Source organism: Pinus tabuliformis, chromosome 7 (genome assembly GCF_031772625.1).
Source record: "Pinus tabuliformis cultivar Carrire ecotype Pingquan chromosome 7, CPIR1, whole genome shotgun sequence".
NCBI lineage: Eukaryota > Viridiplantae > Streptophyta > Pinopsida > Pinales > Pinaceae > Pinus > Pinus tabuliformis.
In genome coordinates, this window is record NC_142293.1 from 362,672,095 (window position 1) to 362,744,183 (window position 72,089).

A 72,089-nucleotide genomic window follows, 5' to 3' on the forward strand; every position below is an offset into this window, starting at 1 on the left:
TTCTTCATATGATTCCTTTTTTAATTAATGAATTTAATTAGAAAGGAAAATAAAGACATAACTACTTTGGAAATAAATCTCCCTTTGATTTATGTATACTACTAAGAATATTCTAAAATATTTTATTTAAGTTAAATCCCTACCATCTACATAATAATTATTGACAATTAAATTAAAATTATGGAAGCGTAATTATAAAATAGACATGTTTGTCTACGTAATTAATCAATTAGTTAAAGGGATAAATGGATAGAACACGCATAACTAATATGGAAATAAATTTCATCCATTAATTTGTGAATATTACTAAGAATGCAATAGAACAAGCATAACTAATTTGGAAATAAATTTCATCCATTAATTTGTGAATACTACTAAGAATATAATATTATGTGGAGGTTAAATCCCTACCATTCACCTAATAATTATCAATAATTAAAATATAATTTTGGAAACAATATTTCAAAATAGATACACTTATCAACATAATAATAATATTTGTTTTAAGTTTTAGCGCAATACTCAAGTTTACTTTATTTTGTGGTTTGAATGAGTAACATTAAAATTACAAATGTGGTTTTCATGCTTCTAATTAATTATTTTAGTGGAAAGATTTCCTCTCAAACTTCTAATTAATTGATTTAGTGCATTGATTTAGTGCGAGGTTTCCTCTCAATACTCAAGTTTACCTATTGTGGTTTAGTTTGTGGCTTGAATGGTTATCACTAGGATTATGAATGTGGATGCTAGTAACTGAGTTACTTAGTACTCATAATGGATACATAGTGATTTTTTTCTTATATTTATTTCATCTTGTTCGTAAATATTACCATTCATTGTTCATTATGCCTTATCTTAATATTGTTAAATCTCATCATATCAAGGATTAATAGGAGGTCATCATATTTTTCAATATCAATGGAATGATAAAAGTTGGTTTCCATTGTGATTGCATGTTTTCCTACATTTGATCTCTTCCTATGCTATAATATGGAGCACAAGAATATATGTTAGTGTCCAATCCTAACCCCTTTATTTATGTAATAAGTCCAAAGGGCATCGTTAGAGTCATAATTATTTAGATGAGTCAATAAAGCTCGTAAGTGATTATCTACAGTAATAATGATTGTAAGTGGTTGACCCGCATTATAGAAAATTGACCACAATTAGTCATAAATGGGCCATAGTTAATAAATAAGGTGGTTAACGTGTATTGTGCAAGGGACCACGAGAAGTTAGGGTTTTGGATGTCATGAATCTATAGATAGTCTTAGATAACTAGGGAAGTCTCGACAAGTTTTATTGTAATTAGGATCCGCTCTGTTGGAAGTTGCCCCCTCGAAGAGGAAAGTGAACATTGCATTCTTTATTAATAATATAATATGTTTGCAGCTTCTCTCATTTCTTGTGTTAATTCTATGTTTTTGGCAATATTCTTCTCGTATTTCTAGCATTCTGATATTCTTCGCAGGTCCAGTGTATAACAAGCAGTATCATAGCACTTTCCCGAGCCAATTGCACCTCCAATTTTAGGTAGAAGTTTTTTAGGCTAGAGATGTGTTCTAGAGTCTTTAAACCACAGGATTGTTCGTTGAGCACATAAACCCACGAATTTGGGGAGGAAAGCATGCATGAACTACAAGAGGTGGTCACACTTGTTGGAATCCCTTGGTATCCCTTCGAGTAGTAGTGAGTTAGATATAATCGTGCATGGATTGAAATTCCACTTACCTTTGGGTATATCGGAAGCCCCCCAAGTTAACCTGAAACCAACCTTAGATAAGTCATCGGTTGTCTTTCTACTATAGTGCACAAACAATAGCACTCGGGGAGATTAGTCGCACATAAAAAGGGTAGTCGGGTAGTATGGCTAAGTATATGGTCGATCCTCCTTAGTTGGTGCTCTAAAATATTGGGCCAAGTACTACTGTTGGACCCCTATGTATATCGCGATCAATAGCACTTGACACTCCTTTGTGACCATAGTTCCCTCTATTATCTGAAGATACCCCTTATACCTTTCATAGAGCTCAATAGTGGGGGTTTTGTTGCTACCATCTAGATCAGATCCAACATTTAGGGTGTCTGTCATCGTCATCTAGATCAGATCCAATAGTTGGGGTTTTTATTGCCACAATGTAGATCAGATTCTTTGTGCTGTTAGGGTTTTTGCTGTTACATACCAAATCTGATTGTAGAAAAACATTTTGCAGTGTTGAGAATCTAGGGTTTCTACTGCTACATACCAACTTTGATTTTCACAAGACATTTTGCAGTATCAAAAATTTTAGATTTCGGTCGCTGTAGTATTTATTAGCTATAGGTTGTTTACAAGAGACCTCGCCCACAAGGTTCAGGACAACGAGTTAATTGCAGTCGTACCATTCACTAGTAAGTCGCCAAATTTTAACGAAGTCCCAATGTTTTTCCTAGAGTGACTTCAAATGACCCACATCAATAAACTCCTGATATCAATCTATTTCTAACCACACTACATTTGATTAAGCCTACATTTTACTAGGGACAACATATGACCAGTACCTGCGCTTAAACTATGACTTTGGAGAAGGTGGAAAAATTAAAGAAAAAATTCCACGACTTCCAAAAGTCCTTTGAAACCACAATCCAAGAAGAAATGATAGAAGCCCTTATCAAGGCTAAAGCACCCATTGGAGATGAGCACAATGCTGATGCCCACGTAGAAGGAGAATCCAGCCACCACCCTCATTTTAATGGGGGTCACCAATATTCGATCCATAAGACACCCAAGCTTGACATGTACAAATTTGACGGATCCAACCCGACGGTATAGGTGGTGCAAACAAAACAATATTTCCATATCAATAGTATGTGGGATGATGACACTAAACTACATGTGGGAGCTCTTTACTTGGACCAAGGGTGATGGCATTAGTGGAAGTGGCATCAAAATTTTTATCTAGAGAGGCCAACTTAGAACATGTTCTCGAAAGCCTTTTGTGCTCGTTTTGATAGGGAATCTCACTTTGTAGGTCGCCTCACTAATATCGACAAACTGGTACAATATGAGACTACATTACAACCTTTCAAAAATTGGTCGTAATGAATGAGGGCCTCAGTGATGCCTTTTACATGGAATGTTTCATCAGTGGCCTAAAGGAAGTCATCCAATGCCATGTTCAAATGCATCAACCAACTACCTAGTTGGAAGCATGATGCAAGGCCTTAGATGCACAAACTACCCTAAATGCCTAATCCAACTATCCAACTTTCATCTCATAGGCATGTCCTACCCCTACCACGGGTCCCACCCAAACACTGAAGATCCAAAATGTGTTGCCAGAAGAAATGGTCTAAAGAAGGAAATAAAGACTATGGTACTACTGTGATGACTAATATTCCTCAGGATATAAATACAAGGAACCAAAATTCTTTCAAATTGACACTACTAAAAACAACTCCATAAAGGAGGTTTCGCCAACTGAACTAAATGTGTAGGAAGAGGATGAACCTAAAATAGCCATGGATACCATCACAGATACTACAGTTACACCTGATGAGTCGATTATCTCACTCCTTTCCTTGGTAGGAATTTATTCCCCACATGCTCAAAATTAGAATTTTTATTAAACATAACCCAGTGGTGGTGTTGATTAATAGTGGTAGCACGCATAAATTTGTCCATAAGAGGGTATCAAAGGTCATTCACTATTTTGTGAGGGTGATATCTAATTTCCAAGCCCTTATCAGTGATGGAGGGACCATGAAACGTGAGGGATGTTGTGAAAATGATAAGATTTAGATGGGGTATTATCACCTTAAAGCCAACATGTTTTCCATTGAAATGGGTGGTTGTGACGCTATTCTTTGTGTTGAATGGCTCTGCGCATTAGGCCCTATCACCATGGACTTCCAAGAGCTATATATGAGCTTTAGGTAGAACAAAGACACTCATACACTACGGGGACTCCAGGAAATTGATCGTATTATCATCAACTCACATTAAATGGATAAGATTTTAAAAAGGGCCATCATGGGGTAATCATGCAATTCAATGCCATCTATGCCATTGAATCCACTCTTGGTAACATTAATCTATTGGAAAATACTAGGGGGGGTGGGGTGAATTAGTATTCCTTAGCAATTAACACTTTAAAAAATTTTCAGAGCATTAGTTAATCTTCAATTATCATTAATGTTTATGTAGTAACAACAGTGAATAAAATAACACACAAGGCACAAACATTTTAGGTGGAAAACGCCGTCCGGGTCAAAAACCACTGAACGCTTTTCGAATAATTCTTTAATCTTCAACTCCAATTGAAAAGAAAGCACCAAATTCCTATAATCTAGAAAATAATTCTTCTCCAGCTCCAACTCGATGGACACTCCAATGCCTGAGATATTTCAGTAGTCAAATAAATGGATGCCCCAACACCCAATGAGCTACAACTCACCCTAGAACCACCCTACCACCCTATAGAAAAATAAAATAAGAATGGACTCCCGTACCAGGGAAAATGGTCCACTTTACAATGATATAGAATGATGTAGAAGAAGAAGACACACTAGACCATAACCCCAACTATGACACATCCACCTAATGATTATCCTAGACCTCCTGACACTGCCTCTTCAACTCTTGGCAGAAAGACACTTGTACAACTTTTACAAATATGCTTTTACAATGATTTTATACAATGATACTTTTACAATGTCTGTATGCAGTGCTGCCCACTTGAAGGCTTCATGTGGTGAACTTCTTGCTGGTTTTCTACACCTTGATTGCTTCTCTTATCATGCTACCCTTTCTCATTCTTTAGAACATTAGATTATGAATTGAGTCGTCTCTTGATGAATATATAATACCTGCAAAAAGTCTTCAAGGAAATACCCATGACATGATAATAGCAAAACTTAACTTGTCCTGCAGAGCATGTGTCAGTGCTAAAAAAACAACAAACTAGAATACAAATAACCTAATGCAATTAATAGGTGAACATGCATATACAGAAGATACTTACCTATATCTTACCTCTGTTGCATCATTTTTTTGCACCTTTCTGTTTGCTGCCCTAGAAAGTCTGGTCCTTTGCACCCCTGACAACACTTGATCTAGTTTTTCTTGCCTTCTAGGAGCACGATATTTAATCTGATGTATCTTTGTGGTTTCAGATCCCCAACATGCGATGTTCGGTCCTGTTGAAGCCCTCTAAGTCTTGTTTCCAATGCCATAGGTCTGACCCGATTTGGACTCTTCAAGGCAAAGTTATGCCCAATCTCTCACAATGACCTAATTATGGACTAGCTCAGTAGAGCGAAATTGTACGACATGCCACGTGTCACTGTTTCCTCCTTCATCTTTGAAATTTATACACAGAAGAATAAAATATGTGCACTATCCTCCACTTTTTACATAATTCCAATCCTCTTCTAAGAGAGAGAATTATGACGATTTTCCCAAAGTCACTTCTTTGAGATGAAATTCGGAGCCTAAAAAACACCCTAACTTCCACAGATCATATCTCCGAAAATATAGCGAACCAAGATCTGAAATCTGGTCACGACATTCATTAGGATTGCAAATCAAATTGGTTTTAATTTCATAATCTAAGACTTCGTAAAAATGAAGTTATAGCGAAAATTCCACGATCACTACCTTTGGAGGATATATGAGATTTATTTTTATAGAGTTGAGAGGGGCTTCTATAGAGAAAGTTGGAGGGATTTTAGGAGCTTAAAAAATGATTCATTAATGACTATTCAATGACCAAAATCAATTATGAGTGCCATGCCACAACCCCATAGGGTTTTAGCCCACTGACTGGGGTTACTAACTTCAAACATGAATATATCTCAAACCGTGAAGAATTACTTGGCATGCCATATATCAATGGAAACATCTCAATGAGTAGAATCTATCTAGAAGATCCTTGACTCAAAATAGAGTAAGTTGTCAAGTCAAAATTCCCTTGAAATATTAGGGTAGCCCCTGGTGCTGCTTGGGTTGACATCAATGACAACCTCAGATCATCTTTAGATCAACATTCTCCCCCTTTGGCATTAATGGCAACACAAGTACCCCCCCTGCGATCAGGGAACCTCTTCCTACTACCTTCTCTCCCCCTTTGACATCAATGGCAAAGGGTAACTCCTCCTAACACACAACCATCCTGCGAACTTATACACACTTCCACTCCCCATTTATTTTTTGAATAAGGAAAATCTAATGAGAACTTAGGAGAATCCCAAATAACCTAATGCAATTAAGAGGTGAACATGCATATACAGAAGATACTTACCTATATCTTACCTCTGTTGCATCATTTTTTTGCACCTTTCTGTTTGCTGCCCTAGAAAGTCTGGTCCTTTGCACCCCTGACAACACTTGATCTAGTTTTTCTTGCCTTCTAGGAGCACGATATTTAATCTGATGTATCTTTGTGGTTTCAGATCCCCAACATGTGATGTTCGGTCCTGTTGAATCCCTCTATGTCTTGTTTCCAATGCCATAGGTCTGACCCAATTTGGACTCTTCAAGGCAAAGTTATGCCCAATCTCTCACAATGACCTAATTATGGACCAGTTCAGTAGAGCGAAATTGTACGACGTGCCACGTGTCACTGTTTCCTCCTTCATCTCTGAAATTTATACACAGAAAAATACAGTCCGTGCAATATCCTCCACTTTTTACATAATTCCAATCCTCTTCTCAGAGAGAATTATGACGATTTTCTCAAGGTCACTTCTTTGAGATGAAATTCGGCAGCCTAAAAAACACCCTAACTTCCACAGATCATATCTCCGAAAATATAGTGAACCAAGATCTAAAATCGGGTCACGGCATTCATTAGGATTGCAAATCAAGTTGGTTTTAATTTCAGAATCAAAGACTTCGTAAAAATGAAGTTAAAGCGAAAATTCCACGATCACTACCTTTGGAGGATATATGAGATTTATTTTTATAGAGTTGAGAGGGGCTTCTATAGAGAAAGTTGGAGGGATTTTATGAGCTTAAAAAATGATCCATTAATGACTATTCAATGACCAAAAACAATTATGAGTGCCATGCCACAACCCCCTAGGGTTTTAGCCCACTAACTGGGTTACTAACTTCAAACATGAATATCTCTCAAACAGTGAAGAATTACTTGGCATGCCATAGATCAACGAAAACATCTCGATGAGTAGAATCTATCTAGAAGATCCTTGACTCAAAATAGAGAAAGTGTTCAAGTTGAAATTCCGTTGAAATATTAGGGTAGCCACTGGTGCTACTTGGGTTGACATCAATGACAACCTCAGATCATCTTTAGATCAACATTCTCCCCCTTTGGCATTAATGGCAACACTAGTACCCCCCCTGCGATCAGGGAACCTCTTCCTACTACCTTCTCTCCCCCTTTGACATCAATGGCAAAGGGTAACTCCTCCTAACACACAACCATCCTGCGAACTTATACACACTTCCACTCCCCATTTATTTTTTGAATAAGGAAAATCTAATGAGAACTTAGGAGAATCCCAAGCTTCTGGCGAAGATATTCAAATGCTTCATGAGGTAAAGGTTTAGTGAATATATTAGAGATTTTTTCTTTTGTAACAACTTATTCAAGCTTGATATTGTTTTCAATGACCTTCTCTCTAACGAAATGGTATTTAATCAGAATGTGCTTCATTTTGGAATGCATCACAGGATTCTTGGAGATACTGATGGTGCTGGTGTTATCACAAAATATGGGAATAGGCTCATCAAACTTGAATTGAAGATCTTGAAAAGTTTTCTTCATCCAGACAACTTGAGTACAACACGCTGTTTCTGCGATATATTCTACTTCTGCTATGGATAACAAGATTGAGGTTTTCTTTTTTCTCAACCATGATATAAGACAACCACCTAGATAGAATGTTGCTCCACTAGTACTCTTACGATCATCAATGCTTCCTGCCCAATTTACATCTGTAAAGGCTTGAATAATGAGATTGTTGCCCTTAGGATACCACAAGCCATATTCTGTTGTGCCCTTTAGATATCGAAGAATTCTTTTGATGGAAATAATATGCGATTCTTTTGGCCTACTTGGAATCTTGCTACTTTTCCAGCTGCTTGCATAACATCTGGCCAGAAGGTTGTTACATATAGAAGACTACAAATCATAGATATGTACAACCTCTAATCCACATCCTTAGACGTGTCATCTATGCTCAATTTGCAACCTGTTACCATCAGAGTAAGGATGAATTTGCAATCTTCCATTTGAAATTCTTGAGAATTTTCTTGATGTACTTGGCATGACATATAAATATTCCTTTCTCTTGCTGAGATATTCGAAGCCCTAAGAAGTATGTCAACTCACCAAGTTAAGACATCTCGAACTCACTTTCTGTATTTGTAGCAAAGTTCTTACTTAGTCGATCATCATTGCTACCAAAGATTATATCATCCACATATACCTCAACGATTGTTAAATTATCTTTATCTATTTGTATGTAAATATTGCTATCAACAGTACCTTTCTTGAACCCTTATTGATGTAGATATCCATCAATACGAGCATACCATGCTCTGGGAGCCTACTTGAGACCATACAAAGCCTTCTTTAACCTGCAAACACAATATTCTTTTTCTGATAGTAGAAAACCTTTAGGTTGTTCGATGTAAACTTCTTCTTGTAATTCTCCATTCAGAAATGTTGACTTAACATCCATTTGGTATACTTTTATTTTTCTTGAACATGCATAGGCAAGAAACATCCAGATGGCTTCATTCTTGAAACTGGTGCAAATGCTTTGTCGAAATCAATTCCTTCCACTTGTGCATATCCTTTGCAGACTAATCTTGTCTTGTTCCTGGTAACCTATAATCCTTCAACTATTTTTCTCCCCCTGAACCTTTAATGAAACTACCATCTTGTTCAAACTACCTTCCTGTCAATCATAGACTTGTGCCATATACTGCTGCATAGACTCCTCTTGTACTAACATTAAGGAGTTAGCAAGCGAGATTGTTCAAAATAGTAAGTCACCTAACATGCCATCTTGACTTGAGTCATTATTTGAAGCAACTGCCAATTCCTCATGACCTTTTTCTTTTACAAATCTTGAAAGCATAAATGCTAAAACCTTTTTATCTGCTTTGTCTTCTTATACATGTTTCCTTTTCCAGACCTTCTTATTCCTGCAATTTGGATCCATGTGCCCATATTTATGACACTTGAATCATTCAATGTTGTCCATAGGCGATTCCATTTGATATTTGCAACCACAAGTGATATGGCCATAATTATGGCATTTGAAACATTCAATATTTGGCCCCTCTAGCACATATTCTCTTTTGACAAAATCATCTTGGAACCTGTCTCGTGATCCTGCAAACTTGCTTCTAGGGTTTTGCAGATAATTATTGTACCTGTCAAAAACTTCACAATCCCTAGCCATATTTCCATAGTTAGCACATAAAAAGCAATAACCATTAAATAAATGAACATACCTAGAAGATTTTTCATTCTTCTTTGGAGGCAGTGTTGTAGTTTCCTGTGGTCCTTTGTTCTTGATTACTTTGGTCTTGTTGTTTGGAGTTGCAACAATCTTCCTTTGCTTTTCACTTTGATCAACATCCTTCTTAGAATCATCCTGCAAAGCTCTGGAGTTGGTACCTTTATCAACTGGAGATTTACCATCTTTAATTTCCTTCATTTTTGCTTCTTCATATGTCTTATCTTGTAAGTATTCTTTTTTGTGATCCCTTGAGTTTTTTGATCTCATCATGAGTTGCATCAATTTCTTCTTGCTTTTGAGCAAGATCTTCGTTCTTTTTCTACCTCCTCAACCTGTAGCTTGAGAAGAGTGGTCTTCTCTACTTCTCTATTGAGAACTTGTATATGTTCCTTCTGCTTCTCATTTTTAATCCCGAGCTTGCTTATTTCTATTGAAGATGTTTCTAATTCCTTTTTATTTTGGTCAACGACGGATATGTATCTTTGATCAGATTCCTTCCTTTCAATTTATGCTTCCTGCATCTATTGTGTGATCCCGCTAATCTCTGCAAATGTTGTGTCAAGTTCTTGTTGCTTCTGTTGGACTTATCTCTTGAGGTCTCGTTTTGTTGTATTATCGATTTCTTCCAACTTCTTTTGAAGTGACTCTTCAATACATTTGTGTTCTTCAACTTCAATTTTGAGACCTTGAATTTGTTCTTCAAGAATATTGGAACGGATCTTCTCAGCCATGAACTCTTTTATAAGCTTGATTGCCTCCTTAGAAAATTCTTCTATGGTCAACCCTTCTTCATCATACTCAAAAGGATCCAAGTTTTCAATAACATCTTGACTTTATTTCTTTGTTGAATAGAGATTATGAAGCTTTTCCCAAAGAGATTTAAGTGTTGAACATTGACCAACTTTCATTTTAACAGAATTTGGCAAAACATTCAAAACTACATTCGTGGCCTTTGAATTGTACCTTTTAGCTTCATCGGTAGATGTGTCTCCAGAAAGAATTTATTCCCATACTCCATGTGCCTGCAAAGATACTTCCATCCTAGATTCCCATACCCAGTAATTATCTGCATCAAAATCAGGGGTTGGTACACAATACTCACTTTCTTGAGATTTTGTTGTACCTGTACCTTCCTTTGAAATCCTTGTAACCCGCTTCTTTGACTTTCCCATCTCTATGCTCTGAAAACTGACTTCCAACGGTTAAGTTGTTACTAAAGGAACCAAGCTTTGATACCAATTTTTGGAAAATAATGAGAGGGGCACGGGGTGAATCAATATTCCTTAGAAATTAGCACTTTTAAATCTTTTCAGAGCATTAGTTAATCTTCAATTATCATTAATGTTTATGCAGTAACAATAGTGAATAAAAGAATAGAGGAGGCACAAAAATTTTAGGTGGAAAACCCCCTCCGGGTCAAAAACCACCGAACGCTTTTCTAATAATTCTTTAATATTCAACTCCAATTGAAATGAAAACTCCAACTTCCTAGAATCTATAAAAGCATTCTTCTCCAGCTCCCACTGGATGGACGCTCCAACGCCTGAGATTCTTCATTAGTCAATTGAATGGATGCCCCAACACCCAATGAGATACAACTCACCCTAGCACGACACTACCACCATGAAGTTTTCATAGGCTTGAACCTATTGGTGACTTCATGCACCAGCCTAGCACCACCCTACCACCCTATAGAAAAATAAAAGAAGAATGGACTCCCGTACTAGGGAAAATGGCCCACTTTACAATGATATAGAATGATGTAGAAGAAGAAGACACACTAGACCATAACCCCAACTATGACACAACCACCTAATGATGATCCTAGACCTCCCAACACTGCCTCTTCAACTCTTGGCAGATAAACACTTATACAATTTTTACAAAGATGCTTTTACAATGACTCTGTACAATGATACTTTTACAATGTCTGTATGCAGTGCTGCCCACTTGAAGACTTCATGTGGTGAACTTCTTGCTGTTGTTTTGCACCTTGATTGTTGCTCTTGTCATGCCACCATTTCTCATTATTTAGAACATTATATTATGCATTGAGACTTCTCTTTATGAATATATAATACCTGCAAAAAGTCTTCAATGAAATACCCATGGCATGATAATAGAAAAACTTACCTCATCCTGCAAAGCATATGTCAGTGCTAAACAAAAAAAACAAATTAGAATACAAAGAACCTAATGCAATTAAGATATGAATATGCATATGAAGAAGATACTTACCTATAGCTTACCTCTATTGCATAATTTTGTTGCACCTTGCTCTTTGCTGCCCTAGAAAGTTTGGTCCTTTGCACCCCTTGACAACACTTGATCTAGTTTTTCTTGCCTTCTCAGAGCAAGATATTTAATCTGATGGATCTATGAGATTTCAGATCCCCAACATGTGATATTTGGTCCTGTAGAAGCCCTTCGAGTATTCTTTCCAATGCCACAGGTCTGACCCGATTTTGACTCTTCAAGGAAAATTTATTCCCAGTCTCTCGTAATTACCTAATTATGGACTAGTTCAGCGAAGCGAAATTGTACGACGTGCCACGTGTCATTGTTTCCTCCTTCGACTTTGAAATTGATGAACAAATAACTACATTTCGTGCAATATCTATCAATTTTTACAGAATTCCAAGCCTCTTCTCAGAGAGAGATTTATGAAAATTTTCCCAAGGTCACTTCTTTGAGATGAAATTCAGTAGCTTGCAAAAGCCCTAACTTCCACTGATCATATCTCCGAACATATAGCGAACCAAGATATGAAATGCAATCACGATGTTCATCATAATTTTGAATCAAATGGGTTTTAATTTCAGAATCTAAGACTTCGTAGAAATGAAGTTACAATGAAAATTCCATGATCACTACCTTTGGAGGATATATGAGATTTCTTTTTATAGAGTTGAGAGGGGCTTCTATGGAGAATGTTGGAGGGATTTTAGGAGCTTAAAAAATTATTAATTAATGACTATTCAATGACCAAAACCAATTATGATTGCCATGCCACAACCCCATAGGGTTTTAGCCCACTAACTAGGGTTACTAACTTCAAACATGAATATCTCTCAAATCGTGAAGAATTACACGGTGTGCCATATACAAACGGAAACATCTTGACGAGTAGAAGCTATCTAGAAGATCCTTCACTCAAAATAGAGTAAGTTCTCAAGTCAAAATTCCCTTGCAAGATTAGGGTAGCCCCTGGTGCTGCTTGGGTTGACATCAATGACAACCTTAGATCATCTTTAGATCAACATAATCATCCAAATAAGAAATAGGTATTGGATTTCCACAAGAAGTTTTTCGACAAACCCAAGCAGCTTCCATCCTTTAGATGTGAACATGATGGTGATTATGAATTCTTTGTCATGCCATTTAGTATTTGTATTACCCCATCTACCTTTTAGAGGCTCATGAAACACCTTATGAAACCATATCTCAGAAAGATTGTCCTTGTATTTTTTTATGAAATCCTCATATACAACACAACATGGGACACACATCTTCAACATCTTGACAAGGCATTGCAACTTCTATAGGATCAAAAAAAAAATTCAAACTATCCAAATGTTCTCTTGGCATGGAAGAAGTGGAGTATTTGGGACACATTATGGGTCGCGTCAGATTAAGGCTTGAACCTAAAATGATTTAGGCAATGCAAGATTAACCCCAAATAAAAGCCTTGAAGAGCTTGAGGGGATTCTTGGGTCTCACGGGCTACTATCGTAAATTTGTCAGCAATTATGAACGCATTTCTATGCCCCTCACCAATATTCTTGATAAAAATGCATTTCTCTGGACTGACATAGCTCAACAGGCCTTATTGGATCTAAAACAAGCCATGTGCTCCACACTAGTATTGGCCCTACCAAATTTCCCAAAATCTTGTGTCATTTAATGTGATGCTTCAGGTACAACCATTGGAGTAGTATTAATGCAAGAAGGTCGACCACTACCTTTTACTGGTCAACAACTTAGTGGCAGGAATTTGGGTCGATCTACTTATGAGAAATAAATAATTTCCATCTTACATGCAATAGACACTTGGCGAGCATACTTATTAACAATACATTTCCAAATCTGCACTGACCATCATAACCTAAAGTATTTCTTGGAGTAGTGTTTATCGTCTCGCCATAACAAAATAAATGGCTCACGAAAATTTCGGGAAATGATTAACAGATAGTATATAAGAAAGGATGTGACAATGTTGTGGTCGATGCCTTATCTTTCAATTTGAGGAAGATGACACCATTTACTCCCTCTTTCTGCCCATACTAGATTGGATTGAAGAGACCCATCGTGAATGGTTCTCACACTCGTCTCTATCCGAAATCATCAACATGTTACGAGTGGACCCTAATCCCTGAGAGGGTTACTCTTTAAAGGATGATATTCTTTGCTATAAGGATTGTGTAGTGCTTTTCCCGAACTTCACCCTCCAAACTCGCATCTTGGAAGAACTGCACTCCTCGCCCATCATAGGACACTCAAGTTTTCATAAGACTTATGCACGCACATGACGCTCTTTCTTTTGGGCAGGAATGAAACAAGAAATTCTCGCTCTTGTAGTTGAATGTGAAGTATGCCAACATAACAAAGGGGAAACAATGAAGATACCAGACACTTTAAAACCCTTGCCACTACCTACTTACGTCTAGACAAATGTCTCCATGGGTTTCATTACAGGTCTCCCAAAGTAAGGCAAAAAATCAATCATCATGGTGTTTGTTGATAGACTTTCCAAATATGCTCCTTTTTGTGCTTTAATGTACCCATTTACCCCAACATTTGTGGCTCAAGTTTTCAAGGATCAAATTTTCAAACTGCATGGCATGCTGACTTCCATTATGTCTGGTCGAGATCCCACTTCCATTAGAGATTTTTGGCAAGAACTATTCAAATTATAGAGCACACAACTACAAATGAATACCACTTATCATCCCCAGAAAAATGGCCAAACAAAAGAAGTAAAAAAATGTTTGGAGACCTATCTACAATTTTTCACTTCAGACAAGAAACATCAATGGGTACAAAGGATTACTTTAGCTAAATGGTAGTACAATACTAACTATCATGAAGCCACCAAGATAAAACCATATGGGGAAGTGTATGGCCAACTTCCATCTTCACCCACTTATTATCTCCTAGGATCTTTCAAAGTGAGGGCAATTGATAAGTTCCTCCAGAATTGTGCCGTGATGATCACGGCTCTCAAAGATAATATCCATCAAGCTCATAATCAAATAAAGAAATACATCGACCAACACCGTTCATAGAGGTCGTTTCATGTGGGTGAACAAGTGTTTTTATGGCTCCAACCTTATAAGCAGACCTCTCTCAAAGAAAATGGTTGCCATAAATTGGCCCCAAAATTATGTCCCTTATTAGGTAATTTAGCGTATCATTGTAGTTGCATACAAACTGGTACTATCACCGACTTCAAAATCCCACCCCGCATTCCTTATATTGTGTCTCAAGAAATTTATGGGGAACAATTGTAGGGTTAAGATGATTTTTCCGGAATTGGATGAGGAAGGTTCACTTTGGCTCAGACTTAAACATGTCCTCAATGCCCGAGAAAGACATCTTCTTGGCTGAACGATCAAGGATGTACTCATCAAATGGAAATACACCTATCTATAGGATGCAACATGGGAGACAACCACTACTGTTTAGTAGTTTCCACAGTTTCAGCCTTGAGGAAAAGGTTTCTTTTGAAGGGGGGGGGGGGCAGCATGTTAGGGTCCAACCCTAACCCCTTTATTTTTGTAATAAGCCTAAGGGGCCTCGTTATAGTCATAATTGGTTAGTTAAGTGAATAAATCTCGTAAGTGGTTATCCACATTAATAATTATGGTAAGTGGTTGACCTACATTATATAAAAGGGACCAAAATTAGTTATAAATTGGCGATAGTTAATAAATAAGGCAGTTAAACCGTATTATCCAAGGGATCATGAGTAGTTAGGGTTTTGGATGTCATGAAGCTATATATAGTCTTAGATAGCAAGGGAAGTTTCATCGATTTTTATTGTAATTGAGCTTTTCTCTACTAGATATTTTCCCCTCGAGGAGGCAAATGAACATTGCATTTTTATTCTAAATAATACAATATATTTATAGCTTCTCTCATTTCATGTGTCATTTCTATGTTTTTGGCAATATTGTTCTCGTATTTTTGGCATTTTGATATTCTTTGTAGGTCAAGTGTATAACAATATAAATGTGTACAATTTAATGGTTGAATGTTTGAGGATTAAAGCTTGATGGGATGAGTGTTAAGGATTAATGGGTTTCATGCTTATCTGCATATGATGATTATGTGAGTTGAATAAATTATTTAATGTGCAAATGAATGAACATTAATTGAAATTAACTAAAATTATTTGCGTATTAACTGAAATTATTTAGATTAATGAATTTATTTACACAACTTATGTAATTTATTTACTATCCATTAACCCAATTACTCTTAACCTCCTAACCATACCATATTAATTTCAGTTTTATAAATCACTCTAATAATTGTGAATTATATTTATTAATAACAACAAGATTCTAGAAAAGAACCCTAATGATAATCATTAATAGCAATAAACCTCTAGTAAGAAACATATTATTATTGGAGTAGTCTTTAAGTGTGACTTTTTGGAGTTCCTGATATATTTCTTATCTGAATCTAATGAAAAAATTTGTGGTTGAATCTTGATTTGTTTTGTTTAAGCTCAGTTTTTCATTTCATATATGGATTCAACACCCTCAAAAACCCTTGGGGCAGTTTGATTGCGAAGAATTTACTTTTCAAACTTGTGATTTCAATGAATCCCCACCAGATTCTAGACAAATTAGTCCAGAAAATTTCCTCTTCGCTCTCACACAGTCTCCTCTCTCTTTCTCATTCAGAATCATAATACACAGTTGCAATACAATTCCCTCATATAAATTGAGGGTTTCGTTCTAGGGAAAATGAACCTTAAATTAACATAACTTCTACCATCAGATTATTTTCCTAATGAATGGCCCATATTGATTAGGAAATTACAATTATACTTTACAAGGAAAATTTTCATCTATTTTAGCATTAGTGGCATTGCGCTCGAACCCCCACCAACGGGGCTCACAAAATTCGTTTTCATCCCCCCTAGACCCCCATGACGATGGTTAAACAAGTGGAATTTTTGCCCCATTAGGACTAAGGATCCAGCACAGATGAAAAAAAAAACCTTGGAACAATCAAGAAGATAATCAGGCTCCACACCAAACAATCTCCCACTTGGAGACCGATTCTATAAACTCCATCGTTGCTTCACTTGTTGGACAATGATTCTGACTGGACCTGGTTATTTCTCACCTTCACCATCATACTTTAAGACCAATTAAAACTAAGCAGAATCTCTGTTTCTCCCTGGTTACAACTTTTGTTAAAATATCTGCAGGATTTTGGCTAGTGTGTATCTTTTCTAGCTTCAATTGTCAATCTTCCAACACTAACCATATGAAATCGTACATGAGTTATATATTTTTAGTCTTGGAATGAAATGTTGAGTTCTTTGCAAGATGAATGACACTCTCTCTGTCACTATATAACCTGCCCCTCTCCTGCTTCTTGCCCAATTCATCCATAAACCTTTGTAACCAAATCATTTCTTTACTAGCCTCTTTAGCAACAACATACTCTGCTTCCATTGTTGAAAGTGAAACAATGTTTTGAAATTTTGAAACCCAATTGACAGTTTTTCCACTTATATTAAACAAATACCCTGTGGTGTTATTTATGTTATCTATTGATCTGAAATGATCATAGACTAAAACTGATGTAGAATTGATTAGCCATAAGGATTTGAATGTTAGTTGAAAGTGCGGAAATCGAAGAAAACAGCTTGAGAAGAAGACTCTACGACAACTGATTAAACATAAAAAAGCAGCATAAAAGAAGTGAAAAAAATAAAAACACAACGATATAAGACATCAAAGTTGATTATGAATTTCGTCCCTGATGGACTACGTCTTCAGGTCTGCTTTCAAGATGGGCAACCACTTTATTAGGATTGAAACCAAGGAGTTCAATTACACATAAAATAGACCAGACTGAATGTGCATGCAGGAACTTCTAATCAGTATCAAAAGGAAGCTCTTTGAACTAGCTTTGCAATGCCTATCATTGTTCCCAATTCCGACTCTGGATGCTCCTATTACACTAAAAACAAAATTGCATATGACCTCCAAAATCTGCATACAAAAAACCAAAACCACTAATCTCCATTCCAATGAAGAAAAACCGCCTCTTATAGGCCTGAAGATAAATAAAAACCTCCTATGGCCTAAACATAGCATGAATTTATTTATTTAGGCTACGTTTATACTCGATCTTGTTATCGTTGGACACCTTAGGTGTTGGTTACATGGTGGTTTCATTTAATTTAGAACAAAACCCATAATAAAACTCAAAATAGACTTTGGTTATAACAAAACCCATTGGTGGTTGGTTAACCGAGCGGAGGTGCTGATAGCTCATGTGAGCAGGTGACTGAGCCCGCAGTTTGGATGTCGGTGAATTCGCTAACAGTTGGGCATGGCGGTTCATGGTTAGACTAAACTTTGTCACATGTAATAGTCTGCGGTTAGAACCCCATTGTTGTTCTGAAGCCTGGAGGTTAACACAAATTCCTGATGGTCAAGCAATACTCTGTTCACATGTTATGGTTTATGCTGACGGTTCCCGATATGGTTGGCGCTGCGGCTAACTTCCTACTGTCTGTTCTGATCACATTCCACCGGTATCCACTGCGGTTTTGAAACATGGAGGTTACCATACCTGATGGTTAACACATGACTGATCACATGTATTTGGTTCCGACGTGGTTACTGTTAGCGGCTTAGGACTGTGTTATAGTTTTATAATGTAATTTGATTTATTACATAGGCCTAGAGCTAATATGAAGGGTTTTGGACTTAAGCAAATAGGTTTTTAATACATATCAATGTAATGTAGTTTGGTTAGGGTTTTGAACTTAGGTTTAGGTTTAGATGTTTAGGTTTAGAGTTATATGTATGTTTTAATACATAGCTTTAGGATAAAGTGTATGGATTTAGGTTTGATACATGGATTTTAGCATAGGTTTTGTATTAGGTTTAGGTCTTACTCATTAGGATTTTTTTTATATCTAATGAGAAAACCCCTTTACAACTAAATGTCACAACGCGACATTAGAAACATTCGTCACATGACGACGAACCTGTCGACATCAAAACCTGTGAGTGGACGACAACACATGTCGATGACCAATCTTGTAATGTGGATGAAAACCCAAATCCTGTGAGGCAAACGACAAACATAGGTCGACGACCAAATCCTCGTGGAACTGACGACAAACACATGTCGACAACAAGGTACAACACCAAATCAATTGAACACCATGATAAACCATAAACATTACCTGAACAACCTGATCCATAACCAACACCGTGGAAACTAAACTGAATGCTGAGGACGACACTGAACACTGATGATGACACTGAACATTGACGATGAACTATGAAACTTATTTGACGAGATCCTCCTGGATCAATCCTCTCCACTTGAAAGAATTTGGACCACAAAAGTTTGACTAAACAAATAGGCGATGAGGGTAGAGTTCCCTCACTTTCCACCTTGACCTGATGATGTACCAATACATTCGATCAATCACCTGCAAGTGATGACCCTGATGATGCTGACCATGGAACATTTTGAGTTAGTGACCTCTTCCATCCATCTACACTATGAACAACTTGCGGCGACGAGAAAACAATCTGTTATGAACATGGCAATTGATTTCTTTCCATGAAGAACCATGAGTTAGTGATTCATGATCAACTTTGAAAAAAGTCTATACAGGATATTGTTCAATACCATTAACATGTATTGACAATCTATTTTGTTGAATGACAGAGACAATCAAAGATGTTCTTGACGTCAAACCAACTACTTTTTTTTAACATACTTTCCTGCTTCCTAGTTACTAAGTGAACTTGCTGCAATGAACCCATCAAACTGTAAGGTAAAAACTGTTGCAACTTAGTTTGTCTTTGAAAGTATTGAATTAGCTATTGATTTGCTTGAATCACTTTTTCCTTATTCATTGAATGATGTTTCCATTGATTAGCACTTTCCCCTGATGCATAAGTTTCTCTTAGATACTTTGACACTGTTTTAGAAAAGGCTTTGATATGAAAACAAGTAGGTTTCCTCTCCACTTGAAAAGAGGTTTCCAAACTGTTTGAAACATGAAATGGTGACACAATAAAAGAAAAATTGAACACTAAATTTCCCCAATACTGACATGCATCCATGTAATTGTTAATTTCCAAACTTAAACTGAATTGATTCATTCTGACATTAGGAAGAGGAGCTTTAGGCACAAACTATAATTCATGTTGTATTCCCTTCTTATGAGTAAGATGTTTGGTTTTACATAGAACTGGAATAGTTTCTGTCTCTTTAATCAAATCATATTTAAGCTAAGTCTCATAATTTGAACAAACATCATGTTGTTTCTTATGTTGTTCCTTTACACACATGATTACAAATCTTTTATTTGAACTTATTAATTGCTTCATCTAATTAGCACTAATATTCAAATGATTTTTGTTTTGATGTGCCCTGACAATAAATTCAACCCCAACTTTCTTAAGGTTATATTTATGTTCTCTCTTGTAAAATATTGCATCATGATCATAAAGATAAGAACTTCCTAAGACAACTCCACATATGTCTACTGGAACCACATCTAATTCCACTTCATCAATGTCATTAGCTGTAATGGAAAATCTTAATCGACATTGTTTGGTGACTTTTATCTGAGTTGATTTATTTAGCCATCCTAATGGGTAAGGTCTTGGATGATTCCTTGTTTCCAAACCCAAACTTTTAACTAAATATTCAGATATTAAATTCGCCTTTGATCCACTGTCAAACATTGTATCTATCTTTGCATTCGTAGAAGTTATCCTTATGCTAAATAATTCAACTCTTTTATCCTCATTTGAAGGATTTATGTTTGATGAAGATGCAATAATATTCGAACTTGAACCAGTGTCAGAAGTTTTACCTGTCGTAACCATGGCAGTTATCCTCCTTTCATCACTTGAATCTAAACCTAGGTCTTGCTGGACTGTTGCTATTGCCTTCTTTTCATCCTTCTCCTTAAGGATCTTTTTGGGCTTAAGTTCTGGATGAAGTTTCCAACACTTTGATTCATCATGATCGATTCTCTGGAAATGAGAACAAGTAGGTCTTTCCTTCTAAGCTATTGCTGATTTCTTTCTCTTTGAATTATTCTTCCCCTTACTGTCATTGGAATCTTTGATTTCCAACTCTTTAGATGACTGCGATGAAAACTTGAATGGTCTGCCCCCTGATTCAATATGTATGGCCTGAACACACACTTCATCAAAATCATCAGGATTAAACATCAATAATGTATGCTGCAAATATGAATGTAAACTACTGATGTATTTTAATTAAGTTTCATGTGTATCCAATGAAATACGAAGCGCTAATGCTTTCTTTCTGAAATCCTGAGTAAACTCTTGAAAACTCTTCCCTTTACCTTGCCTCAAATGCTTCCAATCAATAAAAACTTGATGCATGTATCCTAAAGGATAGAATTGTTTCCTAAGAGATTTTAAAAACTTAGACCATGAAGAGATGACTTTTCCTTTACGCTTTACATCTATTGGAGTTTTACTTTCCCACTAGATTAAAGTTATTCCCCCCATTATAATTGTATCTAACTAAATTTTAGTTTTATAGTTAGAAATGTTCTGAATGCGGCAGTACCTTCTAACTGTTTAATCCAGTTATCTAAAATTTCAGGATTCATTTCACAATCATAAATAGGTAACTCAAATTTCACATCAAGTTTCAAAAGAGATGTTTTCTTAGGTTTCTTTTCTGTTTTAGATTATGCACTAGAAGAAGAAGATGATGATGATAATGATGATGGAGATGATGGAGGTGAAGGTGGTTTATCAGCCTTGCCTTTACCTTTGTCCTTATTTGATGTCTTTGAAGAAGAAGTTGCATCTCTCACCTTCTTGTCTTCTTATAGTTCTCCCAACATATGCTGCATAGTCAAGAATGCTTCCTGAAACAGTTCATCACTCATCTTACTTCAGTGTTTTCACCTGCATCAGATCCTGTCATGGTCGACTTATGAACGACTCGTTGCTTTCCAATCTCTAGATCAATCTGCTCAAGGCTTCTCGTCGTTGCAACTTTGACTTGGTTAACATTCAATGGAAAATTCTACAAACACAACCTGCTCTGATACCAAATTATATGTGTTGAAATGATCATATACTAAAACTGACGTAGAATTGATTAGCCATTAATGATTTGAATGTTAGTTGAAAGTGCAGAAATTGAAGAAAAATGCTTGAGAAGAAGACTTTACGACAGCTGATTAAACATACAAAAGATGCATAACAGAAGTGAAAATAGTAAAAACACAGCGATAGCAGACAACAAAGTTGATTATGGAGTTCGTCCCTAGTGGACTACGTCTTTGGGTTTGCTTTCAAGATGGGTGACCACTTTATTAGGATTGAAACCAAGGAGTTCGATTACACAGAAAATAGACCAGACTGAATGTGCACGCAAACACTTATGATCAATTTCAAAATGAATCTCTATGAACCAGCTTTCCAACACCTATCACGGTTCCCAATTCCGACTCTGGATGCTCTTGTTACATTGAAAACGAAACTTTCAATGACTTGCAAAATCTTTATACAAAAAACCAAAACCACTAATATCTACTTAAATGAAGAAAAAATGCCTCTTATAGGCCTTTAGATACATCAAAACCTTCTTTGGCCTAAACATAGCATGAATTTACTTATTTAGGGTAAGTCAATACTCAGCTTGTTATGGTTGGACACCTTAAGTGTTGGTTTTAATTTAGAACAAAACCCATAATAAAACCCAAAACAGACTTTGGTTATAACAAAACCTGCTGGTGGTTTAGACTGGGTGGAGGTACTGACAACTCATGTGAGCAGGTGACCGAGAGCCCGCGGTTTGGATTTTGGTGGTTCCGCTGATGGTTGGCCATGGCGGTTGACGGTTAGACTGAACTCTGTCACATGTAATAGTCTGCGGTTAGAACCCCGTTGCGGTTCCGAAGCCTGGAGGTTAACACAAATCCTTGAAGGTCAAGCAAGACTCTGTTCACATGTTATGGTTCATTCTGACAGTTCCCGATACAGTTGGCATTGCAGCTAACATCCTACCATCTGTTCTGATCACATGCCACCGGTATCCGCTGCGGTTTCGAAACCTAGAGGTTACCATACCTGACGGTTAACACATGACTGATCACATGTATTTGGTTCCGACGTGGTTACAGTCAACGGCTTAGGACTGTGTTATAGATTTATAATGTAATTTGATTTATTACATAGGTCGAGAGCTAATACAAAGGGTTTTGGACTTAGGCAAATAGGTTTTTAATACATAGCAATGTAATGTAGTTTGGTTAGGGTTTTGAACTTAGGTTAAGGTTTAGATGTTTAGGTTTAGAGTTATATGTATGTTTTAATACATAGTTTTAGGATAAAGTGTATGGATTTAGGTTTGATACATGGATTTTAGCATAGGTTTTGTATTAGGTTTAGGTCTTAGTCATTAGGATTTTTTTTACATCTGATGAGAAAACCCCTTTACAACTAAATGTCACAACGCGACATTAGAAACATTCGTCACATGACAATGAACCTGTTGACATCAAAACCTGTGAGTGGACGACAACACATGTCGATGACCAATCTTGTAAATTGGATGAAAACCCAAATCTTGCGAGGCAAACGACAAACATATGTCGACGACCAAATCCTAGTGGAACTGACGACAAACACATGTCGACATCCAGGTACAACACTAAATCAACTGAACACCATGAAAAACCATAAACATTACCTGAACAACCTGATCCATAACAAACACTGTCGAAACAGAATTGAATGCTAACAACGACACTGAACACTGACAATGAACTGTGCAACTGATCTGATGAGATCCTCCTAGATCATCTATCACCTGCCATGTCTACATCAACATATCCCTGTAGAGCAATGTTTGAACCGCCAAGCATAATGCTTGATTTGTTACCTAAGAATCCACTTCACTACCATCCAATGCTCTTTTCCTGGATTGTTCATATAGCTACTTACAACTCTCACTACATGTGCAATATAAGGGCTTATGCATACCATTACATACATTAAGCTTCCAAATGTTGATGCATATGGAAATTTAAACATATAGTCCATCTCTTCATGAATCTTGGGATGCATCTCCTTACTTAGTTTGAAATGGCTAGTCAAAGGTGTACTGACTGGTTTTGCATTATGCATATTAAATCTTTCCTGAAATTTTTTGTGTACTCACTCTTAGACAACACTAATTTTAAATGAATTTGCCAAGTTTATTTCGAGTGCATTTATTTCCTACATATTAGACCCTGCAACAAGTATGCCATCTACATACACTAACAATATAATATAGGTACCATCATTTTTCTTTTTAAGATAAACACAATGATCAGAATGACATCTAGTATAACCTTGGTCAAACATAAACCTGTCAAATTTTAGATACTGTTACCTTGGAGCCTGTTTTAAATCATACAAGCTCTTCTTCAATTTTCACACTAATTTATCCTTCCCTCTAACCTCATACCCTTATGGTTGTTGCACATATATTTCTTCCTCCAAATCCCCATGGAGAGAGACTATCTTTACATCTAACTGCTCAAGATGCAAATCTTCTGTTGCCACTAGACTTAAAATAGTTCTAATTGAAGCCATTTTAACAATAGGAGAAAAAATTCCATCAAAGTCTATACCTTTCTTTTGTGCAAACCCCTTCACCAGAAGTCTAGCCTTATACCACTATTTATCTCCATCTTCTTCTTTCAACCTGTAAACCCATTTATTCTGCAACAATGTTTTACCTGCAGGAAACTTGACTAAGTCCCAAGTCTAGTTATGCATCAAGGAGTCCATCTCTTCTTCCATTGTTTGCTCCCACTTCTTCCTGGTTTCTACCTACATTTCTTCCTCGGGTCTTTTTGATTCACCAGAATCAGTGAACAATACATAATATAATGAAGGAGAGTATCGTTCAGGGGGTCTACTTATCTTGGTAGATATTTTAACACCATTTTCATGTGTTTAAGGTGCATGATGCTGTTGTGGTTGTTATTTTTTTTGTGGCTGCTGATCATTATGATTTTTAGGCACCTTTACTTTTTCTATGATCTCATCAAGCATTGTGTACTCTTTATTTTCCTTTTCCTGCATTTAATCCTTATACAAGACCTTTTCATTGAATATACCATCTCTGCTCCTAATTATTTTGTGATTTTCATAATTATATAAGTGATAACCAAAATCATTAACACCTTATCCAATAAAGGTACATTTATTTGAGGTGGACAAAAGTTTCACAACTAGAAGTCTTTAAACATGATTAGTTTACCTTTTTACCTATCCATGCCTCCTCTAGAATACCACCATCCAAGGAACTTGAAGGCCCTCTATTTATTAGATAAACAACAATATCTACAACATCTACCCAAATTGTAAGGGAAATCCTGCATGCAATATCATTTACCTTGCACTCTCCATGATTGTCCTATTCATCCTTTTTTACGCACCATTTTCCTGTGGTATTCCTGGAACTATATTCTCCCTACGAATTCCATGTTCTGAACAATAGTTATCAAACTCTTTGTTGTAGTATTTATATCCATTGTTTGATCTGAGACACTTCAACTTCTTTCCTGACTCATTCTCAAAAAAATCTTTCTATTTCTTGAAAGTATCAAATACATCAAATTTATTTTGAATATAATAAATCTAGGTTTTCCTAGTTGTATCATCAATAAAAGTAACTTAATAGTGAGAGACATCTAGAGATGACACTTGAGCAGGTCCACATACATTTGTATGCACATGCTCTAATTTTTGGCTCTTATTTTCTTTCCCAACTCTGATAAATATAACTCTTTGTTGTTTTCCATAAACATAAAGTTCGCAGAAACCCAAATCAACATGCTTCAAACCTAGCAACAAATTTCTTGATTGAAGAATCTACATCCCCTTCTCACTCATGTTCCTAATCCTATGATGCCAGAGTGTTGTGTATGCTCTTATGAAGGTTAAAGCATTAAGAAAATTAGAAATACTATTGCATAAATACAATGTACTAACATTTTCTCATTTTTCTATTACTAGGGCTCCTTTAGTGACCATTCAAGTTTTGTCTGTAAAAGTAGTTACACAACCTTCACCTCCCAACTGCCCTATTGAAATTAGATTTTTCTTTAGATCTAGAAAAACCATTACCTCCTTCAATAGCCATTGGTTTCCATTATGTTGCTTTATAAAAACCTTACCCATTCCAATGATTTTACAAGGTTTATCATCACCCAGATGAACATGTCCAAAATCTCCATAAATATAGTCATGAAAATGTTTCTTATCAGGTGTGGCATGGAATGAGGCCCCTGAATCTACCACCCAGGTATCAAAAATTTTCTCTAATAAAAGAATCAAAGAATCTTTCAATACATAACCTCTCGCATTCACTTCATTATTTTTCTCTTGTTGTCCATATTCTTCTTTTCCCTTATGAGATTTGAAGTATTCCTTAAGGTGTCCTTTCTTCCCACATTTCCATAATATTATCCCTGATCTCAATTTGGATATGCCTTTTCTTGATTTACTATGATTTCTTGGGCTCCTTCCTCTTTCCATTTTTCTTCCCCTAGTATCTGTAGTCAAACAATTACCTGATGTCTCATTGGAGCTTCTTTGTCGCGTTTCGTCACTAAGGATGGCACCAACAAGATCATAAACTTTAAAGTGCTAGATCCAGAGACAGAGTTACTAATATCCATTCAAAATTTCTGGCAATGAGCATAAAAATAAGAGAGCCCTAACTTCATCATCAAAATTTACCCCTACAGAACTTAACTAACTGATAATCATGTTAAATTCATTTAAATGATCAGAAATAGATCCACCTTCTGACATTTTCATACTAACTAGGAGATTCATAAGAAATACCTTATTTGAGGCTGAGGGTTCTTCATATAGTTTGGCCAATGTCGTCATTAAACCTTTTGTTATCATTTCTGTTGAAATGTTGAATGCCACCAATGTTGCCATACACATCAGTGTTGTTCCTAGTTCCTTTCTGTCGAGAATATCCCATTTTGCATTCGTCATATTCATTGACTTCTTTGATTTTCTGCTCAATGGTAGGTACAAATCTTTTTTATATAGATAATCTTCCATCTGCATCTTCCACAGCTAGTAATTTTGGTCGTTAAATTTCTCAACCCTAAACCTACCATCTTCTGCCATTATTCCCACTCGGACCAGGAACCCTTCTCTCCTGCAAGTTTATCAGCCAAATAGACCTTCAAATTTGATACCAGTTGTTAGAAATTAGTTAATAGAGCAATGAAATACACAAAATATTGTAGAAACACAAATACATAAACGCATAAAACAAAATAGACACAAATATACGTGGTTCACTCAATTTGGGCTACGTCCATAGAGAAATAGATAGTCCTTCCTTTTATATTATCCAACGAAATGAAGAGATACAACCTAGAACAAATCCGCTATAATTTCATCTTCGCTCTCACACAGTTGTAGGTTTTAACCCTATATAGAAATTACCTGAATACAAATTCTAAAAACATAAAATAGATATGCATAGATATTTCCCCTAGATCCGAAAACCGAGACTACCAAATTAGATTTTTCATTATGTTCTTGCGGTGTAGGTAAATTCTCAGTGCGGACACAAATAATTCCTCTATCCTGGGAGAGTGGGTCTAGCCACAAACAAACAATCTATGAAAAACTTCCTTACGCTAGAATCAAATAGAAGGGCCTACCTCTTAGAACGCTATTCCGCTTGGTGATCATCCTGCTTCCTTACTCCAACTACTTTCTGTTTCCTTCCTTCCAATACCTTAAACAAGCAAACAAACAACAACAACAAACATGCTAGTATACAAATTGCATTCATCCTACTTAACAGGTCAAGGAACATTAAGCCATCAAATGTAAGATAACACTTCAATGAAGGAAATCAATAAATAGTTGTATTCATATAAGTTCAGAAAGAGATTACAACCAATACCTTGATGTTGCTGGTCTCCTCCGACGTATCTGGGTTCCGACACTTCTGCTAGCATCTCATCGATAGCCCCAAAAATGGAAGTTTTAAGGTCTCTTCCCTTTAGTCTCAAACCAAACCAAACACACTATTCTCCCTCAAACATACACTAGAAAGCTACATGCTATAGATGTCTTGTTGATTATTCAAGCTCTAAAAATACTAATACTGAAACTACATCCAAAAACTAGTTCATCTTGGGAAAGGAGGGGATTATATAGCTTTGATGGAGGGTAGATGGTTCCTCTTATCATGGGAGAGGCCTTATCTCTTGGGTTTGTTCCATCCTAATAGGGGAAAGGAACCCAAACTGACTTCCTTGGCTCCATCCAGCCCAACCATTTACCGGACTTCCGTTACGAAGCTTCTAGACCTGGAAGCTTCGACTCCATATTTAAAAAACTTTCCAAAAGAGGATTGGTGTGACTGAGACAAGGCTCAGTAGAGCTAATCGACACTAGTCCCAATGTTAAACTCCGCAGATCGGCGCGGGGGATGAATTGGTCATTAGTGTCAGTCTTGTAAACTGGGGTAAAAGGAACATTCTTGGGAAATGATGCAAAAGGGAAATGTTCTACTCATGAAGAGGGACATAATGGGAGTTTCTTCATGATGGGAAAACGTACGAGGGTCATTGTATAGGTCCTTCAGGATCGTGGAACGAGGATTACAGGGATAGTGACAAAATGCTATGTAATATATGCCCCCTAAAGCGTGAAGGCCGAACTAGAGTGAGGGGTGAAATGCTTTACAAGTAGATGTGAGGAACCAGAGTCATGTATATAATCATGAATGACTCATTACTCCTCCCAACCTTGACTTTTGTAATCTAAGCCCAAGGTCTTCCACTCCAACATGACAGATCAAAGTACAATTACCAGTCAATGATGTGAACTGTTAACAAGCGCAAGAGAAACCACCAATAATGACAATGGCTCTCTAGGTACCAACATCACAATTCACGGGGTGTGAATAAGGTAAATCATTTGATCGAATGCCAATCATGAGAACCTATTGTCGAGTGTGAAGAACATGTCATTGTGGCATGCAAGCTCTAAGGTATTGGAAAGAAGTTTCTAGACCAACTTCTTGGATAATGAGCTGAAGTCGATAAGAAGCGATCCACCGAAGGAAGGTCATAATGAATCCTTCATCATCGACATGAAACGGGAACACAATGAATGATAGTAAACCAAGATGATCAGACAATGTATAGGTAGGAAGAGTTCTCTTGAACATATGGATGACATGACTCCAGAGTTTGGCAACATTTGATGTCATAGGAGCAAAGATCATGTTGACGTGGCAAAGATCATATGAGAGGCTTAAAATGGATAAACCAAAACCCATAGAGGCAAGTGACAGAGTGAGGATGGACCAAAACCTAACATGAATAGTAGATGAGTGTCAATGTTCAAGAGTGACAGGCTACCTCAAGTGAATACGACTGATGAAATACTTCCATTTTTCCTCACCATTTCTGGCGAGTACCCTAGTGATTTTTACATAATATTGACAAGGATAGCATATGCTTGTAATATAAGTCCATCCTTCATATGAATCTGACCTAGTAAGATTAATGAGCCCTAGGAAGGAGAAGCTCATATTCGTCATGGTGACGAATCCAATGTCATTTAATGTTTTAGTGAGTCTGAAAAATGTGTAACTCAGTATCTTTTTCATGTTTATAGAGTTTGAAAAAGACACGGAAAAGAAAACTTCGCATGGTCCCTTCTCATACATTTCTGTATCTCAAGCCCGAATAGGTAGAAAACAATACTTGAGAGAACCGCTTGACCATTTCATTCAAGGAGTACTTTTTTCGTAAATAGTTTATCCCAACCCGAAAAAAGGGGTAAACGTATATTGGGTAAATGACATTTTGCAACCTTTAACGAGTTCAAAATGACAAGAGATCGGCAATCTTTTAGTGTTTTAAGAGTCAGAAAAGATTTGAAAGCAGACCCCTCGTTTTTATTCTCTTTAACGAGTCAAAAAATGAAAAAATACTCAGAAAATTTTTCATCTTTTACGAGTCAAAAAAGATCTTAAAGGTGACTCATCCTAGAGGAACGAGTAGTATAAAGTGTAGCAACTGGTTCTGATTAATGGAGGAACTGCTCAAAACACATGACGATCAAGAGGTTGGCTAATAAAGCCACTCATTGTTGCGGTTCCTCAGGAAAGGAAAAAAAACAAGTGAAAACATATGATCCGCCAAAGCGATGGTGTCGATGGAATAAAACAACCAAGGCTCATCTAACATAAATGAGCTGAATAAAATAGCAATCACGAGATGTAAATCAGGCATGGGTTCATTTTTACACAAGCTTGAACCATGAAGAACTCTGCTTGGATTTAGTTTCATGTTTACACAAGCTTGAAATGAAAAACTATGCTTGAGATAAGTTTGCATGCCCCCGGCATAATGACTCAATTCGAGGTACATGCCCCCCAAGCTTCATTTCAGTCAACTAGGTGAATGGAATGAAGGTTCACCTTCGAGATCCAGGAAAGACTTGACTAGAATTTTACGAGATCTTAATCAAAGACTCGATTTGGAAAAGGGAGGTGATTCATTTTTTAATGATGTTGACACAGTAAAATAACTATCCTCGAGACCCTTGTTTCATTTTTTAACAAGCTTGACACAAGACAAGGAACTATGTTTGCACTCCTTGATTCATTTTTTAACGAGGTTGTCACAAGACCGAGAACCACCCTCATGACTCCTTGTTTCATTTTTTAGCGAGGTTGACACAAGACTAGGAACTATCCTCACAATGTTTGTTCATGACCCATAAGAGAACATGGCTCCTAAGAGGTCTTCACTAGATGGAAGAACCACGCTCTTTGTTGGGAACGAGTTCCCTGGGGGCCAATTTTTGGGTTAAAAACCCAAATTTTGGGGTATAAGGCCCAAAGTTTGTATAAATAAATTTAAAGTATCCGCACTTTGTGGTCGCAGAGCGCAAAGATATCTAAAGTCAAAAAGGGTTTCCGCCCTTAGTCTAGATAGGTTGTGTTGGTTTTGGAGATCCACCCATGGTCCGCGGGCCATGGGATTATATAAAAAGGGAAGTCTTAGAAGAGTCTAAGGGAGTTTTTGGAGTTCAGTAGTCATGAGTCATTGTTGTAATAGGTTTGTGAGAGCTAAGAGAGAGAGTCTTAGTGTAGGAAGAGGCTCTGTAGCTGAGTGCGCAGAGGCCTAGGGTAGAAGTTCGTAGCTGAGTGTGTGCACCCCTACAACTGTGTGCGTAGGGCAATTAGAATCTGTATTTGAAACCTGAATCATTAATAAAGAGAATTTTTTTCAACTTACTGTATACTTTCCATCTGTGTATGAGTTATTTTACTTATGTTATAAATGTTGTGATTATGCTATGTTGAATGCTTGGCTTAAGATATAATGTTAATATGATGCGCAAAAATATATGTTTCCATCTGTTACATGAAGACAAGTAATAATATGTGTTTAGGTGAGTATAATCTTAATTTCATGGTAAAGTTGGCTAACACTTAAGATAATTTGGGAAATGGGATAGTAACATAGTTACAAAGGTGCATAAGTGCCTGAATCATCATCCAGGGTTCTGCGAAGGACAGTCGGATACCTTTGCGGAGGTTCTGAAAGATAGAAGAAGAAGTGTCGATAAGCCCAAAAGGCTTATCGATCTGTGTGAAGAACATGGATTAAGGTATAAAACTGACATCACAACCATCTCACGGTGCAGAAACTTGGTTCCTACATCCCCCCATACTGCTTCGGGTGAGACTTCGGTACGTGCTGCGAGGACTGATGCGAAAAGGGCCAGTAGTGTAGGGATTTGCTTGGCTACCTAACACTGAACCTGGGTTAAGGCCCATCAAGCCAAAAAATGGTTCCTTTGTCGAGACTGTGAAATGCATAAAGAGATGTGTGATGTCGTATCATTGGAATCCAACTAAGAAAGAGACCGAAAACTAGTTGGATAGAAAGATCCACAAATTCATGGCGCAAGAGAATGAGAATCCATAATTGATGAAAGAACAGTGGTTGGACAGATATCTGTACATAGAAATACAGGAAATCTTCTTTTCTTCCTTCCCAGTTGAGTTATACGAGTGGACCGCGAAGTTGGCATACGACCAAGAAAGGTGGAGGCTTGAGAATCTGATTGTTTGGACACCAAAGTTAGTACAAAGATTGGAAGCCTCTAAAGATAAGATCACACACACTCTTGACCATTGGCTCGACCACATAATAGGAGGATTTTTGACAGAGTTCGTGGTTGATACTTTTGTCAATTACAATGAAGCAGAGCGACGCTTCTTTAAAGGACCGCGAGGTAAGTATTTGAAGTCACTAAATACTTGGATTAAGATGCTCTTGTGTGAAAAGTGGGTCATGTGGTTACCTTGATGTTTGGAACTATGCAAAGTGGAAGTTCTTTCAGGGACGGAGGAAGAAAAGGTCCTGAGTATAGCCCGTTGATCAAGCCTCCTTTAAGCGACGACGAAGGAGCAGTGTAGTCTTCTCCATTGAGCATTGTTTAGCTGATAAGACAAGGGTTCCCACGAATACCTACAGCACCTCCATCCTCGTCCCATCCATCAACACTGTCTCCATCCTCACCCCCGCCACTCACCCATTGCCCACACCATCCCCACCGCCACCACTGTTCAACGTCACAATCTCCGTAAAGCTACCTATATTCAAGGGCATAGGAAATGAAGATCCGGACTAGTTTTGGTTCGTCACGAAGCTTGTATGGGAAGCTAAGGGTATCATGGACGAAAAAATGAATAAAGCCACATTAGTTAGTGCTTTGTAGTACTGCGTGCTAACGTGGTACATCTAGTATAGTAATAATAACCCAATGTCCGCGTTGGTAGATATCCAGGCTGTGTTGAATAGAGAATTTTGTAGACCTAAGTCTCAAGTCCAATCAATTGTGGGATTCAAGGAGATCATGATGAATCCTAGGGAGATGCCCTACGATTTGGATCAAAGATTGAAGTTTACGATCTGTGAAGCCAACATGAACCTAACTGATGGGCAACACCGCGAATGGTTCGTGGCCTCGCTCCTGCCCCACCTAAGGGTTGCACTATAACAAAAGAATATTGGAACCCAAGCAGAAGCTCTGGAAACCACGATGAGACTGCTTGAGACACCAATGCAGGATGTTAATCTGGGGGTTCAGCAGATTCACACGTAGTTGCAGAACCTTTGCCTCGAAATGAAAATTATGAAGAAGCACAGAACTTCTCGTCTAGAGGCGCGCGAAGAATTTTTGTGCATAAAATGCAAAGGCTAGGGACATGACAAGGATCATTGTCGAGTCTTTGTGAACTATGTTGCAGTAAGGAGGCCAATGCCTCTACGGTCAGAGGCTGTGATAGGACCAAGTACAGGGCCCGCGCTATGGTGCTCTATATGCCAGGTGGCTGGGAAACATGCAACTGACAATTTCCATTTGCTACATAAATTCATACATAAACCACAATAGCGCTTCTGCAATTTCCCTCAATCAGTTCGTCATGACGAGCGCAATTGTCATAGTTACAAATTAATGATGGATAAGACACCTGCATACAGGGTGCAAGCATAAACGTGGCTTCCGAACCAAGGCATTGGCGGAATGCAAGGTGAGTATCAGGGATGCGGCCGAGGCTGTGGTGGAGGAGGGCCTAGTAGAGGCCAAGGGCATCTTATTTGTTACAACTGTGGAGGACTAGGACACTACGCGAGGGACTGTTTGAATCCGATGCAACTGTCATGCCACTACTGTACTAAGTTTGACCATAAGACTAAGTATATCACTATATTGTTGGCTAAGATTCACGAAAAGGGGGCACAACCTCTGCAACCGACCTAGAACCTTCAGATGATGAGGGTTGAGCCTCGTGAGGAAGAACCTAAGGTAAAAATTATGTTGCGGAGTGGAACAATGACTGGGGAGGATAAAGGGAAGAAACCTACAAAAGGAGAATGGATCTGCAAAGCACCAGAAAAGGAGACTGGGTTTGATTTGGACCGCGCAAAGGAAACATTTATGGAAGCAAAGAAAAGCTTCATTGAGGCCTCTACGTCAGGAAGTTAGGAGAATCCAATTGAAGAAATGGACCCATCAATGATTACCATGTTCTTGGAGACCTACATGAAACTTATCCGCAATAGTAAGGTTGTGAAGGGCCTGCAGGAACTGATCAATTGGTGTGCTGGCAAGGATGACGCTACTAGTGAACCGCGCATAGTCAGAAAGCTTGGCAAGCATAAGGCAAGGACTAGGCACGACATGAGGCTCACCGCGCAGATAGTGGAATATGAAGTGGACCAAGTTATCTTGGATCTAGGGTCCGATGTGAATATTTTTCCAAATAAAACATGGGAAGGAATGGGGAGACCTGTACTCCAGTGGTCTCCAATCCAATTAAGGATGGTGAATCAACAAAGCATTATCCCGAGGGGGAGGCTACAAGGGGTGATAATTGACATTGAAGGCGCGAGCGCACTGGTAGATTTTTAGGTAATAGAGATTGTGGATGATAAAAATCCCTACCCTGTGCTCCTTGGAATCGATTGGGCCACTGAAATGAATGGGGTAATCAACCTATAGAAGCAAAAGATGATATTTGAATTGAAGACACTCTGTGTAGTGGTGCCACTAGATCCTGCAGAAGGACTGCACTATACAGAACTATTCCATGATTATGAAAGTGATATCAAGGCCTAACTCTTCCATGACAGCTTCAGGCATTAGATTGTGGCTGGCCCCTGTATCTAGCAGGAAATTGTGGAGGATTTTGTCATGAATGGTCAATGAAACATAAAAAGATGGAGAATTATTATCAGCAGGTTCAATCATGGGGCTGAGCACAATGGCAGGCTTGTCATCTTGCAAATTGACAGAGTCAGTGGAGGTTTTTGTAGTTTCTAGCTCAAGGGCATCAAGGATAGGCTTTCTAAATACTTCACTCTTTACCAACTCTACCAGAGGCACAGATATTTTTAATTTCTGAACTTCTGACTCAAAGCTGAAAGAAGAAGATAACTTATCATAACCTTTTACCTCTTGAACTGGAGCTTTGAGGATGACTGGATCAGCTACTGGCCTTTTCTGTTTGATATTCTGTGACTCTGTTTGGACAACAGCTCTTTGGGCAGGATTCTCTTTGACATTTTTTGAATTTGACCTCAGATTGTATCTTTGTTGTTCACCAGTCTGTAGAACAGCTCCTCTGTCCCACCCCTGACTGTCTTGTTCTTGCAGCAATGATTCTTCATAGGCAGCCAAAGTCAAAAATACAACACTGCCCTTATCTTCCATGCAGTGAATTTCATCCTCATCTTCTTCAAATTGTTCCTCCTCCATGACTACATTTTGAAAAGGAGGTTTAACTTTCTATTCTTCTTTTGATTCTTCACCCCTGTGCATTACTTGTAACTGCTCATTTTCTCTTCTGAATGGATTCTGATTTCTTGGAGCAAATGTGTTCTGCTGCCTTGTTTTTCCTGAATTCTACTCAACCTTCGGCTTAGAAATTTCGGCAGCCAATGACTCTATCATCTTAGTCATTTTATCCAACTTAGGCTTTGAAGATGAAGAAAAAGAATTAGAAGCCTAACTTCTTTTCCTCCTTCTGTCAGCTTGACTTTTTAGCTTTTCTGCAGCCATGATATTAGACTCTACTTCTAGGGCTGCATCCTGCATATCAGCTAGAGTGGCACATCTTCTTTCTCTCAACAATAAGCAGAAATCAGAGTCAAAAGAATTGGCATAAGTGAGTTTGGTAGAGGTAGGAGTAGGCTTTACCTCAGCTGGTATCTTACTATACATACGATTGAATCTTTTATTGAAATCAGGCACTGATTCCCCATTTTCCCTCTTCAGGTTACCAAACTCTATATGGTAATATAGCAAGTCCTTTTTATCTCCCCAATGCTTCATCTAAAGCTTCAATATCAGTTATAGATCTCTGAGGTAATTCTTTGAACCACTTCCTGGCCTCTCCATTAAGGCTCTGGACAAAAACTCTCATCCATACATCATTTTCACTTATATCTAAGTTATCAGCATAACTATAAAAGGCTTCAAGGTATTCTTCTACTGTTACTCCCTTTGTACCAGTGAATTTAGGCATATATTTATGATATTCTCCCACAGGCATAGGATTTAAAGGAACGGGCAAGACTAAAGGTCCATATCTAACAACAACGATTCTTTCTATCTTCATGGGTGCTTGCTAACCTGCCATAATTGGGATATGTGGAACAATACTAGAAGATTGAATGGTAGGAAGTAATGTGATGGATGGCAGAGAAAAAGGGATGTTTTGGAATGAATGAGAAGTTTTCTTTGGACTAAGATTGAAAGGGGAACTAACTGAACAAGGGGCTGCATTAATCTCTGAAGGAGTTTCCTTATTAACAGAGTTGTGCTCTAAGTCTTTAAATTGTATATCTTCAGCTATTACTTTATCTTTCAAAGATGAATGAGATTTCTTAGGCTTGCTTGATCCTGATGCCCCTTTCTGTGATGCTTTCTTCAACTTGACAAACTTCTCAGGGTCGGGAACTGATTCAGCTCGTGATTTCTGAGGATTTCTTCGAGTATGTCTCACAGACTGAGCCAGAACATCAATGTGGAGTCGCCAAATATTGGTCTTCCTCCAGTGGAGTCGCCAAATAGATGATTACAACCAAATTATGTTCCCAGACCTTGTCTATCATCAAAATCTGGAACTGCGTCATTCTCCCAGGAAGCTGAGCTTCAATTCTCCTCTCCATGGCAACGACACCAATTAATGTTATCACCCCAAGAAGCTCTTCTAGGTTGTATATCAGAGATGCTAGGGAACATTACAAACTCAACAAAAATGTTGGATAAATGGTGGATGAATGAGAGAAATGATGCATATTCAAGCCAGATAACCAATTCTACTATGCTTAACCCCAGACATGGGTGAACACTCCCAGACTACAAGGCTTTAGACCACCAATTACTCACAGTTTGAGGATTAAGTGGAAATGGAGAATACTGATCACACCAACAGATGCACAAGACCCTGTGATAGCCAGCTGCAACCATTTAAAAGGCCTGTAAATCTATTTCCTAATTCTCAGACAGGATGACAGCTCTTTGGCATTAAAACAATAGAATCCTGCATACACATGCAATAATATTAACTGGATCTTAACAGAGAGGTGGGATGACAACCTTTCTAATGCTAAACATCAAAAGCCTATTAAAAATGCATAAAAGGCATAGCCTGGAACAAAGAAGAAGAAGTGGAAAGTGAGCAATTAACAGCAAAAGAAGCTTGCATTAGCTGAAAATGAAGACCAGAAGCTGCAGGTATCACAGTAGTTACAGTCTCCAGAAGTTTAAGTTTACATCAAAATAACATTTATCAACCCGATTACATCTTGCTTTTGGGTATATATAGAGTTTGTTTACAAAATTGCTCTGCTGCTCAAAGTGTGGAGGGGTCATAATGGACCACCAACCACATTTACAATTAGATGTGTGTCTCTGCTGCGGACTGTGTGTTTTAATGAACAAAATCGGCCTTTATGGTACTCTAATGTCCTTCTTGAGCAGACAGAGTACCATATGGGACAAAAACTCCATAACTGGTAAATGAATTCAACTGCTCGAGGCAGTACTCTCCTTCCCTGGCAGTGCTATCTCTTGAATGAGGTGGGTGAAGTATTAACTATATGGAGTATTTGGTGAGGGATCGTGTCCTTCCTCCTTCGCGCGCACTATACACGCTGAAAACACGAAAACCGCATGGCAAATGAACGAGGGCCTGAGAATGAGTATTAGCTGTTGGATAGCTCAGACGGACAGTAGAGATTGGATCAGAGGGGGCTATCGGGGGCAAACAGGAGCGGATGAATTATGGCCTTTGGATCGCGGTGGGAATGATCCAACGACTGACGGTGCAGGAACTGCATGAGCGTTAATGAGCGGGAATAGGCAGGATGGGCAGTAAATGGTTTTCCCCGCACCGCTTACGGGAAGGGGCGATAATCGTACCATGGGGCGCGATGCAATAAGAATGAGACACATTGCTATAGGGTCCGGCGGGAAACCGCTTTCCCCGCGGGCTATCGGACGTGCAAGTTCGTGGGGTGGGAGCTGCGAACGCCATTAGATCTTTTGGAAGATGATTGGACGGATGGGCTCTAACGTACACATTTGTTGAATGATGTGACAAGGGAAGGCTCGGTGGTAATGATTTTTGTATGCGTGGGGTTATAAAGGGTTAAGACCTTAGCGCCGGGGGGATAGAGGAATATGTGTTTGTGAAGAAATTTAGAGGGAAACCAAGTTATCAGGAGGTAAAAGAGTGTAAGCAGAGTGATGAGGAAAGGGTGGGTATTGATGCGCAGTCACGTTATTGGGGTTTTATTACATTTAAACCCAGCACCTGGGAGCTAAGGAAACACGGCTTTAAAGCTAAATGTGGGTGTAAAACAGTGATAACAGGGCTTATGGAGTTATAGGGAAAATGAAGGAGGAAGCGGGAAAAACTATTGTGAGCCTTATACAACCAAAACCAGCACTGCCCAACACCTATTTTTATCCATCAAATGTCAAAGAACATAGCAGAGCTAACACTGGCTCCTTCTGGGGATGAGATCCTCCCTGTGAGGTCTCAAGAACCTGTAGATCAATGCCTTTCCAGCTGAAAACAAACTAGCCAAAATTCCTATTGTTCCATTGGGCATGGAGTTTACTTTGCCTACACAAAACTGATAAAAGCTAGATATTTACAACTTTTAAGGCCAAAGACCTTAAATAACATAAACTTTCAAAAACCATCCATTAATTGGGCCATCAAAAACTGCTTCTCCTCCCATACTTTTCAGTATGAAGGTGTTGTTCCCTCGAATCTGTGAAATGATGAAAGGCTCTGTCTAGAAAGCATCAAATTTCCCATGGTTTCCTTTCTTTTCTTTCAATGCATCCCACTTCAAAACCAAGTCACCAACCTAAAAATTATCTGTTTTTGCCTTCTTGTCAAAGGCTTCCTTTGATCTTTCTCTGATGTGCTGCAGCCTTTTCAACCAACTATTCTCTAATCTGATGTACCTCTGCTAAATCAGTGATCCTTTTTGCCATGTCTTCTTCCTCATCCTGCTCTTCTTGAAGGAATTTTTCCACAGGGAGAGTTAGCTGAATTGGAAATACAGCCTTAGTGCCATATACCAACTTGAAAGGAGAATTCCATGTGGACTTCTTAATGGTCACTCTGTCAGCCCACAATGCATACTTGAGCTTCGAATCCCAATTCTTTTTATTGTCCTCTAACAACTTTTTAATTATTCTTATCAAGCTTTTATTAGAGGATTCTGCCAAACCATTTCCTTGTGGATAATATGAGGTGGAATGAACCAATTTAATACCCATTGAATCACACATTTCCACCAGTTCTTTTGCCCTGAAAGCTGTTGCATTATTTGTGACTAGTTTGTGTGGACAACCAAATCTGGTAAACATATTTTCAATTATAAACTTCATGACCACATTATGATCAGCGTTCCTGGTAGGGACTGCTTCAATCCATTTAGTGAAATAATCAGTGGCTACTAATATCCATCCGTGCTGGCCACTAGAATGTGGATTGATTTCTCCAATGAAATCCAAGCCCCGCTGCTGAAAAGACACTTTTGCATGTACTAGTTTTAAGGGAAGGGACTTCAACTGCTGTTTTCCTTCAAAATTTTGGCACCTGTCACAAGATTTAACAAAAGAAAATACATCAGAAAATAAAGTGGGCCAATAGTACCCAGCTTTGAGAATTTTGTGGGCTATAGTTTTCCAATAATGGTGTCCTCCACACATGTTGGAATGAAACTATTGCATAACTTCTATTGACTGTTTTTTGTCCAGACACCTCAAAAGCACTCCAGATGGATCCCTCCAGTAGAGCAGATTTTCAATAACGGAATATTTAGCTACCTTAAGCTTTATAGTCCTAGCTTGACTTTGAGTAAGTTCTAAAGGGATTTCTAGCTTCAGCAAGAAATTAATTATTGCAGAATACCAATCACAAGAAGCTAAATTTTTGGCCACTGACTACTTTCTGTCTGTTTCATCTGCTTCCTCTTCTTCTGTGTGACCATTTTCTGCAATTGTGTACAGGAAATCAATATCTAAAGATCTGCAATTTTCTTCAGCTAACAACTTGGCAAGACCTTGACCTTTGACCAACTTGGTGGGCTTCAGTTCTATATTAAATTCTATCATCTTTGCAATCCATTTTGCCCTTCTTCCATCAGCATCAGGTTGTGTCAAGACATATTTTATTGTAGCAGAGGGTACATATGCAATTATCTTGGAATGCAGAATGTAAAATCTGAAAGCCTTAAAGGATTTGATAAGAGCATATGCTTGTTTTTCAATAGTATCATACCTCAGCTCAGCATCCCTCAAGTTCTTGCTGAAAAATGCTACTGCATATTCTGAACCTTCTTCATCTGCCTACAATAAAACCACTGCAATGGTGTCTTCAGAGGCAAATTAGAATACATGGAACTCCTTGCTGTAACCTGGACTTATTAAAGTCAGAGCCTCCATAATATCTTTTTTTATAGACTCAAATGATTCTCTTGTTGCATCAGTCCATCTGACCTCTGACCCTTTCTTCAACATGGAGGTTACATGCTTCACCAATTTTGGAAAATTTGGAATAAACCTCCTCACAAAATTTATTTTGCCCAGAAAGGACAGAATATATTTCTTATATCTAGGGACAAACAAAGTCTTTATTGCTTTTATTCTTTCTGGATCAATTCGGACACATGTAGCAGACACAACATGACTTAACAGCTTGCTTTCTTCTAAAGCAAATTGTGATTTCTTAGGGTTGACTGAAATTCCAAACCTCCTGCAATTCAGAAACACTTTTTCAAATGCTGCAAATGATCTTGATGGCTGCTAGAGTATATTGTTATGTCATCAAGGTAGATAATGACAAATTTATCCTTCTCTCCTACAAATGCTATATCCATATCTCTCTAAAATGTTGCTCCAACATTCATCAATGCAAAAGTCATCTTAGCATACATAAAAGTGCCCCAAGGAGTGGTAAATGTAGTCTTCTCTTGGTCATCTAGGTGCACAACAATCTGATTAAAGCCTAAAAATCCATCCAAAAAAGACATTACTTTGGCTCCTGAGACCTTTTGCAGCAAATGCTCCATTTTGAGTAGAGGATAGTTGTCTTTCTTGGAGCACTTGTTCAAATTTCTGAAATCAACACATAGTCTGATTTCTCCACTCTTCTTCCTCACCACCACTAGATTAGCTACCCATTTGGAATATCTAAGAGGAACTATGATCTTAGCATCCAACAATTTTTTAATCTCTTTTTCAATTAGAGGAAGAAGCATAGGATTTATTTGTCTCAGCTTCTGTTTGAAAGGAATAGTATCTTTCTCCAGAGACATTTTATGCTAAATTATGTTCTTATCATACGTTTTTAGATCACTATACTCCCAGGAAAACACATCAGCAAATTGCTTCATTAATTTGCAGTATTCAGAACTCTGGTCAGCAGATAGATGAGAAGATAGATGTATGTATCTAGGCTGACCTGGACTTCCTATATCATGCTTACAGACTGCACACTGCTCTTCTTTCTAGGCAGCCTTGTAAGGCACATCATTTTGGTCAAACAGTCTTTCAAGAGGAATTAAACCCTTAGGAATATGATTGCTAGGAAGCTGGAGAATGCTATTTTTGCCAATTTTGTTTCTATGTTGGGACTGGGGGCTTTCTTCCAAGGCTTCATTCTCTTGGTCAATTCGCATTTCAGAAAATTCATCAATGACTTGCAGAAACCTATTTAACTCATCATCATCATTAAAAACTTTCCAATGCTGGACATTATCAAGCAAGGATGGTCTATATTTCATTTGTACTTCATAAATTAGTCTGTGAGGCATGGGAGGGATGAATAGACTAGCAGACATGGCATGGGAATCAGCAAGATGATTTTGGGCTCTAGGAATATATGAAATACAGAAATAATCAAACAAATCTCTGATTCTCCATACCTCATCTCTGTATGCTTTCAGCCTTAGGTGCTTTGCTTGAAATGTTTTATTTACTTGCTGAATAATTAGATCAGCATCTCCAAATACCTTCATGTTCCTAATTCCTAATTCCTCTGTCTTTTGCTGCATTAAGGCCCAACAACAGAGCCTCATACTCTATTATATTGTTTGTGACTTGAAAAACCAGATTAAAAGACAGTTGAATGCTTTCTTGTTGTGGAGATATCAACACCACCCCTGCTCCTGCAGTCTCCCTGGAACATGCTCCATCAAAGAACATCTGCCAAACCTGACTTCCTTGCTCTTCCTCAGCCTGAACTGTTGGTTTCCTGATCTTCAATGAGGCCTTCTAAGATTCTTCTATTTGGAGAATACATGCTCCAAAATCAGTGTCCACTTCATAAATTGGATGATTAGTAGGATTCTTCTCATCACTGATGATGTATGCCAAATGTGCTTCTCTATACAATCTCCTGCTCTCCCCTCCAAAAACTGGGACAATGGCATAAGATAGGTCATTCTGTAATGTCCCACCTAGTCTCTTAATCCATCCTCTAGACAGCAGCATGCCAAATTCGGGAGGGACATCTGCTACCACAATATCCATCATCATACTTTTCATGGGCAGCTGAGTTAAGGTAATGGCTAGGTCTTTAATCAATCCTAGGCATTTCACTTTCCTTGAATCAAAAGAGAATAAATCATGATAGGGTGTGGTGATATCAAGGCCTAACTCTTCCATGACAGCTTTAGGCATTAGATTGTGGCTGGCCCCTGTATCTAGCAGGCAATTGTGGAGGATTTTGTCATGAATGGTCAATGAAACATAAAAAGATGGAGAATTATTATCAGCAGGTTCAATCATGGGGCTGAAAACAATGACAGGCTTGTCATCTTGCAAATTGACAGAGTCAGTGGAGGTTTGTATAGTTTCTAGCTCAAGGGCATCAAGGATAGGCTTTCTAAATACTTCACTCTTTACCAACTCTACCAGAGGCATAGATATTTTTAATTTCTGAACTTCTGAATCAAAGTTGAAAGAAGAAGATAACTTATCAGAACCCTTTACCTCTTGAATTGGACCTTTGAGGATGACTGGATCAGCTGCTGGCCTTCTCTATATGATATTCTATGACTCTGTTTGGACAACAACTCTTTGGGCAAGATTCTCTTTGACATTTTTTGCATTTGACCTCAAATTGTATCTTTGTTGTTCACCAGTCTACAGAACAGCTCCTCTTTCCCACCCCTAATTCTCTTGTTCTTGCAGCAATGATTCTTCATAAGTAGCGAAAGTAAAAAATACAGCGCTACCCTTGTCTTCCATGCAATGAATTTCATCCTCATCTTCTTCAAATTGTTCCTCCTCCATGACTACATTTTGAAAAGGAGCTTTAACTTTCTGTTCTTCTTTTGATTCTTCACCCCTATGCATTACTTGTAACTGCTCATTTGCTCTTCTGAATGGATTTTGATTTCTTGGAGAAAATGTGTTATGTTGCCTTGTTTTTCTTGAATCCTGCTCAATCCTCAGCTTAGAAATTTCAGCAGCCAATGACTCTATCATCTTAGTCATTTTATCCAACTTAGGCTCTGAAGATGAAGTAGAAGAAGTAGAAGCCTGACCTCTCTGCCTCCTTCTGTCAGCTTGACTTTTTAGCTTTTCTGCAGCCATGATATTAGACTCTACTTCTAGGGCTACATCCTACATATCAGCTAGAGTGGCACATCTTCTTTCTCTCAACAATAAGCAGAAATCAGAGTCAAAAAAATTGACATAAGTGAGTTTGGCAAAGGTAGGAGTAGGATTTACCTCAGCTGGTATCTTACTATACATACGATTGAATCTTTTATTGAAATCAGGAAATGATTCCCCATTTTCCCTCTTCAGGTTACCAAACTCTATATGGTAATACAACAAGTCATTTTTATCTCCCCCGTGCTTCAAAAATGCTTCATCTAAAGCTTCAATATCAATTATAGATCTCTGAGGTGATTCTATGAACCGCTTCTTAGCCTCTCCATCAAGGCTCTGGACACAAACTCTCATCCATACATCATTTTCACTTATATATATGTTATCAACATAACTGTAAAAAGCTTCAAGGCGTTTTTCTGCTGTTACTACCTCTGTACCAGTGAATTTAGGCATATATTTCCGATATTCTCCCACAGGAATAGGATTTAAAGGAACAGGCAAGACTAAAGGTCCATATCTAGCAGCAACGATTCTTTCTATCTTCGTGGGTGCTTGCTGACCTGTCATAATTGGGATATGTGGAAGTGTTAAGTTATGGTATGTTCTATGCTTATAATAGTTTACTTCTTTTTCTTATTATATTCCACCGATTAGCAATCACATGTACATAAAGTAAAGTGCAGATAGAACATTAAACGATCGACAGAAAACAAGCCAAGACAAGAGACACAAGATGTGGCGGCTAGCCAGGGACAAACCCCGCAATGTGTGGGGAAACCCTTTGATCAAATCTTCTTTTATCTTCAATAATTCAGCAGAGAGAAATAGTACAATAAATCTGATTCATATCAGTAGTAGCAAACCCTAGATCAGTAGCATCAGCATTAGCGGCTTCATTATCAAACTAGGGCAGACCATATCTCACAAACCGACAGTCGGATTGACTTCATTCCAGCACCAAAAGTTTCGGCTTCCAGAGGAGGTTTAGATGAACCTACAGCGCAATTCAGATGAGGAGATCTTCTAGGCCACGCGAGTAAATCTTTGCTTTTGCAGTTGCAGCTTCAGTTTCAGCAGTTTCCGGCTTCAAACTAGGGCAGTCAATATCTTGCAAACCGTTCGTCAGATTGACTTCATTCCACCTGTTATCACAAAACCAGTACTAGGGACTGCAACCAAGCAAGGTCTCATGTAACTGTTTCAGACCATACTTTAGATTAGGAATTAGCCTTCCTAATCAGAGAGGGCTCTCTCACAACTCTTGACAAAATCCTTCAAACACTAGATGGCTAACTCTTTATTTACTTATGAAAGCATAACTGGTTGGAAACACATCAAACTAGCTCTCATTGGGCTATGGAGTCTATAATATCAAGTAAACAAGGAAAACACAGTGACCTCATAGAAATCAAGGCTCTTAGCATTACATGTCAAACATATTTCACCAAAACATAGCTTGCTGTATACACAGGAAGTCAGAGCATATATTTATGAATTCTGAGTGATTGCATACAACAAAACCATAAAATAACATAAAGTACCACACATCATCACTACATTTGATCATGACAATCCTTCGAGAATCTTGAGAAGAGAATAACTCTGTTTTACTATTACTGTCAAAAAAGGTCTTACAATGGCCCAAAACAACACTGTTTTTCTATTAAGTATCCAACCTTTTTTACATAGAAGTTATTCCTATATATAGCCTATCAAAACACTACTGCACGAGACTTCCCAACGAGCATGAAGGGAGCTCGGAATTTTGACATTAATGACCTTAACTACATCATAAACAAACTGATTGATTACAAGAGATATGGTGCTACGAAAACAGGGGATTCCATCATATTGGCACTTTAAGTCTTTATCCTCGTATACTTTGCTGCATTCTTTGGAGCTTGCCACCTGTAGCATTACAATAATAACCACACCCAAACTGAAAGCAGATTCAATGTATGAACAGCTCCGGATACCTGATGCATAGATGATTCAACAACCAATAAGAAAATGAAGCCTATATTCTCGGTTGCTGCCTCCCATCGGTGTTCATATATTAATGATCCATCTTCAAGCCATTTAATCCTTAGATAGTCCCGTGTGACTGAAGAAAACTCATGATCTGGCTATCCCATAACTAGACAAGTGTATCACTCAACACCTCAGCAGCTCTATCAAAACCCTAAAAATTCGGAGATAAAGTGACTTTCAACAAAAGACAAAACTTTACCTTTACTTCGAATATTTACACCTGGCCTCCTTTTTAAATATCTGACTGATCTTCTATAACCTCCATGCTGGCATTAAATCATCTCTTTAAATAATTGCTGACCTCAGCATTCCAACTCAAGTTTTCAACATAACCAGTCACCTACAGCAGTTTCGTAGCGCGCTACGAAACTGCTGTAGGTCATCAAAATTAAATACATGAACCTTAAAACAGCAATAACTCAAGTCTGTGATTTCTTCAGTCATTCTATACAGGTGTGAAGACATCAAAAAGTCTCAAAAAACTTTAAAAAGACGGTGGCCCCAAAATATATCAAAATTTGAAAAAACACATTCCTCCTTGAATCATTTAGCTAGCTTGTCTAGCTTTTCTTTCAGGCTGATGACTTCTTCCTTCAACTTCTTGTTCTCTGCTCTTAGACCTGCATTCATTTGTTTCATAGTCTTTGCCTGCTTTAGAGCTGGCACTGTCCATATATAAGCATCTGATACTGAACTAGCTTGACTGATCAAACTTGTTTTACCTTTCATTACAGCTTTCTTGTAGCTTGTGTATCTTACTGCCTTTTCTTTAAAAACATTTTGAACCTGAGGTATTTCCTTGCTTGCTCCAGCTTGTTTCTTAATGGCAATCACATTTCCACTTTGACTAATAACCACCTTATTGTCCTTGTTCTTGTTTTTAGCTGCTTGGACTATTTCAGAGAAGATTTCAAGTGCCTCTGTCCTAGGCATCTCTGAAGGTACTTTCTCTTTTTGAGCCTTTTCTACTTCTTTCATTTGCCTTCTGGTCATTGGCCTGCGAGGTTTAAAGGCATACTCTTCACTTGGTTCTTCAAACTTTAACCTTTTAGAAGCCTTTGACTTCTTAGAACTTTCAGGTGAAGATTGTGTTAGATCAATATGCATTGGTGATACCAATTGATCTTGCTCAATCTCAAGTGGTTCAATTTGAATTGGATGCTCTTGTTCTAATTCAATGGCTTCCAACAAGTCATTTAAACTACCCTTAGAAACAGGACTCTCTTCCACAGGGGCTGACTTTCCTTTTTCTTTGCTTAGCTGGCCTCTAGTTCTCACCCTTGAAACCCTTTCAACTTCACTAGACTTAATTTCATCTTTTCTTTTGTGAGTCTTCTGTTTTGATGATTGAGGTGTTTCTTTAGGAGATAACTTAGAAGTTTCCTTTTCAGATACTCTAGATGATTTTGAAGTTTTGTCCACTGATGCTTCAGGTGTTTCTTTAACTGCTGACTTGGGAGTTTTCTTCATTGATGCTTCAGGTGTTTCTTTGACTGTTACAGACCTCTCTGGCTTCTTTGTTTTAGCTTTGGGCTTCTTATGGTCTGTTATTTCCTTCCTAATCTCAGCCAAAGTAGTTTCCTCACTCCTATCTTCTCTTTCTCTTACAGGTAATGGAGTGAGGCCCGTTTTACTAGGGAAACCGGCCATGAACACAAACGAATCCCAGTCCTTACCAATTTTATGTAGGCTATCCAACACCAGTAATTTAACCAGACCATGATGAAAGAGAGATGTTTCATAAGCTTCCTTCTTCAACTGAATCTTATCACACATCTTACTAATACTCCTGAATAAGTAAAAAGGTATGTCTATTGAGCTCTTACCAGTGAAGTGTAGCAGCAGCTTGAAATGGTATGAGTAGACTTTGTTGTACCGACCTTCACATGTCAAGTACTTCTGGATACATGTCAATAGCATAGCATAATTCTCCTTTAGATAGCTCCTTGGGACAGCTTTAGTGAGATCTTCGTCTACATATGGTGCCTTTAAGAACTCCTTACATGGACCCATGTCAAACTTGAAATTCTTGAACCACTCTTGGCCACCCCTCAGGATTTCTGTGACAGTAGAGATGACTTCAGGGGATACCGGAAACTCCAACATGGCCACCTTCGAATTGAGTCCAGTGAAGTTCAATGCAAATGCCTTGGTCACTTCTGCATGTCCACCCTTTAGTTTTTCACAAAACCGCCAACAACCAGCACTTCTGAACGCCTTTGCTACCTCCTCATCCCTGAGGGTTACATCTAATCCCTCCGGCTCTGTTCTCAGACATTTACCCGAACGGTGCTCCTTTCTTTCCATGCTTCTTTGCGCAATTCTACACAAGGGAATGACAGAGGTTTGCAGCACCAAAACACTCTTTAACTGTAGAGAACAGGCTCGCTTGCAGTAGTCTGTTTAGAACAAAGCTCAAGCTTTTCATAGAGCAAAAGCATTCATATGTTATGAAAAACACATTATGGAATGACCACCTCCTATAACGTCCTCCAAACTGACACCTAACTCTATGACTTCGGACCAGATGGCAAAGTAATGGCTAATCATGACATAGAAATGGTGTGAAGAAACAATTATGACCGGATTCGTGACTCATTACTTCTCGGATTAGACATTCAGGGAAAAACGCTGCACAAAAGCCTGAAACCGCGATTTCGTAGCGCGGGCAGTTCAAATTTAAGGGAATGCGCTACGATATCGCTGACAAACGGGGCGCTACGAAAACATGCAAACATTATTTCGCAGCAGAACTGACCAATCACACTCGCGCTGCGAAACTGCGCAAGTACCTAAGACATCATACCCGCGCTGCGAAACTACGCAAGTACCAATGACATGACATGACATAACTAACAATGATGGAGGATGACTAATACCCTTGCCTTTACACGAATTTCATCCATAACTCTTGAATTTCAAATTTTGAAATTGACAAAAGCAAACAAACCTATTTACAAGACCTCAAGACTTTATAAAAACTTATGGACAATTATCATATACATGAACTATAGATTCTAGTGATAACACCACCACCAAAAGTTGTGGCTTTCAAAGGAGGTTCAGATGAACCTACAGCGCAGTTCCAAAGAGGAGATCTTCTAGGCCACGCAAGTCAATCTTTACTTCTGTAGTTGCAGCTTCAAATTCAACAGCTTCCGGCTTCACATGTGTGAGAGAGAGACCCATTTCAGCGCAGTAGAGAAGAGACTCATATCTGCGCAGTAGAGAGAGAGAGATGTGATGAGATGAGTGAGTCTAAATGAGGAAAAGTCCTCTTATATTTATACACAACGTTGGTGGGTGAATAGATGCGACTGTTGGGCTTCTAAGCCTACATGAGTTGTAGGTCGGCTTGATAATAATTCCATAATCAAAATAAATTAGTATCTCCATGAATACTTATCGGAATTGGATGATCTTTATATCAATCCTACACCTCTCGATGAGAGGAATCTAATAAAAATATTATTAGCCATGAATAAGATGACCCACATGAAGTTTTGCCCTGGTTGCCAATTTTAACACTCCCTCTCAACCATGGAGAACTTCATATGCAATCTGTCTATCGGTCGTTACTATTCATCCATCAAATGCACTGCCTTGTACAGCCTGACCCTTGCCCTGCTCTGCTCTATTTTACCTGTTCTGCTTTGTCTTGTTCTGCCCTGCACTGATCTGTACTGTTTTGTTCTATTCTGCTCTGCTCTTGCATCGTTCTGTTCTACTCTGCTTTTGTCCGAATTATGAAGAAGAAGAAATGGTCGAGGATGTATCATACTGACTCAAAGTCAGTCTCAGAGTATGTACCATTGGTCCCAGACCAGTCTCAACCAACCCAAAGTCAGCGTCATAGTGAGTACAACTCCAATGGTCCTAGACCAATATCATCCTCCACTGACTCAAAGTCAGTCTCAGAGTATGTACCACTGATCCCAGAGCAGTCTCAACCGACCTGAAGTCAGCGTCATAGTATGGTAGAACTCCTACCACTGGTCCTAGACCAGTATCATTGATCCCAGATCAATGGAGGTCATCCTAGCGTAGGGAGTACGGTAGTTACAATGATGCGTCCATCGGTACTACTATGGTCCCTAACTTCATTTCCCTGCTCATTGATCAGATGAGAGGTACTTCCCATGAGTCCCAGACTGCATGGGTAGGATGCCTCGACAGGAGAACTAATCAATCCTGTCCTCACAAGAGAACACATCAATCCTGCTACAATTTCCATGGAGAACACATCAATCCAGGCCTCACAGGAGAACACATCAATCCTGCTACAATTGCCATGGAGAACACATCAATCCAGCTGCCATGGAGAACACATCAATCCAGGCCTCACAGGAGAACACAGCAATCCTGCTACAATGTCGCCATGGGGTGTACATGTATACCACCAGGGGATAGTGAATAATCTTGTGGTCATATGCTGCTCCAAGAAGCACCCCGCACCCCCTGGAGCTCTCAAAGCTCAATGCATCATACATGACCCTCATTGGAGGGTCTTTGAACAACTCCAAGTTGTTCACGGAAAGTCAGAAATTTTACTTTCCCAAGGGGTTTTGTCAGAATGTCGGCGACCTGTTCATCTGTACCGATATGATGGAGCCTTATAGCTCCCCGTTGCACCATATCTCGAATATAATGGTATCTGATATCAATATGCTTGGATCGATCATGGAATACGGGATTCTCTGACAAACGAATCCCACTTTGGTTGTCATAAAGGATCACAATGGTATCCAAAGTGAATCCAAACAACTCACTGAAGAGCTTTCACAACCAAATTGCCTCACAAGAAGCCATGCTAGCAGCAATATACTCTGCTTCAGCGGTGCTCATCCAGGATATCGAAGCAGATCCCAAGGAGAAACAACATCCGAAAGTGCTCTTACGGTCCTCCACATTGCCTACCCAGTCAGCATCTGTGTATCCAAATAGTCTCACATCTCTGGCAATGTATCTTAACCCATAAGTGATAGTGCCACGAAGATATCTCAGCAGATTCTTGGCACCAATCCAGTGTATGTGGTGGGGTTCAACCATATGTTGGCTCAACGTGTTGACTGCAAAGCATATATCTAGACGGGAATTCACTAAGAACATTAATGCTCTGACGAGTTGCCGATACTCAGTAGCATTTCGTAAAACAGGTCCAGCAGCACTACCGCTTAACTTCTTGAAGTCAAGCTCCATCGGAGTAGTTACAGGCTTGCAGTCCACCATTCCGAATCTTTCCAATATCTTCACCACATATTTTCCTTGAGATAGGAAAATTTCTCCTGGTTTTTGCGACACTTCAAGTCCTGGGAAGTAGTGCATCAGTCCTAGGTCTTTCATTTCAAATTCAGAGGCCAGCTCCCTCTTACATTTGTGAATGAGGGTCTGCACCTGTTAGAAAGAGGTCATCCACATACAACACCAATATGAGAGGCTTGTCATCTTCAACCTTCAAGTAAAGGTTAGGATTGGCTTCACTCCTAGTGAATCCCAGCTTCATCAAGTAGCTATCGATCCTCTCATACCATGCTCGGGGTGCTTGCTTCAGCCCATAGAGAGCTTTCTTCAACCTGCATACATGAGATTTTCGATCATAAATCTCAAATCCTTCGGGTTGCTCCACGTAGACCTCTTCTTTGATCGAGCCATGCAAGAACGCAGTCTTGACATCCATTTGATGTAGGTTCCATCCTTGTGAAGTGGCAAGGGCTATGATCGAGCGGATGGTCATATATCTGGCAACAGGTGCAAATATCTCATCATAGTCTATACCTTCCTTTTGGGAGAAACCTCGAGCAACAAAACGAGCCTTATACTTTTCCGTGCTTCCATCTGCTGCATGCTTTATGTTGTAAAGCCATTTGGAAGTAACAACAGTCTTGTCCTGGGGTCTGGGAACTACTTCCCAAACATCATTCTTTATGATAGACTCATATTCTTCGGTCATAGCATCCTTCCATACTTGATGCTTGACGGCATCTGAGAATGACGAAGGCCCATTTTGTATGATCGTGCTCATGATGGTCAGGTATCCTTGATACCTATTAGGTTTCTTACTTTCACGAAAGGTTCCTCGGGGTGCAGCATGTCCTTCAGCATCATCAAGTAACCCCTTAAGCCATGAAGGCCTCTTCCTAGAAGAGGAAGGCTCATATGGAGGAGGATCAATCGGATACATGGGTTCTTCTACATTAGGCATTCATTCATCATCCTTTTCTTTCGGTTCCCTGGTGTCGGCTTCTTGAGAGCTCCTCAAAGTGGGAAGATTGATCACCTTGCTGAGAGCCATGTCTTCGTCAAAGGTGACATCATGACCAATTATGGCTTCCCTTTGACCAGCTACATAGATTCTATAGCCTTTGGTATTTTCACCATAGACCACGAAAATTCCCTTCTTTCCAGATGCTCCCAATTTATTTCTTTTCTCTTTCGGCACATGAAAGTATACAGGGCTTCCAAAAATTTTAAAATGAGAAACATCAGGTTTCTTACCGGTGAATTTTTCTTCAGGAGTCTTGGAACCTAATGCTTGATGAGGGCATCGATATTGTACATATGCGGCAGTGTTTGCAGCTTCAGCCCATAGAAACTTAGGAAGACTTTGATCATGTAGCATGGCCCGGATAGCTTCCATAATTGTGCGGTTCTTCCTTTCTGCCACACCATTTTGTTCAGGAGTATATGGTGTAGTAGTCTCCCTCTTGATGCTAGCCTCTTTACAAAAATCATGGAATTCATTAGATTCATATCAGTCCCATTGTCAGTTCTTAAGATCTTGATCTTCTTTTCGGTTTGATTCTCGATTAGGGTTTTGAAGTGTTGGAACCAAGGGAACACTTCATCCTTCTTTTTCAAGAAGTATATCCAAGTCTTTCGAGAATGGTCATCTGTAAAAGTGAGATAATATGAGTGTCCTCCCAAGGAGTTCACAGGCATCATACCTGATATGTCAGAGTGAACTAGTTGTAATATATCGGAGGTCTTGCTTTGACTTGAAGGGAATGGTTGCCTTTTGAGCTTTCCTTCGGCACATCCCGGACATAAACCTTCTTTCTCTACTTGGAATTCAGGCATCCCTGTTACCATCTGTCTTACATCGGGTAGAGCTTTGTAATGAAGGTGGGCAAACCTCCGATGCCAAAGTTCGAACTGAAGCGTTGTGTCACAAGACATGACACCTAGCAGACTTCCACCGACTTGATATAAAGAATCAACTCGAAACCCAAGAGTGAAAGCATCTTTAACATTATTTTTCCATATGCGTACCTTACCATCGCTGAAGGTTACCTTATAGCCTTTGTCTTCCATTGCCGAGATGGATACCAGGTTCGTTTTGAGATCAGGTACATATAATACATCTTGTAAGTGAATCGTATTACCTTGATTCAGTTTAAGAGAAACATTGCCTACACCTTTCACTGGGTATTTCATGTCATCTCCAAGGACAATTTCCAGGTTAGTTTCTTTCTCTACCAGATTATAGAGTACTTCTTTGTAACCAGTGAAGTGTCTTGAGGCACCACTATCAATGAGCCAAATTCCCATTGAGTCCGAAGGAGCGGAGGTAGATAGAGCAGCTGGTAGATAATATTCAGCTTTCTTATCGTCAACAGTGTTAGATTCATACCCGGAATTTCTAGCCTTCTTGAATGGTTGCCCTCTTCCTTGATTTCCTACATTCCTTTTTTCTTTGTTGTCGAATTTTCCATTCCTTCAATTACCATGAGAGGGATTTTGATCATCGTCACGGTGAGAGTCCTTTCTATCAGGGCATTCCCTTGCATAGTGACCTGCTTTATTGCAAATGAAACATCATCCTTTTCTTCCACCCTTCAATCCAGCCTTTCTTTCGATTTAGACCCAGAATTATTTCTTTTCTTAGCATGAGAAGAAAAAGCAGTAGGAGGACCTTTAGGCAAGGGCATTTCCTGCTCTTCTACCCTTGTTTGTTCTTGAATGCATCTAGCCATTAATTCCTCGAAACTAGGAATTACATTATTGTTCAGAAGAGTAGTCCTAAACACATACCATTCAGATGGTAATCCTCCGAGAGTTGTGAGTGCCATTTCTCTGTCAGTAATGGTTTCCCCAATAGATAGGAGATCGTTCTTGATCTCGGTGATTCTTAAGAAGTATTCTTGCATACTTTCATCTTTACCCTTCTTGATTTCCCTCAACTTATTTCTAAGAAACAAAACTTGATTTGCATCATTAACTTTAAATAAACTCACCAGTTTGTCGTAGATTTCCTTGGAGGTGTCTAGATCAGAGATGTAGGCCACCAAGCGCTTGTCGATAGAGTCTCGGATGATCTTCTTTGTTTTGACTTCTCCATTTTTCCATTTGTTCCAGGCAGCAGCAGATGCATTTGATGAAGGCTCAACAATATTGCCTCTTACATGGTCCAGCACTCCTTGCTCTTCAAGGGTTAGATCGATAGACATCTTCCATCCGTGATAGTTAGCTTTCTCACAGAGCTTGTCTTCGGCAGGAAAGAGTGTTGAGGACCCTATAGTTCTTTTAGGATAGCCTTGCCAATCTTCTCTTCAATGATTGCTCTTGCTCTTGCTCGGGCTTTGTCTTCACCTCAGCTCCGATACCATGTTAAGTTATGGTATGTTCTATGCTTATAACAGTTTACTTATTTTTCTTATTATATTCCACCGATTAGCAATCACATGTACATAAATTAAAGTGTAGATAGAACATTAAACGATCGACAGAAAACAAGCCAAGACAAGAGACACAAGATGTGGTGGCTAGCTAGGGACAAACCCCACAATGTGTGGGGAAACCCTTTGATCAAATCTTCTTTTATCTTCAATAATTCAGTAGAGAGAAATAGTACAATAAATCTGATTCATATCAGCAGTAGCAAACCCTAGATCAGTAGCATCAGCATTAGCGGCTTCATTATCAAACTAGGGCAGACCATATCTCACAAACCGACAGTCGGATTGACATCATTCCACCACGAAAAGTTTCGGCTTCTAGAGGAGGTTTAGATGAACCTACAGTGCAGTTCATATGAGGAGATCTTCTAGGCCACGCAAGTCAATCTTTGCTTCTGCAGTTGCAGCTTCAGTTTCAGCAGTTTTCGGCTTCAAACTAGGGCAGTCGATATCTTGCAAACCGTTCGTCGGATTGACTTCATTCCACCACCAAAAGTTGCGGCTTTCAGAGGAGGTTCAGATGAACCTACAGCGCAGTTCCAAAGAGGATATCTTCTAGGCCACGCAATTCAATTGTTACTTCTGTAGTTGCAGCTTCAAATTCAACAGCTTCCGACTTCACATGTGTGAGAGAGAGAGACCCATTTCAGCGCAGTAGAGAAGAGACTCATATCTGCGCAGTAGAGAGAGAGAGATGTGATGAGATGAGTGAGTCTAAATGAGGAAAAGTCCTCTTATATTTATACACAACGTTGGTGGGTGAATAGATGCGACTGTTGGGCTTCTGAGCCTACATGAGTTGTAGGTCGGCTTGATAATAATTCCATAATCAAAATAAATTCATATCTCCATGAATACTTATCCGAATTGGATGATCTTTATATCAATCCTACACCTCTCGATGAGAGGAATCTAATAAAAATATTATTAGCCATGAATAAGATGACCCACATGAAGTTTTTCCCTGGTTGCCAATTTTAACACGAAGAATACTGGCAGATTGAATGGTAGGAAGTAATGTGATGGATGGCAGAGAAAAAGGGATGTTTTGGACTGAATGGGAAGTTTTCTTTAGACTGAGATTCAAAGGGGAACTAACTGAACAAGGGGTTGCATTAATCTCTGAAGGAGTTTCCTTATTAACAGAGTTGTGCTCTAAGTCTTTAAACTGTATATCTTCAGCTATTATTTTATCTTTCAAAGATGAATGAGATTTCTTAGGCTTACATGATCCTGATGCCCCTTTCTGTGATGCTTTCTTCAACTTGACAAACTTCTCAGGGTTAGGCACTGATTCAGCTGGTGATTTCTGAGGATTTCTTCGAGTATGTCTCACAAACTAAGCCAGAAATTCAATGTGGAGTCGCCAAATATTGGTCTTCCTCCAGTGGAGTCGCCAGATAGATGATTACAACCAAATTATGTGCCCAGACCTTGTCTATCATCAAAATCTGGAACTGTGTCATTCCCCCAGGGAGGTTGAGCTTCAATTCTCCTCTCCCCAACAACGGAGCCAATTAATGTTATCACCCCAAGAAACTCTCCTAGGTTGTCCATCAGAGATGCTTGGGAACATTACAGACTCAACAAAAATGTTGGAAAAATGGTGGATGAATGAGAGAAATGATGCATATTCAAGCCAGATAACCAATTCTACTATGCTTAACCCAGACATGGGTGAACACCCCCAGACTACAAGGTTTTAGACTACTAACTAGTCACAGTTTGAGGATTAAGTGGAAATGGAGAATACTGATCACACCAACAAATGCATAGGACCCTATGATGGCTAGCTGCAACTAGTTAAAAGGCATGTAAATCTATTTCCTAATGCTCAAACAGGATGATAGCTCTCTGGCATTAAAACAACAGAAACTTGGATACACATTCAATAATACTAACTGGATCTTAACACAGAGGTGGGATGACAGCCTCTTTAACGCTAAACATCAAGATCCTACTAAAAATGCATAACAGGCACAGCCTAGAACAAAGAAGAAGAAGTGGAAAGTTAGCAATTAACAACAAAAGAAGCTTGCATTAGCTGAAAATGAAGACCAGAAGCTTCAGGTATCACAGTAGTTACAGTCTCCAGAAGTTGAATTTTACATCAAAATAACATTCATCAACCCGATTACATCTTGCTTTTGGGTGTATATAGAGTTTGTTTACAAAATTAATTTGCTGCTCAAAGTGTGGAGGGGTCATAATAGACCACCAACCACATTTACAATTAGATATGTGTCTATGCTACAGACTGTGTGTTTTAATGAACAAAATCAACCTTTTTGGTACTATGATGTCCTTCTTGAGTAGGCGGAGTACCATATGGGACAAAAACTCCATAACTGGTAAATGAATTCAACTGCTTGAGGGAGTACTCTCCTTCCCTGGCCATGCTGTCTCTTGAATGAGGTGGGTGAAGTATTAACTGCGTAGAGTATTTGGTGAGTGATCGCTTCCTTCCTACTTCGCACGCACAGGACGGGCTGAAAACACGGAAACCGCATGGCAAATGAACGAGGGCCTGAGAATGAGTATTAGCCGTTTGATAGCTCAGACGGACGACGGAGATTGGATCAGAGGGGGCTATCGGGGGCAAACGGGAGTGGATGAATGATGGCCATTGGATCGTGGCGGGAATGATCCAACGGCTGACCGGCGCGGGAACTGCACGAGCGTTAATGAGTGGGAATAGGTGGGACGAGCAGTAAATGGTTTTCCCCGCACCGCTTACGGGAAGGGGTGGTAATCGTACTGTGGGGCACGATGCAATAAGAATGAGACACGTGGTTGTAGGGTCCAGCAGGAAACCGCTTTCCCCGCGGGCTATCGGACGTGCAGGTTCGTGGGGTGGGAGCTGCAAACGCCATCAGATCTTGCAGCAGATGATCAAACAGTTGGGCTCTAACGTACACATTTGTTGAATGATGTGACAGGGGAAGGCTCGGCGACAATGATTTTTGTATGCGCGGGGTTATAAAGGGTCAAAACCTTAGCGCCGTGGGGTTAGAGGAATATGTGTTTGTGAAGAAATTTAGAGGGAAACTGAGTTATCGGGAGGTACAAGAGTGTAAGTGGAGTGATGAGGAAAGGGTGGGTATTGATGCATGGTCACGTTATTGGGGTTTTATTACATTTAAACCCAGCACCCACCTTCAAATGTACAGTTAAAATCCTAGTTTAAACAACAAATATGAAGTTTTGACCAAAAGAAATTGGACAAATTTCATCCAAAAACTCCAAAATATTTAATAGCTAGACAACACTAATAATTTTAGTAAGATTATTCTAATGTATCGATGAATTCGAATTCATTTTTGAGCCATCCCTTCGCTGACAACTCTCCTTCGAGTCCATATTTGCTCTGTCTCTGTTTTTTTGTCAGCGTAATGGGTTTGTCCTGTCTTCGACTCCATCTCCATATCTGCTCCTTAGCTACGTCACCATCTCATTCTTTGTTCGTCTCCCCGTACAATTCAACATTTTCTACCCTCCACCCTCATTAATGCACACAACTTCAAACAACGAAACTGGAATTTCCAAATTTGAACTCTAACCCATGTTTGGAGCCATTTATCCTTGTCCTCCTCCATTTTTTAGATGACTAAATGGACTTGCGTGACACCCCCACCATTGTCAACTTTCAAATCATCTACAACTAGACATGCCTGCAACTAAAGGAGTAATCATTGACACACCTATGAGAAACGATAATTTTTGTTTGAGTAATTGTTTGTTATCCCTCTTTCTCTCCTTCTGTAACAAATTTTTGTTTCATGCTTTAGTTTAATGCAAGCTACTTCTCCCTTACATCTCACACTTAAAGTTTACATGCCTGGCTTCGACCTTCTGTTTTAATAGTTTTGTCCCTCAAATATTCACAATTTTTCAAAACACAAATGTTTTTTTTGAAGTTTTTGAAATCTCGTAGTTATTTTACTTTCTAGAATAAGGTTTTGACAAAAACATTTTATAGAAGTTGAACATTTGTAGTTTTAGACTTAGGTTTTGAAGAAAACATTTAATAGAAGCTTAACATAAATCCAAATCTTCTTGTTAAAATTATGAACTTAGGTTTTGAGGAAAACATATTATAGAAGTTCAACATTGTTAGGATATTCTGACACATAGGAAATAGTTAAGTACAACTTGGTCTAGTATAGAGTTAGGTATAGAGTTAGGTAAAGTGTGTTTTTTTACCTTGTACATTTTGTAACTTACAATCTGACGATCACGATATGTAGTGATCCGACGGTTCATTCTCTCCTCGGCATTACCGACACTTGATATGTGGCTTGACACCCGATTGGTTCATGATTTCTATTTAAAGCGCATGGAGGGTCATTTGTAGGGTAGTCCGTCTATGAGAGAAGCATATGTAAATTTTCATTCTTTTATTAATAAATTGCCTGAAGTGGCCGCGTTGGCTCAGGCCGTGGACTGTTTCCCTCTTTGAGGGTTTTAACCACGTCAAAAATACTGGTGTATTTATCTGCGATCTGGTTGTGAGCGGTGTCCTTTGATGTTCTGTCTGAGGAACTTACCCTGTAAATTCCTACATGGTATCAGAGCTATTTGAGGGCCGCGTCCATTGGTGATCCAAATCTGAAGCCGGTAGAACTGCATCTGACTATTGTTTCCTAGATCTACTGTTTTTGACTGCTTTCAGGCTGATAGGACTGCTCTATTGTGTTGGGAGCATCTGTTCTAGTGAGGAAACCCTTTCGTTTCACGCGAAAAGGTTTCCGGTAGCCCTAGCTGCGTCATTTTTAATATCTGGAGGTATACAGTGTTTATTTGCAGTTTACAGTTATTTTCTCTCTGTTTATTTCGGTTTCGGTTTATTTAGCCTTTTTTATTACCGGATCTATACCTTTCATTTCTGCGTATGCTCTTTGCCCTACAACTCTGTGTTCTCTGGGCAAATCAGAAACAGAAAGGAAGGATTTTTCTCATGCGTATGCTCTTTTCCACTGCGCCTTAGTGTGATCTCGGAAAATCAGAAACATTGAGGAAAATATTTAGTTTCCGGCTAAAGCTAACTTTGAGCCGCAAGGTTCATTTTTGAAAATATTTAGTTTTTCGGCTAAAGCTAACTTCGAGCCACAAGGTTCGTTTTTTTTGTATGTCCATGTTGGGTTTTGTGTTTTTTGTTTTATAGGGAAAAAGAGCCTTCTCAAAGCAAGCACGCAACCCAAAGCATCAACCCCCCGCCCCCCCTCTCTCTCTCTCTCTCAAATTTTTTGTATAGCTCAATTGGTTCAAAGCTATTTTAAAAGAGTAGAGGTCTTGGGTTCAAGTCTCCATTTTTTGGGGGCGGTTTTTTTCATTTCCGCACATTCTCGCACTTCATCGGCGACTTCGTCAACTTTTTTTCAAAAAGCCATAACTTCTTCATCCGGAAGCCGTTTTCAGAGCCGTTTTTTTTAAACCAATCTAATTTTTCAAGATCTATCCATTGGAACCCTTATTCTTAGCATCTTTAGCTTCAGTTTCCGTTGAAATGGAAATTCAATACCAAGTTACCCTTGACAGCACCAACTACTTCCAATGGTTGTCCTACATTGAGGATTTACTTAGAAGTAAAGGTCTCTACAGAATAGCCTCAGGCCAAGAAAAGAAACCGAAGGATGAAGATAAGGCTGCTAAATGGGAAAATAGGCAAGATCAAGCACGTGGATTGATAGGGATGTCTATTTCTCCACATCTTAGATTCCATATTGCAGAACTTGATACTCCTGATGAAGCAATGAAACAAATCAATAAATTTTTGGGATTAAAAATGAACTTAGAGCCCCTCAACTTCAAAATGAGTTGCTTACACTGGACCCTAATAATTTTTCTTGCATCGAAGATTTCTTGTCCAAGTTCAAGACCCTTAGATATCTCTTGGAAGGTGTTAAGGTTAAGAAAGAAGATAGTAACCTTATCTATTCCATTCTTACTAAGTTGAGACCAGCCTACTCTGTGTTTGTTTCCACCTTCCATTCTACAAGAGAAGCCTTCATTTCTCAAGGAACAGACTACAAGTCCCCTTCCTTTGACTCTTTTTGTGATTCTTTAATAAGAGAACAAGAAAAACTCTTACACCTTGGTCTTCTTAATCTTGGAAACTCTTCCAAGAAAGTGTTAGCCGCCGAGCAGCAACCAAACTCAAAGAATCCTAAGAAGTCATATCCTAAAAAGAATGGTCCTAAACCAAACAAGGGTACTAAGCAGTCTCAGCCTCAAAATGAAAAATCATTTCAACAAAATGATAAGACAAATAAAAACAAATGGAAGAAGACTGAAAGACATTGCAACTTTTGTAATCGAGATGGCCACTTAGAATCCAAATTCTTTAAGAAGATGGAAGCCTTGGAAGCAGCGATGAAGAAACATAACATCCATTTGGAACAATCTTCAAATTCAACTTCATCTTCAAGAATGGCACTTTCTGCATGTGGTTGTCGAGCATCTCGGTCTGGCTATGCACTAAATGTATCTTCTTTTTCTCATTCTCATGAGTGGCTCATTGATTCTGGAGCTTCTTATCACATGGCCAAAAACAAAGCCATGTTTTCTTCTTTAAATGATTGTAACACCAAAAATATATATGTTGGTGATGATAGATCTCTTAGTGTTGTAGGGACTGGAACTGTTCATCTAGACAATGGTAAGTTTAATGATGTATTATGTGTTCCAACCTTATCCTGCAACCTTCTATCTGTATATCAGATAACTCATTCAGGTGAAGGTAAAACCATTGAATTTTCACCTCATGATGTTGTAATCAAGGACCTAAGAGATCCTAAACAGATTTTAGCTACTGGCATTGCTGATGATTCTACAAGGTTGTATAAGTTTCACAACTTTGGGTCATCAAATCTTCCCTCAGTATTTGTTGCTCATAATGATGAAGTGAGCAAACTTTGGCATGAGCGATTTTGTCACGTAAACTATTGCTCCCTTCAGCATCTATGTAAAGAAAAACGTGCCTCTTGGCACGCCTCAGCCCCTTTACAGCTTGTGCATAGTGATTTATGTGGTCCACTTTCAGTTGTTTCATTATCTGGCTGCAAGTATTTCTTAACTTTCATTGATGATTTCTCCAGACACACTTGGTTATACTTCTCAAAACTCAAGAGTGAAGTATTTAACACAGTTTTGGCCCTCAAGGCATTTGTTGAAAAACAATCTGGACATCAAATTCTTAAGCTAAGATCTGATAATGGCGGAGAATATGTTAAAAACACATTCATCAACTTTTGCACTGAGAATGGAATTCAAATGCAACATAATGTTCCATATACTCCACAACAAAATGATGTAGCTGAAAGGAAGAATCGCACCTTAAAGGAAATGGCTAATTGTATGCTACAATCTAAAGGACTTGGTCTTAGTTTTTGGGCAAAAGAAATTAACTGTGCAAATTACATAATAAATTGCACTCCTACTAAGGCTTTAAAGAATATCACTCCAAAAGAAGCATGGAGCTCAATCAAACCAGATGTAAGTCACTTTCGTGTTTTTGGAAGTGAAGCGTGGGCCCATATTCCAGATGAAAAGCATAAAGCTTTAGAACCTAAGAGTGAAAAATGTACTTTTGTTGGATATTCTGAAGATGTCAAAGGCTATAGACTTATTCCATTTAAGTCCAAAAATGTTATCACTAGAAGAGATGTAAAACTTGATGAAAATATATCGGCCTGCGAGCCTAGTCCGGTGAATGTGCCACCTCTCCCTATCTCTTCTACTTTTGAAAACATTTCTTCTTCAGATGATGAAAGTGAGGATGACAATCCTCCCCCACCATCTTAGGATCCTCCTTCAGCTCCTCAGCTTCCAAAATGGGTTCGTGCTACTCGAGATGCAATAGGTGATCTTTCCGGTGATCCTACAGATCAGCGACGCACACGTTCTCAGTTTGTCAGAGCCTCTTCTTTACTGGATCAAGCTCCATTAAATTATGATCCTGACACCTTTGCAGAAGCTTCAGGCCATCCAGATTGGGAAGCAGCTATGAATGAAGAGTATCATTCATTATTGGCAAATGATACATGGGATCTTGTTCCTCTACCAAAGGGACGAAAACTTGTTAGATGCAAATGGGTTTACAAAACCAAGTATGGACCAGATGGGAAAGTTGATAAACATAAAGCTCGTCTTGTTGCTAAAGGTTTTTCACAGGTTGAAGGCATTGACTACACTGAAACCTTCTCCCCTGTTGCGAAAATGAACTCTATCTGCCTTGTTCTTTCCCTTGCTTCCTCATTCAAATGGGAAGTCCATCAGATGGATGTTAAATCTGCCTTCTTGCATGGGGACTTGCATGAAGAAATCTACATGGAACAACCCATTGGCTTCATAAAAACAGAATCTAGCCTTGTATGTCAACTTAAGAAATCCCTTTATGGTCTCAAGCAAGCTCCTCGAGCTTGGTATGCCAAAATGGATAGCTTTCTTTTAGAATCTGGCTTTTCTAGGTGTCATTCTGACAATACTGTCTACACCAAGAAAGTGGGCAAGTTTCTTATCGTTCTTGTTCTTTATGTTGATGATCTTATCCTTACCGGTAGTGATCCCAACCTTATAAACCATGTGAAGTCCAACCTTAAAAAGAAATTTGAAATGACAGACTTAGGACACTTACATTATATTCTCGGTCTTCAAGTCTTGCAATCCAAGGAGGGTATTTCCCTTTCCCAGTCCAAGTATGCTTGTGATATTCTACGCCACTTTCACATGGAAGACTGTAAGCCAGCCCCTTCTCCCTTTCAGTCTGGAGTCAAACTTTCAGTCACTTGTACTTCTCCTAAAGTTGATGCTACCTTATACCGTCAACTTGTAGGAAAACTTTTGTATCTAACCCATACTCGTCCTGACCTTTCCTTTGTTGTTGGCCTTGTTGCTCGGTTTATGCAAAACCCACGTGAAAGTCATTGGAAAGCGGTTAAAAGAATACTTCATTATGTTGGAGGTACAGTTCAGTTTGGGATTCATTACAGTTCCGAAGCATCTCCTCTACTGGTTGGTTTTACTGATTCTAATTGGGCTAGTGACCCTGATGATCGGAAGTCTACTGCAGGTTATGTGTTCACTCTTGGTTCAGGACCTATTACATGGGCTTGCAAGAAACAAGGTGCCATTTCCCTTTCTTCAGCAGAAGCAGAGTATCGTGGTGCCGTAGAAGCTAGTAAGGAAGCCCTGTGGCTTCGTCAGATCCTGTCAGAGTTTGGCTTTCAACAACAGCATCCGACTACACTTTGGTGTGATAATCAAAGTGCCATTCAGCTATGCAAAGATCCAGTCCAACATCAGCACAACAAACACATTGAACTGCACATGCACTTCATCAGAAAGCTCATTCATGACCATGTTCTTGAAGTGCAATATTGTTCAACAGATGATCAAGTTGCAAAAATCTTTACAAAGGCTCTCACAGAGGCGAAGTTCACTAAACTTCGATCTATGGTTGGAGTTCAGGAAGTTGTCACTAAGGGGGGATAGGCTCTAGTGCCTCCTTCCTTCTCCTATTGTGTCATATTTGTAAATGCTTCAATCCTATCCCAAGTTGTTCTTAAGGGGGGATGTTAGGATATTCCGACACATAGGAAATAGTTAAGTACAACTTGGTCTAGTATAGAGTTAGGTATAGAGTTACGTAAAGTGTGTTTCTTTACCTTGTACATTTTGTAACTTACAATCCGACGGTCACGATATGTAGTGGTCCGACGGTTCATTCTCTCCTCGGTATTACCGACACTTGATCCATGGCTTGACACCCGATTGGTCCATGATTTCTATTTAAAGCGCATGGAGGGTCATTTGTAGGGTAATCCGTCTATGAGAGAAGCATATGTAAATTTTCATTCTTTTATTAATAAATTGCCTGAAGTGGCCGCGTTGGCTCAGGCCATGGACTGTTTCCCTCTTTGAGGGTTTTAACCACGTCAAAAATACTGGTGTATTGATCTGCGATCTGCTTGTGAGCGGTGTCCTTTGGTGTTCTGTCTGAGGAACTTACCCTGTAAATTCCTACAAACATAAATTTGAAGTCACAATTAATTGGAGGTTCATTGTTGGGGCAACTCGTTGGGTGATTAGGTTGGGTGACTATTGTAGTAACTCGTTGATGTGTTGTTGGTGACAAAATGTCTCAGTCAATAGTTGTCAATCACATTATCAAGATTCACACCTCATTGGATTTTGGGAATAATTTGCTTTAAAGGCTAGCTTTTAGAGTTCTAAAAGTTTGGTAAAAAATTGATCTAATTACAAATTTATGTTATTGAGATGGTATAATCTGAATGCTCTAGGATTTAATAAGAGCCACGGAATTCATTTGTAAATTCAAAAGTATAATTTAAATAATGAAATATTATGACTTCTAATAAGAGCGATGGAATTCATTTGTAAATTCAAAAGTATAATTTAAATCAAAAATATTGTGACTTCAAAATTTGGCCAGAAATTGTTAGAATTATAGATTTCAGTTGTTAAAGACAGTATAAATTCAGTGTCCTAAGGTTTTTTCAAGAATTTAGATCCATTTATATATTACAAAATACATTTTAAGAAACAAAATAATGAGGATTTCACTAATAATTCTATAGTTGTATACCAATTTTGATGATTGAAACAATGAAAACAATTATATAACATGATGCCACTATTGTGGCAACTTGATGATTTAAATACTTATATCTTAACTCTTATATAAACCATAGGATTTAAATACTTAAAATTTAAATTTAACTGTAAATACCCACAAGGTGGTAGTGGTGGTAATTCCTTCCCTATTTAATGACATGTCATGACCGTTGCAGTAGTTCTTGTTTTCTTTATTCATGACATATCATCACCGTTATTTCCACTAGATGGCGTACACTCAAAGTCCTTGAAATAATTCATGCATCGCACAGAGGGTCCTCCCTCATATGCAAACAAGACTTGCATACCATCTACACATTCATGATTCGCTACATGACTAATCACGTATATATTTTCCACTTCTCAATAGCGTGTGAGGTTATTCAACTCATCTGGACAGCCTCTGGTGATTCACTATGGTTTAATTTTTATTAAAAAATGGTATATAATAAGATACGATGAGATGAAAGTTCTGCCCCGAAGAAATTCAAGATTAACCAAAAATTGATGTTTAAGATATCAGAAAAATTGGCCCTCGCCCGAGATCAGTCAGGGTCAGGGTAGGGTCCCTTGGCAGACAGCGAACCAGAGACGATGACGATTCTTATCCCGAAAAACAAAAAAAATATCCAACCAGAGACGATGACGATTCTTATCCCGAAAAACAAAAAAAATATCCAACCTACGCGGACCCTACCCTCCTTATGATATTTTTGCACCGACATTGCGGTAACCCGATGTCGGTTCCATCTGACGATTGTGGACATGGCGCGTGTACGGCACGTAGGAGCCAGAGACCTTCACACCGCCACACCAAAACTATATATACCACATTCTTCTCCCTTATTTCCATCTCCTCCGCTCTGCGTTCTGTCAATTTGTTGTTTGTTATATCGTCTGCAATTTTTACCAGGTTTTTTACTCGTTATTAAGATGGCGGAAGAGCAACAGGACCGTGGTACGTTCGGCTTATTAGGCAAAAAGAAGGAAGATGAGGGAAAGCAATCCAATGGTTTAACCAGGCCCTCGTTATTGTTTTGCAATGCAACATTCTCTTCGATCTCCCAATGGTTTAACGAGGTCCTGGTGTCTTTATACCAACCTCGTCTGAGCCTTAGGTGGTTCTGGCTGGAATTTAAAGCTAGCTTAGGAATTACTAGTATAACCATATTAAAAATATTAATGTGGATGATATATTGGAGGGCTTTATTTGTATTTACCATTGATAAATATGTAACAATAGAAATAATAATACAAAAAAAGGATTATTGCAATAAAAATATTATTATTGAGAGTTGTGATTTGGATTGTCCACAATATCTATCTTTTTCAGTCTACATTTCGAGTCTATAACAAGAGTCTTCAGGACCAATATGTAAAGAAGAGAAGAGTCAAAGGAAATAAATATGGGATGGATGTAAGAAAACAGGATGAGATTCGACTAGCAAATCCAAAAAATTCAAGAAATGAAGCAAAACCCTAAAGAAATATCATAAAATTGCATGAGCACACTAAATTTTTTATTATCATTTATTTTAATTTTAATATATATATTAGTAAATTTTATTAATAAGTTTTAATGTTATTTGTAAATAATAATTAACATTATTATATTCACATATTATTAAGAATAATTATTAAAAGATAAAGTTAATAATAATAATAATATAATTTATTATTAGAATTAATTGTAAAGTTATTAGTAATAAGTGGTCTTATTATTAATAAAGTTCTAATTAATAATACCAATAATAAAGTTATTTATTATTATTTTATCGTTTAATATTGACTATAACTAATAAAATCATAGGGATAATAATATCAATTAGGGATTTCCTTCATATTAAAGGAAGCAAAGGGGGAGGGCGGAGGGGCACATATCTAAAGGAATATTAGCTTAGAATGGTGGAAATAGATATGAGGAAAATAAGATCTGGATATGAGATAAAGGCAAGATGAGAGTGGGAGGATAAAAAATGAAGAGGGAACAAAATGAGAGAGGGGAGCAAAAGATTATGTGTTAGCATTGCGGGAGAGTAAGGGGGTCCAGTTTCTGCTTACTTCTAAACCCCCATCCCTATTGAGATTGTGAGGATGCTTAATGATTTCAAGGGCTTCACGAATTTTGTGTTTAGACTTATGGTTTTCATTAGCAATAACTTTAGTGTCTTCTAGGCAGATATGGTGACAAGTTTTAATTGAAAGCTACACCAGTGCTAAAGATTGAGTTATGTCATTTTTTATGTCTGTCTGTGTTCTTTTAATCTAGTCTTGAAGGACCTTCCTGATCAAGAAAGTCCTTCAAGATCATACTACTCCACAAAAGAAGAAGATGAATGAAGAGGCTTGAGCAAACGTCGCCTTCGCAAATCAACTAGAGTGGTAGCTCTTCAAATGAAGGAGCAACTCTTCAATGTTTTTATTAATTCATTTCAATAACCTACAAGATCGCCAAATCACAACCCTCCATTCAACTAGAGTAGTGACTCTTCAATTTTTCTCCATTCGGTTTGATTTCCTCAACCTCCATGAAAACACAAATAGGAGCGTGGTGCAATTTGAGCCCTCGATCCCCTGCTCAAACGAAGAATATTTGAAAGATATTCCCTCTGTAGCCAATCCTGCCATCCATTATAATTTTAAAATAAAAATAAAAATAGAAGTCAACAACGGTACATTCACCTGAAGGTGAAATAAGAGGTCCTTTTGCTAATTAAATATTCAACATTTCTTTAAATATTATATTGAAATATTTATAAGGTATTTTTTTTTTTAATAACTTTATCTCGTAAGGTTGATATAAAATATAAACATATGTAATGTTAAAAATGAATTGAACTAGCATAATAAGAATAAGATTATTAAAATTTTTATATTTTTTTAATTAAATATAACCAAATATGTATATTCACTTATGTTTTTATTATAACATACATACATATATTAAAATAATAATAGAAATAATATATTAATTCATCTTAATTTATTATATTGTAATTTTTTTCATTAGAAAAATAAGAAATAATTTGAAAAAAAAAAAGTTAACTTAAATAATAATGACTCATATTCATAATTATGGTATTATATAAATTATAATTGATAAACATATAAAAGTTTAAACAAATTAATTAACTATAATACTATTTGTATAGATGTTATATATATAGAGCAAGGTAGAAATTTTTCTTCAAGTTTTGCACTTAAAAAAGAGGTTTAAAGAATGAATTTGAGGATAGGTTTGTAGCTTCAGATATTTGATCGCTCTTGGCACATGATAGATCCGGATTTAAGATAGATCTACGTTGGTTTTTACATGTCATTTGTATCCCTCATACTAAAAAGTAAATTATTTTTGTTTACTTTCAATTATTTTATCTATCTATATAAAGTTTGATGTAAAATTAAGGTGGAAAATGAAGTATTTTATTTATGGCATACATTTTTTTGTTATTTATATTTTTGATTTGTTAATGTAAGTATTATTTTATTATTTTAAATTGTAACATTACATGACAACATATCACTGATATTGGTCTAGATTATAGAGCACCTCTCAACGCAAAAATAATTAAACAGTGTACAGTGAATTGAATAAGAACATCATAGATGATTGTGCTTTGTCGACAAAGAGACATGAGCCCATCCCAATCCATTGTAAAAAAAGAGAAAAGGATAATGACGTAGTCTATCTAGTATATGTCTTGGAGGGCTTTCTAGCATATTTTATGGGTTAGATTGTTTAGAATTTGGTAGGAATGTCTTGGAATCACAAGTTTGAGTTGTAAAATCTCCACAATCCAAGCGCCCCAAGAGTTTTTCAAGGTGTTGAATCCATATATGCATCCAAAAACCCATTTTAAACAACAAAAATTAAGATTTGACAAAAAAAAATCGTCTGGTTTTGACCAAAACTTAGCATGTTTAAACAATGTCATTGATATCACCATATTGCATAACATTTGTTACTGAACATCTAAAATAATCCAACCACCTTCCTAACTAGATGATTTTTCCATGGTCTATCTCTTATACTTTTTGGAGGATTTTTTGGCACCTTTTCCAATCAAAATTGTTCACAATCTAGCATGAATTTGTTTCAATCACAAGTTTAAGTTATGAATTCTCCATAATTTGAGCGTGTCAGATTTTTTCAACATGATGAATTCATGTGTACAGTTAAAATCCCAGATTAAACAACAAATATGAAGTTTTTTTTTGCAAAGGTAGAGGAGAGAAAGCATAAATAATTCACAAAACAAAAATCCACCAGCTGCGGCTCTTCTATTGATCACACAAAACTTGATACTTACAATGAACCTGGTGAAGGGTATTTATCCTTTCCCAGCTAGCTACTTGCCTAAAGTATCTTGACATGCAACAATGTGCAACCACAAACTAAAAGTCATCTATCACTTAACTCGACTTGACTCAACACTCAATCACTCAGTTAACTGACTCTGTAAGTTTAGCCAACTCTGGCATGCGAGAGTAATTACAATTTCTAACAAATAAACTATAAAACAGAGGAATGGCCACAATCATGGGTCATAAAGCGCGACTAAAGAAGACTAAGAAAAGGAATCGAAAAGAAGAGACATATATCATTGCCATGGTTATAGAAGTTCAGGTTGTAGCCAAGGAACTGAGAAGTCTAGCAGAAGACAAAGAAGAAATCTAGGGTGATTGGTGTAGCTTTGATTTGCTACCACCTCCTATGTTTACGGGTAAATATTTTGATCATTGGGTTATCAAGATGTTAACTTTTCTTTGAGCTAAAGAGTTAATTGAGTATGCATCTAATAACCCATATGATGAAGTATGCGACGCTTTAGCATTGAATTTTATAAAACGGGCATTGGATGAGAAGTGTTTGTGCAAGGTAGAAAAAGCTACAACTTACAAGGAAGCATGGAAGTTCCTAGAAGCAGAGTTTGGTGCAAGGGGGAGTGACATGCAACAACAGGTGATGTCACAAGAAAAGAAGTCAGCCGCAGATATGAGAGTATATGAGAAAGACTCCAAGAGGAAAACAGAGCTTAGAGAACCCCACTCAAAAGTGGATGATGGTTTTCAAGACCATAAAATTGAAACCCATTATGCAAGCATGCATATGGATGAATAAGACACAAAAAATATTGCAAAGAGAGGCGCAGGAGCCTCTGTATGTGAAATAGAGCAAGAGAAAATAAATGCTCAAGGACTCCACTATAACGTGGATGATACAAATGATGGTGAATGCCACCGTGATGAGATACATGTGGATGATGACTTCAAACTTATATGTGAATTGGTGAATCTAGCCGCAGTTGATGGATTTGGTGAAGTTGAAATTGTCAATGAAATTGACAATGAGCACATGCATGCTCAGATATCCCACCATAGTGTGGATGAACATTATGTTGATGGCATGTGTGGTTTCTTTTTTGAAACACGGATCGATTGTGACAATATGGTAAGCATAATGTTTGATGAAACATTGAAGGTTGAAGTTTCCACTATAGCAGCAAGATATGAAGCAGTTTGTCATCTAGCAGCATTTGATGATCAAGAACAAGATAAAGTGATTGAAGAGTTTTTTATGAGAATATCCACTAACAGCATAACAGCGGAAGACTACCTCCATGCAGTTGAAAAGAAGGCAGATGTAGATTAGGAGGCTCTCACTGAATAGAGTCATATGAAAGATGTTTTTAACATTGTTTTTTAATATGCAAGTGTTAAGAATAACATGGGAAAATAAGTTGAAAGAAAGGTTGTTAATAAATTTGATGCAGATTACTGGAAAAAAGCAGCAGTGCCTGATGATAAAAGTGAAAAGAATGATATGGATGTTTCTGAAGATGAAGATGAATGCATTGAAACCATTTTTCAACAATGGAGTCAAGAAGAGATAAGATTTTGCTATCAAGAAATGTGGAAGAAAGAAACTTAGGAATATGAAGCACAAGAAGCAAAGGAAAGAAGACAGTTTGAAGATGTAATGTTATGGCATCAGTCCTAAGGTTTTTTCAAGAATTTAGATCCATTTATATATTACAAAATACATTTTAAGAAACAAAATAATGAGGATTTCACTAATAATTCTATAGCGGTATACCAACCAATTTTGATGGTTGAAACAATGCAAACAATTATATAACATGATGCCACTATTGTGGCAACTTGATGATTTAAATACTTATATCTTAACTCTTATATATACCATAGGATTTAAATACTTAAAATTTAAATTTAATTGTAAATACCCACAAGGTGGTAGTGGTGGTAATTCCTTCCCTATTTAATGACATGTCATGACCGTTGCGGTAGTTCTTGTTTTCTTTATTCATGACATATCATCACCGTTATTTCCACTAGATGGCGTACACTCAAAGTCCTTGAAATAATTCATGCATCGCACAGAGGGTCCTCCCTCATATGCAAACAAGACCTGCGTACCATCTACACATTCATGATTCGCTGCATGACTAATCACGTACATATTTTCCACTTCTGGGTAGCGTGTGAGGTTATTCAACTCATCTGGACAGCCTCTGGCGATTCACTGTGGTTTAATTCTTATTAAAAAATGGTATATAATAAGATACGATGAGATGAAAGTTCTGCCCCGCAGAAATTCAAGATAAACCAAAAATTGATGTTTAAGATATCAGAAAAATTGGCCCTCGCCCGGGATCAGTCACGGTCAGGGTAGGGTCCCTTGGCAGACAGCGAACCAGAGAAGATGACGATTCTTATCCCGAAAAAACAAAAAAAATATCCAACCAGAGACGATGACGATTCTTATCCCGAAAAACAAAAAAAATATCCAACCTACGCGGGCCCTACCCTCATGATATTTTTGCACCGACTTTGCGGTAACCCGATGTCGGTTCCATCTGACGATTGTGGGCATGGCGCGTGTACGGCGCGTAGGAGCCAGAGACCTTCACACCGCCACACCAAAACTAGAAATACCACATTCTTCTCCCTTATTTCCATCTCCTCCGCTCTGCGTTCTGCCAATTTGTTGTTTGTTATATCGTCTGCAATTTTTACCAAGTTTTTTACTCGTTATTAAGATGGCGCAACCAGCACACCAGGACCGCGGTATGTTCGGCAAAAAGAAGGAAGATGAGGGAAGGCAATGTGATCAGACTGAGGGTGGTAGATGTGAAGAGGGGAAGAAGCCGGGAATGGTAGATAAAATCAAAGAGAAGATTCCGGGACAACAGCAAAAGCTCCCCGGAGACGGAAAGCAGTGTGGCGGTCAGCCTGGGCGTGA

The 72,089-nt window shown here is 38.2% G+C and overlaps 1 protein-coding gene across 1 annotated transcript in view; it reads left to right on the top strand.

Moving 5' to 3' along the window:
• Window positions 1-71,796: 71,796 nt before the first annotated feature.
• LOC149247459 (uncharacterized) overlaps window positions 71,797-72,089 on the top strand; it is a 587-nt gene continuing 294 nt past the window's right edge. The window contains exon 1 of the mRNA XM_089458230.1: window positions 71,797-72,089. This exon is cut by the window's right edge and continues 294 nt beyond it. Within this exon, the coding sequence (XP_089314356.1) occupies window positions 71,887-72,089 (203 nt within the window). The 5' untranslated portion in view covers window positions 71,797-71,886.